This window comes from Lithobates pipiens, unplaced genomic scaffold (assembly GCF_037356315.1).
Source record: "Lithobates pipiens isolate NorthernLeopardFrog02 unplaced genomic scaffold, aLitPip1_a1.2 Scaffold_1, whole genome shotgun sequence".
NCBI classification, from domain to species: Eukaryota; Metazoa; Chordata; class Amphibia; order Anura; family Ranidae; genus Lithobates; species Lithobates pipiens.
In genome coordinates this window covers 61,247,990-61,308,937 of record NW_027507685.1, presented here as the reverse complement: position 1 = coordinate 61,308,937, position 60,948 = coordinate 61,247,990, and the positions used below count along the sequence as shown (strand labels likewise).

At 42.0% G+C, this 60,948-nt stretch overlaps 1 protein-coding gene across 2 annotated transcripts; it reads left to right on the top strand.

Moving 5' to 3' along the window:
- The first annotated feature begins 6,433 nt into the window (after nt 1-6,433).
- On the top strand, nt 6,434-46,870 carry LOC143924726 (transcription initiation factor TFIID subunit 9-like). 2 transcript variants are annotated; one of them, XM_077449274.1, is made up of 8 exons: nt 6,434-6,563; nt 19,926-20,007; nt 21,136-21,272; nt 21,720-21,854; nt 22,266-22,347; nt 27,521-27,624; nt 34,792-34,902; nt 42,242-42,387. In XM_077449274.1, exons 1-7 carry the CDS (start codon nt 6,513-6,515, stop codon nt 34,894-34,896), a joined length of 696 nt encoding a protein of 231 aa, XP_077305400.1. In that variant the 5' UTR covers nt 6,434-6,512; the 3' UTR covers nt 34,897-34,902; nt 42,242-42,387. The 2 variants fall into 2 exon arrangements, with proteins under 2 accessions (XP_077305400.1, XP_077305323.1); XM_077449197.1 differs by lacking the exon at nt 27,521-27,624 and having other exon boundaries at nt 42,242-46,870.
- Nucleotides 46,871-60,948: the final 14,078 nt, after the last annotated feature.

Sequence of the window (60,948 nt, the reverse complement as noted above, 5' to 3'; positions counted from 1 at the left end):
GAAAAAACGTGACATATCTCCAAAACGCTACAGTAAAATGGTTTCAAACAAGTTGTGCTTAGTGTATGGGATGTCCTGTTTCAGAACTGACCATTCTTTTTTTCTACTTATTAGAATTGAGGTCGTTATAGGCCTCCAAAGTCGAATAACGTGACATATCTCCAAAACGCTACAGTAAAATGGTTTCAAATGAGGTGTGCTTAGTGTATGGGATGTCCTGTACTAGAACTGACCATTCTTTTTTTCTACTTATTAGAAATGAGGTTTTTTTAGGCCTCCAAAGTCGAATAACGTGACATATCTCCAAAATGCTACAGTAAAATGGTTTCAAATGAGGTGTGCATAGTGTATGGGATGTCCTGTATCAGAACTGACCATTCTTTTTTTCTACTTATTAGAATTGAGGTCGTTTTAAGCCTCCAAAGTCGAATAAAGTGGCATATCTCCAAAACGCTACTGTAAAATGGTTTCAAATGAGGTGTGCTTAGTGTATGGGATGTCCTGTATCAGAACTGACCATTCTTTTTTTCTACTTATTAGAATTGAGGTCGTTTTAGGCCTCCAAAGTCGAATAAAGTGGCATATCTCCAAAACGCTACTGTAAAATGGTTTCAAATGAGGTGTGCTTAGTGTATGGGATGTCCTGTATCAGAACTGACCATTCTTTTTTCTGCTTATTAAAATTGAGGTTGTTATAGGCCTCCAAAGTCGAAAAACATGACATATCTCCAAAACGCTACAGTAAAATGGTTTCAAATGAGGTGTGCTTAGTGTATGGGACATCCTTTACTATAACTGACCATTCTTTTTTTCTGCTTATTAGAATTGAGGTCGTTATAGGCCTCCAAAGTGAAAAAACTTGACATATCTTCAAAACGCTACAGTAAAATGGTTTCAAACAAGTTGTGCATAGTGTATGGGATGTCCTGTATCAGAACTGACCATTCTTTTTTTCTACTTATTAGAATTGAGGTCGTTATAAGCCTCCAAAGTCAAATAATGTGACATATCTCCAAAACTCTACAGTAAAATGGTTTCAAATGAGCTGTGCTTAGTGTATGGGATGTCCTGTATCACAACTGACCATTCTTTTTTTCTACTTATTAGAATTGAGGTCGTTTTAGGCCTCCAATGTCGAATAAAGTGACATATCTCCAAAACGCTACAGTAAAATGGTTTGAAATGAGGTGTGCTTAGTGTATGGGACATCCTGTACTAGAACTGACCATTCTTTTTTTCTACTTATTAGAAATTTGGTTGTTTTAGGCCTCCAAATTCGAATAACGTGACGTATCTCTAAAATGCTACAGTAAAATGTTTTCAAAAGAGGTGTGCTTAGTGTATGGAACGTCCTGTATCAGAACTGACCATTCTTTTTTTCTACTTATTAGAGGTCGTTATAAGCCTCCAAAGTCAAATAATGTGACATATCTCCAAAATGCTACAGTAAAATGGTTTCAAATGAGGTGTGCTTAGTGTATGGGATGTCCTGTATCAGAACTGACCATTCTTTTTTTCTACTTATTAGAATTGAGGTCGTTTTAGGCCTCCAATGTCGAATAAAGTGACATATCTCCAAAACGCTACAGTAAAATGGTTTGAAATGAGGTGTGCTTAGTGTATGGGACATCCTGTACTAGAACTGACCATTCTTTTTTTCTACTTATTAGAAATTTGGTTGTTTTAGGCCTCCAAAGTCGAATAAGATGACTTATCTCCAAAACGCTACAGTAAAATGGTTTCAAATAAGGTGTGCATAGTGTATGGGACGTCCTGTATCAGAACTGACCATTCCTTTTTTCTACTTATTAGAATTGAGGTTGTTATAGGCCTCCAAAGTCAAATAACGTGACATATCTCCAAAACGCTACAGTAAAATGGTTTCAAATGAGGTGTGCTTAGTGTATGGGACATCCTGTACTAGAACTGACCATTCTTTTTTTCTACTTATTAGAATTGAGGTCGTTATAGGCCTCCAAAGTGAAAAAACTTGACATATCTCCAAAACGCTACAGTAAAATGGTTTCAAACAAGTTGTGCATAGTGTATGGGATGTCCTGTATCAGAACTAACCATTCTTTTTTTCTACTTATTAGAATTGAGGTCGTTTTAAGCCTCCAATGTCGAATAAAGTGACATATCTCCAAAACGCTACTGTAAAATGGTTTCAAATGAGGTGTGCTTAGTGTATGGGATGTCCTGTATCAGAACTGACCATTCTCTTTTTCTACTTATTAGAATTGAGGTCGTTTTAGACCTCCAAAGTCAAATAAAGTGACATATCTCCAAAACTATACAGTAAAATGGTTTCAAATAAGGTGTGCTTAGTGTATGGGTTGTCCTGTATCAAAACTGACCATTCTTTTTTTTCTACTTATTAGAATTGAGGTCGTTTTAGGCCTCCAAAGTCGAATAAAGTGACATATCTCCAAAACGCTACAGTAAAATGGTTTCAAATAAGTTGTGCTTAGTGTATGGGACGTCCTGTACTAGAACTGACCATTCTTTTTTTCTACTTATTAGAAATTTTGTTGTTTTAGGCCTCCAAAGTTGAATAAGGTGACTTATCTCCAAAACGCTACAGTAAAATGGTTTCAAATGAGGTGTGCTTAGTGTATGGGATGTCCTGTACTAGAACTGACCATTCTTTTTTTCTACTTATTAGAATTGAGGTCGTTTTAGGCCTCCAATGTCCAATAAAGTGACATATCTCCAAAACGCTACAATAAAATGGTTTGAAATGAGGTGTGCTTAGTGTATGGGACATCCTGTACTAGAACTGACCATTCCTTTTTTCTACTTATTAGAATTGAGGTCGTTATAGGCCTCCAAAGTCAAATAACGTGACATATCTCCAAAACGCTACAGTAAAATGGTTTCAAATGAGGTGTGCTTAGTGTATGGGACATCCCGTACTAGAACTGACCATTCTTTTTTTCTACTTATTGGAATTGAGGTAGTTTTAGGCCTCCAATGTCAAATAATGTGACATATCTCCAAAACTATACAGTAAAATTGTTTCAAATGAGCTGTGCTTAGTGTATGGGTTGTCCTGTATCACAACTGACCATTCTTTTTTTCTACTTATTAGAAATTTGGTTGTTTTAGGCCTCCAAATTCGAATAACGTGACGTATCTCTAAAATGCTACAGTAAAATGTTTTCAAAAGAGGTGTGCTTAGTGTATGGAACGTCCTGTATCAGAACTGACCATTCTTTTTTTCTACTTATTAGAATTGAGGTCGTTTTAGGCCTCCAACGTCGAATAAAGTGACATATCTCCAAAACGCTACAGCAAAATGGTCTCAAATGAGGTGTGCTTAGTGTATGGGACGTCCTGTACTAGAACTGACCACTCTTTTTTTCTACTTATTAGAAATGAGGTTTTTTTAGGCCTCCAAATTCGAATGTGACATATCTCCAAAACGCTACAGTGAAATGGTTTGAAATGAAGTGTGCTTAGTGTATGGGACATCCTGTACTAGAACTGACCATTCTTTTTTTCTACTTATTAGAAATTTGGTTGTTTTAGGCCTCCAAAGTCGAATAAGGTGACTTATCTCCAAAACGCTACAGTAAAATGGTTTCAAATAAGGTGTACATAGTGTATGGGACGTCCTGTATCAGAACTGACCATTCCTTTTTTCTACTTATTAGAATTGAGGTTGTTATAGGCCTCCAAAGTCAAATAACGTGACATATCTCCAAAACGCTACAGTAAAATGGTTTCAAACAAGTTGTGCATAAAGTATGGGATGTCCTGTATCAAAACTGACCATTCTTTTTTTTCTACTTATTAGAATTGAGGTCGTTTTAGGCCTCCAAAGTCGAATAAAGTGACATATCTCCAAAACGATACAGTAAAATGGTTTCAAATGAGGTGTGCTTAGTGTATGGGATGTCCTGTATCAAAACTGACCATTCTTTTTTTCTACTTATTAGAAATTTGGTTGTTTTAGGCCTCCAAATTTGAATAACGTGACGTATCTCTAAAATGCTACAGTAAGATGTTTTCAAAAGAGGTGTGCTTAGTGTATGGAACGTCCTGTATCAGAACTGACCATTCTTTTTTTTCTTACTTATTAGAAATTTGGTTGTTTTAGGCCTCCAAATTTGAATAATGTGACTTATCTCCAAAACGCTACAGTAAAATGGTTTCAAATGAGGTGTGCATACTATATGGGACATCCTCTAATAGAACTGACCATTTTTTTTTTCTACTTATTAGAAATGAGTTATTTATACACCTCAAAATTTTAATAATGTGACATATCTCAAAAACGCTACAGTGAAATGTTTTCTAATGAGTTGTGCATAGTGTATGGGATGTCCTACTATAACTGACCATTATTATTTTTTTCTTTTTATTTCAAATGAGATCAGGGCCTCTGGGGTCGAAAATGTAATACAAGAGAACAAAAAAAAACACATGCAGTAAATGTATTTAGAAAGATACTTTATTTTTTCTGCTTGTGCTGTAAACATTTACCTAAAACAATGTATTGAAATTTGAAAAGTGTATAAAGAAAAAGAAAACATTAGTCAAAGACAATGTGAGTTTTAAAAAAGTATAAAGATAGAAAAGAGAAAGAAATAAAGAATGAGAGTGATAGAAATAGATAAATAAATGAATGCTTGTGCTGTAAAGCTTTTCATAAAACAATGAAAGAAATAGCTTGTGCTGTAAACCTTTTAATAAAATTATGAATGATAAAAAAATGAAGATTGAAGAGTGATTGAGAGGGAGAGAGAGAGAGAGAAAGAGAGAGAGAAAGAAAGAGATAAATAAATAAATGTTTGTGCTGTAAACCTTTTCATAAAACGATGTATTGATATGTGACCTATAAATAAAAAACAAAAAAAGTTAGTCGCAGACTATGTGAGTTTAAAAAAGAATGAAGATAAAAAGAGAGATAATTAATTAAGAATGAAAGAGATAGAGAGAGAAAAAGAAAGAAAGAAAGAGTGAGAGAAAGAAAGAAAGAGATAAATAAAAAATAAAGAATGAGAGAGAGAGAGAAAAAGAAAAAGAAATGAAGAAATAATATGAGAGAGAAATAAAAAAAGAGAGAGAGAGTGGGAGATAGACAGAGAAAAAAAAATTAAGAATGAAAGAGAAAGACAGAGCGAGAGAGAAATAAACAAAGACACAGATATGGGCAACTTCAGTGCTCTGCCTGGATACCTGTTTCCTATTGCCTTTTGATCACAGACATGCATTGTAGGCATGCACTGCTGTGATTAATACTAAAATAATATGTTTTAATGGAATATTAATGGGATAGATAGATAGGATCTAATTGTACAATATATATGGATGATTATGTTGCCTATTGCCTTTTGTAGGCATGCAAAGTTGTGATTAATAATGAAAGAATATGCTTTAAGGCTCGATTCACACTAGCACGTTTTTTTTATGCATTTTGCAGAAATGCAAGGAAATTTTTTAACATATGGAACATGTTCACATCAATGCATTTTTGTGCCTCTGCATTTTTGGAAAGGGGCGGGGACTTTTTTCCATGCAAATGCAGCGTTTTGCATGTAATAGAAGTCAATGGACCTGCATCAAAAACGCAAGTACCGCATTTCTACAGCAATTTGCGTTTTTTTTCCTTTTTTTTTCACTGTATATATTTGGTTGCTAAGCAACCACAGTGTAAAAAAAAAAAAACAAAAAAAAAAAAAAAACGCAAAGTGCGGCAAAATTTCTTGTCCAAAAATGCGGCAAGCACCGCAAAAAGCATTGCAAAAACATTCAAAAGCAACATGCATAGATGTAAATCGAGCCTAATGGGCTATTAATGAATTAGATAAATAGGATCTATAAATGCTGATGTTGCCTATTGATCACAGGCATGCACAGCTGTAATTATAGGTAAATAGCTATAGATATGATTCAGTTGTAAATCTGCATGGATGCAAGACATGCACAGCTGCAATTAATAGCCCAATATGTATAACAGATATAAATGAAGTTAGGTAGAACTATTAATTAGAACAATCTGCTCATGTTGCATTTTAATTGCACTATAGACACAGCCAGCTGTCCCAATCTCACAGCCGAAACCTCCTGCCACTTGGGTTAGATGAGTGTATTTGCTCCTCAGCTCTCGGTCTTCTTGCCATTTGCAGCTCCTCCAGCTCCTATCTGATTCCCCGGCTATTGCAGCGCTTTATGTTTAGTAGGGAGGGTGAGTCATAGAGCAGTGTGATGTTACTGCAATTACCGTACTGATTGTAATAGGAGCACAGGGTTTTTTTTTTTGTCGGCTGGCTAGACCGTGCATTTGGAAACCACGGCTGGCTTGACCGCAGTTTCTCCTTGGTGATGGTGGAAGTGCTCGCTTCTCGCAGATGTCACGCTCGATCCAGCAGGTAGCGCTATGCGTAGGAATAAAAGGCGGGCACCCTGCCTCAACAAAGATGGCTGCTCTAACCTACCGGAGCTCGGGCGCTTCCGCCTGCTCTCAGTTTCAACCGGAAGTGATTCGGTGTGGGTTGTAAGAGACTATGGAGCAAGCGAAGATGGCTTCTCCTAAAAGTGCGCCGAAGGATGCTCAGGTAATGGTTGTGTGTGGAGCGGGAGGGTGTATACGGGGGAAGCTGGGCTGAGTGAAAGTGAAACTAATCTGGTGTACGCCATCATGACTGTCCGCAGTGGTGCATTGAGTGAGGATGGTCATAGTGGTTTCAGGTTACTGGTACATAATGGGAAGCCTGCAAGGCTCCAGTCACTGGAATGGGCTGTCTTATCAGCTACAAAGTAGCTCCTGGAGCGCTATGTTGTGTTCTGGTTTGCATGTTTTGTTGCACGACAAAATGAATGATTCCTAACCACGTCTATCAACAATATTATGAACACTTGGCGTAAAAAAATGCCGCTTTTACGTTTATTTATTTTTTTCTTGCCTTCTAAATGCCACACTGTGTTAGTTTATGTGTACACAGGCATTTCCGGGCAGGGAAAAAAAAACACACAGTCACGTGCGTTCAGGAGAGGAGCGTTCCGCCAGAAAAAAAGTAATTAGTAAGTGGATTTCAAGGGCCAGAATAAATATTCTGCCTAATGAAATTAATTATTGTCCATATATAAGATGCGCCTAAACGTATTTGAAAATCTTATCTTAGTGTGCATGAGGCCTTACTGGCACAGTGAGTGCGACGTGTGGGTTTTGTTGCGTTTTCAGGAACGCCCAGTTGACCCCTGAGCGATTTGAAGTATGACATTCAATGGGAGCACCTGAAAATACATGTTTTTTTTTTTTCCACGTGATTTCTCACCTCCCCCCCCCCCCCTTCCTAGTAAGGATGAGCTCTGGCCTGTTTGCAGAGCCCACCAGGAAGTAGGCGCAGCGCTGCGCTAATCACAGACAGTGAGACATTGCCCCGATGCGCAGCTGCAGAGATTGGGCAATGCCTCACTGCCTGTGATTAGTGCAGTGCTGTGCCGACTTCCCGGCGAGCTCTGCACATGGGCTGTGCGAACACGCCGGAGCTCATCCCTACTTCCTAGTAACTGGTTTTCTATTAGATTAACCACTTGCTTACTGGGCACTTAAACCCCCCTTCCTGCCTAGACCAGTTTTCAGCTTTCAGCGCTGTTACACTTTGACAATTGCGCGGCCATGTAACACTGTACCCAAATGAAATTTTTATAATTCCCCCCCCTCCCCCCTCACAAATAGAGCTTTCTTTTGGTGGTATTTAATTACTGCTGGGGTTTTTATTTTTTGTAAAAAAATAAGACTGAAAAAAAAAAAAAAACCCCAAACAATTTGAGATTTTGTTATAAAATGTTGCAAAACGGTAATTCTTCTCCATTGATGTATGCTTGCACAGATAGGTGGTGGCACTAATGAGGCACTTATTGGCACCCCTGGTGGGCACTGATATGCACTGGTGGGCACAGGCACAGATGAGGTGGCTGTGGCTCTTCCTCTTTCGGACCTATGTCCCTTTCACAGAAGGTGGTGATCGACTTTATTTTTTTTCTCCTCGTTGTGCTGTTAGTGTGAGAAAGAAAAAAAGGTTACCGATCTTCTGTTTACATCATGTGATCAGCTGTCATTGGCTGACAGCTGATCGCTATAGTCATTTGGCTATAGCGTGGACGCGAGGGGGTTAAACTAAAACACTCCACTCTTGAAAAACGGGAGTACAAACATGCCACAGAAGTGCTGCAAATTCACTTGAGGACAAGTTCACACCATAGAAATACATTCTGGATGTATTTCTGCATGTGTGTTTTTTCTGGTGCATTACTGCCCCCCCCCCCTTTTTTTTTTTTTTTTTTTTTTTTTTTCTTATCGTATGGACGTGTGTTCTGGTGCGCCTTTGTTCTGTTTATGTGCATTCCTGGTGTGTTTTTTGATGCATACGGCATTCCACTACAGTTCAGTGCAGGAAAAATGCAGCATGTGCTACTTCTGGAACTGGAATTCACTTGATCTGACTACACTGGTGTGAACGATGCAGTTGGAAGCCATATAACCTATTTGTGCATTTTTGATACAGAAAAAACCTCCACAGTGGACTGCTTGTGATGTGAACTAGAAAATGCTCACACGCCAGTGTGAACGGAGGCTAAAAGAAGCCGTGAATACATTCTGGTGACTTATGGGTTATAATGTCACTGCTTTGTTTCACCCCAGCCGCAGCAGGTATTTTATTAATAGATAGAAAATATGAGCATCCTCACAGGGTGGTACTGTGGATGTGAGTAAAATAAAATCATCCTAAAATAATTGACAAAATTGATGAAAAGTCCATTAGAGTGAACTCTAATGGACTTTTTAGGCAACAAAATGTCTAGAAATAGCTTTAAATACAGTTGGGTGAAAATCCGAATTGCAATTTATAACTCTAGCGATATATTATTATTCAATATATCCACATAAACATCACTCTGACCACCAGTATAGCTCTATCATAGCAATATAGGTGCACCGATGAATTGATGCCATCAAATGCAGGGTGGGCCTCATTTAGGTACGTCTGGCAAAATGAAGCACTACATCAAACTTTTTTTCAAAGAGGGCCAGATTTGATGAAGTGAACATGCGTGAGGGCCGACCATTTTGCCTGACATTCTTTAAACCGTTAAAATTCAGTCTAAGTGTGTTTTTATCTGAGTACTAATACACTGCCCAACCAGAATGCTCTTTCCTTTGTGACCGAGTGTGGTGAAGAGATGAGCTCAAGCGTGTTATTTGGATATACTGTATTTATCGGCTTATAACAGGCACCTTCGCTTTAAAAAGGAAATTTACGGTAAAAATCTTAAATTTTAAATAAAGAACTGTAAAGCAAAATAAGGGTCTGTGCCCATCAATGAAGCCTAATTGGTGCCCATTTGCATCCCCGCCATTGCCCGGAATCCAGCAACTTCATTACCGTAAGTGCAGCACCCCCGTTACCATCAGTGCAGCCTGATTAATGCCCATCTGCAGCCTCGGAGGAGACAGGGAGGGGGACGGGACGCCAACAGACTTACAGGAGAAACTCGTGTTTTCTCGGCTGCCGCTTTAATAGAAAGTCCTGCCAACTATGATGGACTGAACAGTCGTCCAAAGGTAGCGCAGGAAATGGGACTTCCTTTTACAGAGTCCTCCGTGTAAACAGGAAATTCTCCTGTATGTATGGCACTTGCGTATGTATCTTTTCTCCAGTCATCTTCCAGGACGGCACACCTGAGAGATGACTGGTCCACCTGACAGGAAACACAATCAACAACGAGTTTAAAAGTCCCCACCCCTCCCTCAGACCCTCAGTTCTTGATTGTGTTTCCCACAGGATGACAGCGAAACCAAGTTTCTTTCTAAAAGGTTTTTTCCTTGGGGTCTGGGACCCCGTGTTTTTTTCTCGTGAGGTTCTTTTTTTTTTTTTTTTAAGGGACTTGAACAGACAGGGTCTGTGGTGCTCCCTTGTATACCCCCAGGAGAAATCTTGGGGGGGTATTCCTCACTCAAGGTCTCCTTAGGGAGCCTTGTATGAGCCTCGTGGGACAGGGGAGTTGTCCCAGTAGGCTATTCCCCTGTTGTATTGGCCTACCTGCACATTCGTTGGTGGAGTGGTGAGGTGATGCCTTTCCTTATGCGGACGCGGATGGCGTGCGTTCCAACGCCACAGCGCATGTCCGGAAGTCCAAGGGCGTCACTTCCGGGTATCGAGTTCCGGAAGTTGAGATGGCTGGACGCACCGGCGTGCGTTCCAGCCTCAGTGCGCAGGACCGGAAGAGGCCGTGCGTCATTTCCGGGCGACGGACCTCCTTAAAGATGGCGCCGATCGGCGCGTTTTTTCAAACAGAACGGGTGTGCTGTAATACACCCAGTCTCCTCGTCCTGCAAGGCGCTTTCCTGAACACTTGGAAAAGACAACAAGGGGATGCTCGAGACCTGATCCAGCGATCCTGCAGGGCAGCAAATCGCTATGGAAGAAGAAGGTCAGTCTGAGCAGACAATCGTTGAGGTCGCCACTGGGGGTGAGTGATCCAACTTTATTTAGGGGCAGGGTTCTCGGGGTAGAGCTCCTGTGCCCCTTTTAGGACTTGTGTAGCTAAATTGTCTATTTTTTGACTATTCCCAGGGACCGAAAGCTCTGCCCAGGGGTCAGCTGCTAGGTCTAAGGGGAAGGTTACTTCAAAGTCCAGGCGTTGTGGTTACTGTAACGCTAAGTTAGCACAAGACCACTCCAAACCTTTCTGCGATCGATGTATCATCAAGCTCGCAGGCAGACCGCTCAGGTCGTGAAGGAATGTAGGGCCTTACAAGCAGAAATGTTGGCTACCCTTCAAACTTTTCAGTCCACCCTTGTGAAGGGTTTGCAGGAAGTACCGTCAGAGAGAGAGACTCCTCAGTTACAGGAAAACCTTTCCACATCTTATGCGGAAAGTTCCCAGGGCCAAGTCTCCCTATTATCTGAGGTGGAGGAAGGCCAAGTACCAGATTGTAGTTCTGGAGAGGAAGATTCAGACCAAGATAGCCAGGGGGAGGCTAAGCTTGGGGGATTTTTGTTCCCGAGTGAGGACATGGAGGGTTTATTAAAAGCCATTTACGCCTCAGAAGATATTCAGGTTCCCTCTGCTCAAGTCTCAGCTCAAGATAGAGTATATAGAGGTTTAGGAAGGTTACAGACCAAGACCTTTCCCATCCACCAGTCTCTGAAGGAGATAATCCTTAGAGAATGGAAGGAACCTGAACGCAAGCTTCTCAAACTGAAAGCTTGGAAAAGGAGGTGTCCCTTTAAAGATGAGGAGGAGGAAAAGTTTTTTAAAGCTCCTCGCCTGGATGCAGCCTTAGCGCAAGTATCTAAGAGGTCCGATTTGTCCTTTGAAGATTCCGGAAATATCCAGGATCAGATGGATAGAAAGTCGGAAACTTTACTCAAAAGAGCCTGGGAGGCGAATGCGGCAGCAATGGCGCCTGCCCTAGCTTCCGCCTGTGTAGCCAGAAATGCTGACACCTGGCTGGGCAAGATGGATACATGGAAACATGGATCATGTTTCCTGCAGTAGGGAGGCTAAAGAGATTGTAGACTCGCTGGAAGTAATCAGTCGAGCAGTAGCATATGTGGCAGATGCAGCTGTAGAAACTGTTAGGACCACAGCTAAAGCAGCAGCACTTTTGAACTCTTCCAGGAGAGCTCTATGGGTCAAGACCTGGGATGGGGATTTTACTTCCAAGTCTCGCCTATGCGGCATCCCCTTTGAGGGTTCCTTGCTGTTTGGTTCAGGCCTAGATCAGGTTTTGTCCCGATCTACGGAGAAGGGCAAGAAATTTCCTGTAAGGCCCAAGAAAGAAAGGGGTAAGAAATTTTTTCGAGGCCCCTATTCAAAGACCCATCATAAGGGGAAAACTGAACCAAGGAGGAAATGGAACTTGGGGAAAGGAAAAGAAAAAAGTGCAATCCTTTTCTCCAGCTCCGGAGCCTCTCAGAAAGAAGGTAAATGACGCCACCGTAAAGGTAGGCGCAAGACTCAGCGAATTCCTTCCACAGTGGGAAAGGATTACGCAGAGTCCATACATTCTAAACCTTTTAGAAGTGGGGTACAGACTGGAATTTCAGACCCATCCCCCACAGGAATTTCTGGTTACTTTTCCTCCCAGGGACCCAACCAAGGCAGAAGGGTTACTGAAAAATCTAAAGGAGCTAGCAGAGCAAAGGGTTATTACTCCAGTACCAACCAATCAGCTTACCCAGGGTTTTTACTCACACGTATTTGTGGTTCCAAAACCCTCAGGAAAATTTCGGTTGATAATAAATTTGAGAAGACTCAACCGTTACCTGCTTCACAAGAAGTTCAGGATGGAGAGTATTTACTCAGTAAGAAAGCATCTGCAGAGAGGAGTCTTTATGGTCACCCTGGACCTAAAAGACGCTTATCTACACGTACCCATTGCTCCCGAACACCAGAAGTACCTACGCTTCGCAGTTTGCATACAGCAGAGGATACAACACTGGCAGTTCAGGGCTCTTCCCTTTGGGCTGGCGGCAAGTCCAAGGATATTCACAAAGGTGTTAGCCGAAGTAGTGGCATACCTACACCTGCAGGGGATAGGGTTAATACCCTACCTGGATGACTTGCTGATCTACAGTGTGGATCAGAGGCAAGCAGTAATAGACAGAGACATCGTGTTGGAAACTCTGGAGACCTTGGGCTGGATGGTCAGTCAGGAGAAGTCCTCACTGACTCCATCTCAGTCCAAGCTATACCTAGGCTACCTGTTAGACTCGCAGGCACAGAAGGTATTCTTACCAACAGAAAAGGTAACGAAGGTCCAGAATGCGGTTGTCACCCTTCTCGAAAGAGGAGAAGCCTCTCTGAGATATATAATGAGATTGCTGGGCCTCATGACGGCCTGCATTCGGCAGTAACCTGGGCACAACTCCATTCTCGGGAGCTTCAGTCTTTTCTACTTGCCTCATGGGGAGGAAAAAGAGAAACATTAGAGAACAGAGTACCCATCACAGAGGAGGTATCTCGTTCTCTGCGGTGGTGGCTCGACCCACAGAATTTGTTGAATGGTCGCCCCTGGTCTCAGGTAAACCCTTTGGTCCTAACCACGGACGCCAGCACCTGGGGTTGGGGGGCTCATCTGGGAGACCGATATACCCAGGGGTCCTGGAACCACAGCCAAGCCAGGGAGTCTTCCAATTTCAGGGAGCTTCTGGCAGTAGGCAAAGCCCTAGACTATTTCCGAGAGGAACTGCAGGACAGGGAGGTTCAGGTCCTCTCGGACAACCTGGTCACGGTGGCATACCTAAACCACCAAGGAGGGACAAGGTCGGACAAACTAAGACGGTTAGCGCAACAGATCCTTGTGAAGGCAGAAAAGAGGGTCCTTTCACTGTCAGCGATTCATATAAAGGGCTCACTCAATCTGCAAGCAGATTTTCTAAGCAGACAGCCCATCCTTCAAGGGGAATGGGGATTGAGCAAAGAAATCTTCTTCCTGGTGTGCAAACATTTTGGCAAGCCAGAAATAGATTTGTTCGCTTCCCGGGAGAATGCGAAGGTTCTCAGGTTTTTCTCCCTTTACAAGGATCAAGAAGCAGAAGGGATAGACGCTCTTGTACAAGTGTGGGATTTCAGACTGGCTTATGCCTTTCCCCCATTGGTGCTCCTTCCCAGAGTCCTACAAAAATTAACCTACTCAAGGTCAGTCCTGATACTGATAGCACCCTGGTGGCCCAAGAGAGTTTGGTTTCCCACCATTCAGAGTCTCGCGATAGCTCCCCCGCTGCGTCTGCCGGTGCAACGAGACCTACTCAGTCAGGGTCCAGTCTTTCACCCCGACCCGGGTCGTCTCTCTCTGACAGCATGGCTATTGAAAGGGAAATACTCCGAGACAGGGGCTGTTCGGAAAAAGTGATAGATACTCTTCTCCTCAGTAGGAAAGGCGTCACCAGAAAGATTTATGCAAAGGTCTGGAAAGTCTTCTCCCACTGGCTACAGTCTAAGGAGGGGGCTCTCCAGATGATACCCACCATCCTAGACTTTCTTCAGGAGGGGGTGGACCAGGGTTTGGCAGTTAGCACCCTAAAGGTCCAGGTGGCAGCCCTGTCCGTGTTTTTTGATAGGAAGCTAGGACAGGAGCCGCTAATAAAAAGATTTTTGTCGGCCAGGGAAAGGGTAGTTCCATTCAGGTCGGTCAGTTGCCCTCCATGGGATCTGTCCCTGGTATTAGATGCCCTAACAAGGGGGCCTTTTGAGCCGGTGGCTCAAATTTCGGTTAAGCTTTTATCATTTAAGTTGGCCTTCCTCCTGGCTATCACTACGGCCAGGAGGGTGAGTGATATACAGGCTCTGTCGATTAAAGAGCCGTTTTTGCGCATCCTAGAGGATAGGGTAATCCTCACTCAGGATCCTCTTTATTTGCCAAAGGTAGCTTCATTATTTCACAGAACACAGGAGATTATTCTCCCGTCCTTTTGCCAGAATCCTAAGAATAAGGAAGAGGAAAGATTTCATTTCTTAGATGTCAGGCGTTGTCTCCTAGTCTATTTAGAAAGGGTGAAGGACTTTAGGAGATCCAGTCATTTATTGGTCACTTTTTCAGGGAAGAAAAAGGGTCTTCAAGCATCTAAGTCTACGATAGCTAGATGGGTTAGACAGACCATATCCATCGCTTATAGACAGGCAGGTAAACCAGTACCAACCCGCCTTAAGGCGCATTCAGCTAGATCCCTAGCGACCTCCTGGGCAGAGAGGGCAGGCGCCTCAATTGACCAGATCTGCAAGGCAGCAACATGGACGAGCCATAGAACATTTCTGAGGCACTACAGAGTGGAGCTGTTGTCCCCTCAGGATTTGGCATTTGGCAGGAAGGTCCTACAAGCGGTTGTCCCGCCCTAAAGGTAGGCCTGAACTTCTTGCTTATCCTCTCAGGTGTGCCGTCCTGGAAGATGACTGGAGAAAATGACCAGTTACACTTACCGGTAACGTCTTTTCTAGGAAATCTTCCAGGACGGCAGGCCTACTCCCTACCCTTGTTTTATTGGTGATATATTAATTCTTCACAGAATGTTCCCTCTGACACTGGTGTGGGATTTTCTTTACCATAACTGAGGGTCTGAGGGAGGGGTGGGGACTTTTAAACTCGTTGTTGATTGTGTTTCCTGTCAGGTGGACCAGTCATCTCTCAGGTGTGCCGTCCTGGAAGATTTCCTAGAAAAGACGTTACCGGTAAGTGTAACTGGTCATTTTCTGGCCCCCAGTACTTGGGTATTCGTTGGGGGGGCCACAAAAGATACACATGTCAAAATTACCAGCCATGCTGTCTGAAACCAGAACTTGGCCGGACTTTGGACATGCCTGCTCTACATCCATTGCACTGATGCACTTCGTCAGGGGCTTGAGGTAGGTATTGCAGTAGGTTATCGCATTAGAAAGCTCTCATGGTAACGACAGCAAAATAAGCGGGTAGTGAGTGGGCCAATTGTCGTCCCATTTATTCAGTGTCTGTATCCATAGTTTCAGGTGCAAAGTTTAGTTTCCTTGGACAACTTCACAAATGTAGGGTAATTTAGGGGTTAATGCATATGTCATAGGGTATTGTATGCCCAGGATATTATAGTATAAACCCTGGCAAAAGGATGTAGGACACAGGCCCCTTACAAGAACCCTCAGAAACCAAACCGATCCCTAGATATAGCCGTGTCCCAAATAGTAGGCATTGTCTCCGTTTCGTGTGAAGGTATTTTGGCCTTCCTGCCATCCATCCACCCGAGTGGCGTGCATACTCGTCGGGTGTGCCATGCAGAATATTTGCACCCCCCCCCCCCCCCCCAGCACGCACTGTGGTTCCTCTCACAGGCCAGTGTGTTGGAATTGCACCGCACACAGAGCTAGAGCCAGCTGTTAGTCAAGCAGCTGAGTGGACCCCCGACAATATGGTCAGGATTCCTTCCAGAGGCCGGAGTTGCTCTGTGACATTAGCTGATAGTTTGCTTTAGCCACAGTCACAGAAAAGCAAAAGTAAGTGCATTTCTGTGACCCAGAAGATAAGTGGCCATACTTCTTTTAAAATTTATATCGGGACAAAAAAAAAAAAATCTCTGTAATCTCTAAATTTCTGGCATGATCAATGGGTGTTTAATTTATTTATTTTTAACCACTCCCTGACCACGCTATAGCTTGAATGATGGCTACAGTGCAGTCGTCCAGTTCTGGGAGGACATCATATGACGTGATCGCGCCCATCGTGGCATGCTCAAGGATCGCTTTGTCCTTAGGACACAGCTGATCACAGATCGGGGTAGAGGGCCAATCACAAAGGCCCTTTTACACTTGATAAGTTGTGTCCAATCACAGCTGATCACAATGTAAACACAAGCCTGTTATCGGCATTCCTTTCCTCGCTCTGACAGTGCGAGGAGAGAAGAGCAGATAACCGCTTGTATGAAAGGGACGTCTACGCTGATAATCAGGGCACAACAGTGCCCACTAGTGCCACCTCCTCTGTGCCCATCAGTGAAGGAGAAAAATTACAGGTTTGCAAAATTTTTATAACAAACTCCATAATTTACCCCCTGGATGATGTAATTCTCTTATGAAACGCGTACGGCAGAGCAGGACGATGCGCTGACATCACCTCGAGTTACTGCTGCGTATACAGAAGGACGAATTTGTCCGAGTGTGTTTGGCCAACACATCGGACTTCAGGCTTTCTGTTTTAATTCTTTAATAAACCAAAAGGTTTTACACTATCGGAGAATCTATGGTTTTTACATGTTTTGTGTACCAACCATTGAGACCATTTGGGCAGCAGCTGGTGAGTGAGCAGGCACGTTTGGTGCGTTCTGAAGTTACAGCTGCACTTAGACTATATGCTTTTCCTGATCCTCTGTAGTGGGGGATCGCAACCATTTGGTAAGAAGTAACTTTCTCTACACGGTGGTGGACACTCCAAAGACATGCAGGTAGGGTAATTGGCTTCTGTCCAAAATTGGCCCTAGTATATGAATGGAGACCTTGGATTGTGGGCTCCTTGAGGGTAGGGAGCGATATGAGTGTGCAATGTACAGGGATAGGGACAATTGTAGACACTCACTCAGGTTGAACTGGATTGACTGGTGTCTTTATTCAACCTTACTAACTATGAAACTATGATTGCACTTTTGGGTGAAGATTAATCTCATCAGTGGATGGACTTTTATCTTGATTTCGCATGGGTGGATGTGATAGCTTATGCTTATCTTTACACGGATTGTTTGTCCAAATTTAGTCCATAAAGGAATAAGGCAATCTTGTTTATTTACACATATTTGTTATCCACAGTGAATTGTGATGGATTCACACTATTTAGGGCTCATCAGCCATTTACATTGCATTTTGAATGGTTTGTTCACTCATATGTTTAATTTATGGTTTACCTCTATTCACATTTATAGGTTTAACGCGATTCCGATTTTCTTTCTATAATACTGTGTAGAGAGCTGCATTATATGTGTTTCACTTCCGGTCTCTATGGACCTCAGTTTACTGTGAAGCTAAAAGCCCAACCATGCCGACTCAGCTGTCTGGCTGACCTTTATACACTGATGGGGACCTTTTTGCTATGCCTTAGCCAGAGGTCCACTAAAACACATACATTTTCAGGCATTTCCTGTAGATTTGATGTCCTGGGTCCCCCACTGTTCTTATTAGTTCTTCCAGTCACCTCCGTGTCACTTCATGGCGCAGTATTGATGTCAACGTTGGCAGGAGTCCTGTGGGGGACAAAGAAGACAACAGTCCCGGAAATGTCTCGGCAGTCATTGTTGGCAGATTTTTCTTGAATTGTGCAGTGTTCTGGCAGCATGGACAACCAGACAGTAAGGTACTCGCTAAGGGGGTTCACATTTTGTTATGGCAGTTTTTATTTATTTTATTCATTTTATGATTGCCACTTGTGTGATTAGACTTTTTTTGTCATGTTGGTTGGATAAGGAGAAACATTTCTCATTGTGTGATCAAACTGTGATGCGTGTGTTCTTTTACTGTATAATCAATTTTTCTTTCCCATCAAATTGTTTATGTAATGCGTGATATTTCTTTTTGCAATAAAAAGTATGTTGATTATTTAACCACTTCAGCCCCGGACCAATTGTCAGCCTATGGACCAGAGGTCTTTTTACAATTTCGCACTGCACCACTTTATTAGCAATTTGCGTCCTTTTCTTCCCACAAATAGAGCTTTCTTTTGATGGTATTTGATTGCCTCTGCGATTTTTATTTTTATTGAATTTTTTTTTTTAACGATATAAAAGGAAAAAGACTGAAAATTTAGAAAAAAAGATATATTCTACTTTTTGTTATAAGAAAAATCGAATAAACTCAATTTTAGTCATACATTTAGGCCAAAATGTATTCAGCCACATGTCTTTAGTAAAAAAAAATGTCAAGCGTATATTTATTGGTTTGCGCAAAAGTTATAGCGTCTACAAACTAGAGTACATTTTCTGGAATTTACACAGCTTTTAATTTATGACTGCCTATCTCACTTCTTGAGGTGCTAAAATGGCAGGGCAGTACAAACCCCCCCCCCCCCCCCCAAATTACCCCATTTTGGAAAGTAGACACCCCAAGGAAGTTTCTGAGAGGCATGTTGAGCCCATTGAATATTTTTAATTTTTTTTTGTCCCAAGTGATTGAATGACACACAAAAAAAAAAGTTTACAGAAAGTTGTCACTAAATGATATATTGCTCACACATGCCATAGTTATATGTGGAATTGCACCCCAAAATATATTCTGCTGCTTTTCCTGAGTAGGGGGATACCACATGTGTGGGACTTTTTGGGAGTCTAGCCGCATACGGCACCCCGAAAACCAATCACTGCCTTCAGGATTTCTAAGGGTGCAAATTTTTGATTTCACGCCTACCTATCACAGTTTCAAAGGCCATAAAATGCCAAAATAGCACAAACCCCCCCCCCCCCAAATGACCCCATTTTGGAAAGTAGACACCCCAAGCTATTTGCTGAGATGCATGTTGAGTCCATGGAATATTTTGCCACATGTTGCGGGAATATTACAAACTTTTTTTTTTTTTTTTTGCACAAAGTTGTCTCTAAATGATATATTGCTCACACATGCTATGGGCATAAGTGAAATTACACCCCAAAATAAATTCTGCTGCTTCTCCTGAGTACGGGGATACCACATGTGGGGGACTTTTTGGGAGCCTAGCCGCGTACGGGACTACCAAAAAAACTGTTAGCGATCACAGGGATCAGGCCTGACTCTGTGAACGCTGCAGTTATGCGTTTAGTGTTTTGTAAGTGACAGTGATCGATCGATACTGCACTTGGGTGGGCTGGGCAGAGGGGCAAAACGCAGGTGCTAGCAGGTATCTGGGCTGATCCTGCTAACAATGCATTTTTTTGGAGCCCTAAACTGCTGGCGACGCTAGTATAGATCTGATCAGATATTGATCTGTTCAGATACTATACCCCTACAGGAGGTGTATGCTTTGCATGTGGGTGTTAGCGGTACTGGCACTAACCTAGCGCTGCCTGTGTTTACACTACACAGACATGGGAAGCTTCTCATTTGCCAGGAGCGATCGAGAGGGGATGGCCAGAAACCAACAACCATCCCCTCATCCCGGATCGCTCCTGAAGCGAAACGGACCGCCGCAGCCAGTGGGAGGGGGTTCGGTCGGACCCCCCCCACCCCCTGGAAGGCAGGCACGTACGGGTATGTGCTTGTGCCTGTCTGTGCCATTGTGCCGACGTATATTTACATGCGGCGGTCCTTAAGGGGTTAAACAAACATTTTTTTTTTTTTTTTTTTTTTTAAGCTTTGCCAAATAGTTTCCTGTCATATACTTGTGTCTCCAGCTAATTTGGATGAATTGATGGAAGTTCCCTTGTGATGTGGTATCATGTATTGATCAGATTGTAGTAGTCCTAATATTTATGAAATCATTCTGTTTACAGGTCATGGCCCAGATATTAAAGGATATGGGGATTACCGAGTATGAACCCAGAGTTATCAACCAGATGTTGGAATTCACATACAGTAAGTAAAAATGGCTGAATGAATATACATTCCAGAACTCTTTGGAAGTTTTCTGGCTTCCTCTAAACTGCTCCTAGTGTGTATTGGTGTATGATGCAGAAATAATTAAGCAAAGCTCCATTTGTACAGATGTTCAGTCTCACTGCAAATCCCATTGGTAAGTTTCCTGCAGTTGTGTTTGACAGCTGTGTGTGGCTAGCAGAAGCCACTGAGTCAGTGGGTATAGGTATTCATGATCGTTCACAGCAATTACCTGCAGTGATCGCAGCAGGACGCGCTTTGTGCTCTCCGCACACGATGGTTTGTTCAGCATTGTGGCTAAATGCACATGGAGCCTAAAGGCCCATACACTCGGATCTGAAAATCGTACGAAAAATACCACTTTCGAAGGGAACGTATGATAATCGGAATGTCAGTACAGAGCTTTCGAGAGCCGATCACGACAGTTCATCCGATATTATCCGATCAGACATGCACAAAAATTATTCTCGTACGATACCAGATCGTGCGATTTCCGTTTTTGATCAGTACAGTTGACGTCTGAAAATACAATACAAAATTCACATGACATCGCTTCCCAATTTTTTTTATTCTGTTGTACGAGATTTTTCATAACTTTAGTAAACTCTTCATGTTCGATATGCGACTAGCATGCAAAAAACAAAAACAAACGATCTGTCCTATTTTCAGATCGTGTGTATGGGGCTTTAGGAGTAGAGTGTGTGGTGTTTGTGTTTTTTTTTTTTTTTTTTTTTATTATGAAGGACAGTGATAGAGAGGTGAAGTGAGCAGAATAGTGAGCAGAATAGCATTGGCATACACAAGGTGTTAAGTTCCATCCCACTTCCTATAATTAAACTGAAAATGTAGAAGACATAAGAAGTTGGTGATTTAAAAAAAAATATAAGTAATGTATAGGACATAGGATTCCCAACTCCGATGGGCTTTTGTTCTAATGTAGTCTATCTCTGTGCCTTGAAAGTTACAGATTAATAATATAGGGATCTGTTCACCCCTCGTGCCCCGTCGCTGCTGAGAGCTCCATATTAACACCTGTGGTTCTTGGCAATCCCTAGAAAATACCTCCTTTGTTTTAATGTAATTAGGAAATCTCACTTTTCTTTCTAGGGTATGTAACCACAATACTGGAAGATGCAAAAATTTACTCAAGTCATGCTAAGAAAAACAATATTGATGCAGATGATGTCAGACTTGCCATACAGTGTCGGACAGACCAATCTTTTACCGCTCCACCTCCAAGAGATGTAAGTAAAACATATAAAAGCTTCTCTCTGTACTCGACGTCACTCCTGTGCATGCACAGGTATCTCAAAGAACGGCACGGGTGGCTGCTCCGTCAGAGCGCATGCGCCGGTGATGTCATCGGCTGCATGTAATGTAAATATTGTGTAAACGATACAAGTTTAGGAGATATTTACAGTACCTATCGGTAAGCCTTATTTATAGGCTTACCTATAGGTACAAATTATGTCTTTTGAGGTTGCTTCCTCTTTAACATGTTAACTTGATATTTTAATGACTGGGTTCACATATACTTTTAGGCTCTTTGATGCAAATATTTGTTCAGTTTAAATATTGCAATCTTTATACTGCCAATTTTTAATTTTTCTATGGCATTTGTTTTATTTAGATATTTGTATGTATGATTTTATTACACTTTTATGTACATTATACCTATTGTTGTTTCATAGTTTTTATTAGATATTGCAAGACAGAAGAACCAGACGCCACTTCCCTTAATAAAACCTTACGCAGGACCCAGACTGCCTCCGGACAGATACTGTCTGACAGCACCAAACTATCGGCTTAAAACAATACAAAAAAAGGTATCGCTTGTGCTGGGTTTTGGTAAGCTGTGTAAAAGCAGCTGGCTGATAGTAGTGGGGGTTGTTGTATTTATTTATTTTTGATTGTTTTGTGAGTGCAATTGTTTTCCAACACCTTGTACATAAGTGTTTCCTGGTGCCTTCTGGCTAAACTTGGCAAAGAAATTGTTATTGCTCAAACATTAGGTATCTGTAATAGAAAATTGAGCAGTCCGTTGACACAATAGCAAGTCTGTGTTTGGTGTACAACATTTTGAACAGTATGGTACAAAAAACATTTTCATGTAGTGGTGTGTGTGTATGTGTGTGTAATATGTATATAATTTATTTGTCGTATTTTGTTTTTTAGGATGTTGTAAGCTTCTTGCTCACCTGTAATTGATGTAACATTATCATGTTTTCCTCTTCTAGTACCCAACTTCGGCAAGTAGAATAACAGTGCCAAGACTTAGTGTAGGAGCTGTGACAAGCAGGCCAAGCACTCCTACGTTAGGTAAGCCTGTCATGGCTAATTAAACTCTCTACTTTACATTTTTTGCATTGAAACTGGTGTGATAACTCAAATGCTTTTTCAGAAAAAATAAACATCTTATGGCAAAAAACACCAACAAGTAATTTAACTCTGCTTTCGCCTGATTGTTTTATTGAACTCACTTGGAAATGCATGTCAATGTCGTTTGTCAAGGCACATCTTGGCACACAAGGTCATTTGTATCAACGTTGATGAACAATGTTTGACACGGGTTGCCATGTTTTAGATTAATTTCCATTGATTTCAATGGGAAACACATTAGCTAAAAACGCAAAATTGAAAATATGTGAAGTGGCCATTACTAATTATAGGATTGCTGCCTTTGAGAGGTAAACTTTAGCAAAAGTTAAAAAGGATTGTTCACCTTTACAAAAAACCTTCCTATGCATGTAAGGGATGTTTGTATATAAAAACAAACTGTGCAGCTCTGACCATGGTGGATTTGATTTAAATCATGTCTAAGTCACTAGTAAAAAAAGGCTTGATTTAAATCAACTCAATTTTTAAATCATAATTTTTAAAGCGCAACTGTCATCTTTCCTGCAGCTGCTCCTCCGACCTGCTTGTGACTTACCAACAGTCCCATTCACTTTAATGGGACAGCTGGAGATGCGGCATTAACACAACAAGGTGAGGAACATGGCGGCAGTAGGTGAGCTGATGCCTGCTAACAGGCGCTACCATCATGTATCTGAAATGACAGGTACTCTTTAATTGCAAGTGCTCATTCTTGCTGGTAGTTAGAATCTTTTAATATTTGCAAACCAAAATTAAGGTTTCCTATTTAGAATAATAAGTTGTCAGGTTAGTAAAACAGCGATATCAGAACTGATTCAATCATACAGTTTTGAAAAACATTGGGATAAAGGAATATTCCTGAACTTTGTTTTATCTCATGGTTACTGTGAAATTGTGTGACTGCATCAATGCAGTGCATGTTATCTCGGCTTGCAGAGCTTGGATTCATTGAATGAGTTTACCAAAGTCTTTAATATTGCAGAATATACAGCCTCATGCTACATAACTAAGCTCCATTTAATGCTGAATAAATGAAATTTTTATTGCATCTTAAATAGAAAACTTTTTATATAGATGTTTTACTCCAAAAGCATTTTATTAAAATAAATTTGATAACAATCAAGAAAAATCAGATTTTAAATTTTAAAAAAAATCCACCCTTGCTCTGACTAAAGATGATACCCTTGCTATAAGTGTATATTTACATTTGCCCCGAAACCTGACTGGAATACTCCCAGAACGTTGCTAAGTGAGTTCTAGTGGTCACTGCTCACCTCCACCATCCCAGGATTGAGTTATTTCTCTCCTCTGATGCAGTAGCTCTGAGTTGAGCATTTGAGAGCTCAATCCTGTGTTGGAGGAGTTGAACAGTGATGACTAGGCCTCACTTGGTAACATCCTGGGAGTATTCCAGTCAGGCTACATAAGGTATGTAAATGGCCTACACCTATAGAAAGGGCTTTATTTAGCTTTAGTCAAACTTGCAGTTTGTTTTTATCAACAGATGCCCCTTATCTGCATAGGCAGTTTGGTAGTAAAGGTGAACTATCACATTAATGTACAGAGTGATATAATTTTTCTGTATTTTAATTTGGCCTTATTTGGTTTGAAATCTGTTTTTTATTTCAGACGTGTTGTGGATACCAAATGTTTGTGTACTGTTGTTGAGCACCAATGAGCTTTACATTCTATACAGAAGAGATATGATTTACAGTAATTGAGGCAATGGGGTTTATTTACTAAAACTGTAGCATGCAAAATCTAGTGCAGCACTGCATAGAAACCAATCAACTTCCAGGTTTTTTTTTTTTTTTTTGTCAAAGCTTAATTGAACAAGCTGAAGTTAGAAGCTGATTGGCTACCATGCACAGCTGCACTAGATTTGGCCCTCTCCAATTTTAGTAAACTTTGAGTAACGGTGCTGGCCACCATTCCTCCAGTCTGAGCAGCTGCAAGCTAAAAACAATCAAATACCACTGTTAAGTGACATTTCCACTACCTGGCTTAGCCACTTGCCCACTGTGCACTTAACCCCCCCCCCTTCCTAACCAGGCCAATTTTCAACTTGCAGTGGTCTCACATTTTGAACTTCAATTAAACATGCAACACTGTACCCATATGACATTTTTGTCTTTTTATTTTATTTTTTTTCTTTTGGTGGTATTTAATCACCTCTGGGTTTTTTTATTTAAAATTTAGAAATAAAATAAAATGCATTTTCTTCGTTTCTGTTATAACATTTTACAAATTGGTAAGTTTTTTTTTTTTTTTTTTTTTTTTTTTTTTTTCTTTTACTTCTTTCTTTTATAAATTTTGGCCAAATTTTATACTGCTACATATCTTTGGTAAAAATAATCCAAATCGGTGTGAATTATTTGGTCTGAAAGTTATAGTCTACAAGCTATGGTGCCAATCCCTGAAAATTGATCACACCTGATGTATGGCCTATCTCACTTCTTGAGCCAGGACAGTACAAATACCCCACAAAATGACCCCTTTTTTGGAAAGTAGACATTCCAAAGTATTAAGTGACATGGCAAGTTTTTTTCAGGTTGTAAATTTTTTTTTCCCACAATTCTTTTCAAAATGAAGTGTCCCCCCCCCCCCCACAAAATTGGCATATTAACAGGTTATTTCTCTTGCGTGGCATATGCGTACCACAAATTAAACTCCAAAATACATCCTGCTTAGAGGTCGACCGATATATCGGCCGATATTTGCCGTTTTTTAAATAATCGGCATCGGCCGATTGTGCTGATAAAAAGCCGATTTAGAACTACAGCGGGACTTTGAAATTACTTCTGTATAGAAGTCAGTGCAAGTTGACTGAGTCGTCATAGCAACCCTTTCCTCCTCTCTGGGCAGGCTGCCAAGAAAAGAACAAAATGATACAATGTTTACACTTGAATGAATGAAGTTATCTCTGTGTGTAGAAGTTCTCAGTTTAACCATTTATAGACTAAATCTTTTCTGACACTTGTTGCTTACAAGTAAAAATCCTGTATTTTCTGCCAGAAAATCACTTGGACCCCCCAAAAATGATATATATTTTTTTAGCAGAGATCCTAGGGAATAAAATAGCGGTTGTTGCAATATTTTATGTCACACGGCATTTGCACAGAGGTCTTTCAAATGCATTTTTTTGGAAAAAAAATACACCATTTAAAAAATAAAAATAAAATAACAGTAAAGTTAGCCTATTTTATTTATTTATTTTTTTTTTCAAAAGTTTTGACTACCTGTTTTTATTTAATATATAGTTTTTTTTTTTTTTTTTTATCTAAATCATACATAGAAGTAAACTGATTGGAGGTTTGTTTTGCTTAATAAATGTTTAAGTGTAAGAAATTTTCTGTATCGCTTATGAAGGCTGCTTTCACACTGGAGCGGGCAGGCGTTGATGGTAAAATGCAAGTTTTAGCGGCTCTTTACCATCATTTTAGCGGTGCTATTTGGCTACTAGTGGGGCACATATAACCCAGCTAGCAGCCAAGGAAGAGGTTAAATGCGCCCATGAAGCACCGCTGCCAAATCGCATTGCATGCGCTTCGGCAGTGGTGCCCATTCATATCAATGGGCAGGAGTGGTGGAGGAGCGGTATACACCACTCCAAATGTGCTGCTTGCAGGACTTTTTTTTTTTTTTAAGATCCTGCCAGCGCATCGCCTCAGTGTGAAAGCACTCTGTCTTTCACACAGACTGCAGGGGAGCCATTTTGCAGGCACTTTACAGGCGCTATTTTTAGCCCAAAAGCGCCTTAAAAAACGCCCCAGTGGAAAAGGTGTGTTAGATCAAGGGGGATTAAAAATAAATAAATAAAATAAAATCGGCCTAACATATCGGCCCAAAAAAATCGGCATCATATATCGGCTATCGGCCGCCATGGTTTCTAAATATCGGCATCCGCCAGAGAAAAACCCATATCGGTCGACCTCTAATCCTGCTACTCCTGAGTATGGCAATACCACATGTATGAGACTTTTACACAGCCTTGCCACCTACAGAGGCCCAATATGCAGGGAGCACTTTCAGGTCTTCTAGAGACATAACTTACACACAATTTCCTGCCAATCTACCACACTTATGAAGGCCCTGGAGTCATTTTGGAAAGAAAATACCCCAACATATATTCTTTGAGGCATAATGAGTCTTTAGTACATGTCTTTTTTTTTTTTTTTTTCTCAAATCTCCTTTCAGGGCAACCTTGGAGAGAACGCAGCTCTGCCCATTTTCCAGGAAACGCATGCAGCCTTTAAATCCCTCCGCTTCCACCATGGCTTCAGTTGTTGTGTTTCCTCCGCCATGGTGGAAGTGCATTCTGGAACCAGGGATCTGCGCTCTCTCCAAGATGGAGGGCGGAGACTTACCTTTTACCTTTTTGTGTTTTGTTGTGAAGTGACCATCCAAGCACCCCCCCCCCCCCCCCCCCCAGTACGGGTGGGGGGGGTGTTACGGGGGCTCAGTCTCTCCAGCTCGGGATGCAAGGGCCTGCAGGAGGAGTCGGCATCTATGTGCCCGGGGGTCCGCTGGCATGGCCCTGGTGGTCGGTCGGGTGCCGATGCTGGTCAGCAGCGCATTCCGCATGTCAGTTCTGGGTCCCGGCAGGTGGCATCATGTCTGGTGACGTGACTTCCGGCGGGGGTGTGGCACAAGTGGTTCCAAGTGCCTGGAACGCAAAGACTAGGGGGCGGGTCTGTCGACCATCACTTCCGGCCCTTGATGACACCGGGACCGGGTAATTCAAAACCCAGATGGTTTTTTTCTCAGTACTCTGCTGCGCTCTCTGCTAAGATGGAGGAGAGACCCAACAGCTACAGTGGAAGCAGTCGCCCCAGGCACTGGTCAGGCCCAGGTAAGAGGGGTACAGTGGTACCTTTATTCTTGTCCATATGAGCTTATGTTGTGTTTGTTTTTTGGATTCTCCCTGCAGGTAGCCTGTGGCTACACGGTCAGAGGTTACTCCGCTCGGACCCTGCAGTCTGGACATGGTGGTTGCTGGGGAGATTGCACTGCTCGGGCACTGTTTCCTTCTGTCTGGTGGTGGTCAAGTTGTGCACTAAGGATGGGAAAGTTGTCGTGGGGGCCCTTAGGTGATTTTCATTTTTTCTCATTGCAGGAAAAAGCTTTAGGAAAATCCAAGCATTCGAACCCACCAAGCCAGAGGAAATATCCTTCCTGCAAGAACCCCCTCAGAGATTCATGGCAGAAGGCAATGTGCAGGTCCTGTATTAAGGAATTGGTAGAAGAGGAAACCTCCCAGAAATACAAGGATTTGTTCACTTCAGTACGGGAACTTAAGAACCCGTTGAGTTTGGGAAAGTCCATGCTGGTTCAGAGCCCAGCAGGCCAGGTTTAGCCCCAGCATCCAGCATCGAACCCTATATCAGTAGAGGTCATGGACTCTGGATGAGGGGGCAAGTACTCTTCCCTCCCTCAGGGATTCAGATGAGGAAAAAGATGATAGCCGAGCCTCTAGGTACAAACTATCTTTGGAGGAAGTGGATGACCACCTGAGAGCGATTTACGCCACCCTCAAGATCCAGGCGGAAAAGGTGCAAATATCGGTTCATGTTAAAATGTACCAAGGACTAGACGACACTAAACATAGTGTTCCCAGTCCATAGAATCCTCTAGGACACAGTAAGGAAAGAATGGAAGGACCTTGAAAGGGGCCCCTTCTTTTCCAAGATCCTTAAGAGAAGGTTTTCCTTCAAAGATGAGTCTGAGCTATGGAATAAGAAACCCCAGGTAGATACCGCATTCTCACAGGTTTCCTGTCGCACAGACCTAGCATTCGAGGATATGGGGGTGCTGAAGGATGCGATGAATAAGAGAGCGGACTCCCTCTTGGAAAAAAGCGTGGGATTCCACATCAGCCAGCCTCAAACCCACTACGGCTTCCACAGTTGTTGCAAGAAACCTAGAATGCTGGGTAGAGAAGCTGAAGAGCCACGTAGAGGCAGGCATCGTGGAAAGATCTTCTGGAGTCCTTCCTATTGATACTGAAGGCAGTGAAGTACATGGCTGATGCATCAGCCAAATCAGTTAAGCTGTCAACAAGGTCATCTGCGCTGGTGAATTCAGCCAGACGTGCTGTCTGGTTAGAAACTTGGTCTGGTGACATAGCCTCCAAGATTAAGCTATGTGGCCTACCTTGATCTTTTTGGTCCAGACCTGGAAATGGTCCTGGATAGGACAGCCGACAAGAAAAAGGCTTTCCCTTCCAAAAAGAAAAACCGCATCAAAGAATTTTCGTACTGTTCAACAGCCCCACAAAAGTAAGGATCAAGACCACAATAACCGCTGGGTCTCCGAAAGGGCTAAGGGAAGAGGAGGAGTTCTCTTTAGATCTCCCCCAGACCAGCCCCCTAAAAACAAATGACACTCTTACTCCAGTAGGGAGAAGATTGCCTGCATTTCACCTACAGTGGAACAAAACAACTTCAAGCCTGTTCGCAAGAACGTCATCTCCCAGGGATACAGTCTGGAGTTTTCAGAGCCCCCCCCCCCCGCCGAGCAGGTTTTATGACCCTTCCAAAGGATCAACAAAAAGCTTCCACAATGATGAGCCCTGCTACAGGATCTAAATCAACAGGAGGTGATTATCCAGGTCCCAAAACATCAGGAAGGGCGAGGCTTCTATTCTCACATTTTCTTGGTAAAAAAGCCTTTGGGAAAGTATCTGTTGATTCTGAACTTAAAGATCCTAAACATATTGATCTGTTGCAATCATTTCTGGATGGACATGATCCATTCAATAACTAAGTTGCTGACTCCAGACTGTTTCATGGCATCCCCAGATTTAAGAGATGCCTATTTACGTGTCCCGATAGCTCAAGCTTCCCAGCGCTTTCTCTGGCTAGCCCTCAACCTGGGGACTTCAGTTTGGCATCACCAATTCAGAGCTCTGCTGCTCAGACTTTCATCCTCCCCCCCCCCCAAGATCGTTACAAAAATAATGGCGGAAGCTCTGGAGCCTCTGATGCTAAGAGGGATTTTGATCATCCCATACCAGGACGACCTGTTTTTTGCGTACTCCAAAGAACAAGTCTTGACAAATCTTCAGGTGTCTCAGACTCGCCTCAAGAACCTAGGGTAGCTCCTGAATCTAGAAAAATCAAATCTAGAACCAATACAGGAGTTGAGGCTTCTGGGCTATATGATAAACTCAGTGCTTCAAAGAGTTTTTCTGCCACAAGAGAAGATGGAGAAGATCCAATTTGCAGCAAGACAGATTCAAACCAATCTTCCAATTTCAGTTCGATCAGCCATGGCAGTTTTAGGACATCTCACTGTGTCAATCACAGCTGTACAGTGAGCCAGCTTTCATTCCAGACCTCTTCAGATGAATATCTTACAAAGATGGTCACACCAAGAGTTGTTAGAGAAACAAAGTTACCTCAAACGTAAAATGGGTGCTCTGGTGGTGGAGGAATTCAACCAACCTGGCAAGAGGTCTCTCCTGGGTCTTACCACTAGACAAGCGTCTAACAGATGCGAGTTCCTGGGGTTGGGGAGCTCACCTGGATGGCCAAACCTTTCAGGGGGCTTGGTCCAAAGCGGAAGCCCAAAAGTCCTCAAATTGGCTGGAACTAAAAGCCATCTTTCTCGGTCTAGCCTTTCAACAAGCGGTAAAGGGACAACACATTCAGGTTTCGGACAATACGACTGCAGTAGCCTTTGTACTGAAGCAAGGAGCAGAGGGCTCCTGGAACTAGTCAGTCAGCTACTTGCGTGGGCGGAGAAGAACGTGGCCTCTGTCAGCGGGTAACCTAAGGATCCCATAATCTGCTAGCAGACCTACTAAGCAGAAGGAAAGTGGTGGAACCAGAGTGGAGTCTGAACCAAGAAGTTTTCTTGATGATCTCCGAAGCGTGGGGACGGCCTCAAATGGATCTGTTTGCCAGCCAACCGAACGTGAAAGTACATAATTTCTTCTCGCTCCACCGAGAAGACCGGGCTGTGGGCATAGATGCTCTTGCACATCCGTGGCATTACCAGCTGTGCTATGCTCTGCCCCCTTTCCCCTGATAACACTGGTCCTAAGGAAATTCAGGGAGGAAAATGCCAATCGGATCCGGAACACTCCTTTTAGGTCAAACAGACCCTGGCTCGCGACACTACTAAACCTGGCCGCAAAACCTCCATGGAAGGGGCTGTTAGCGCAGCGGTCTATGAATCATTCGGAAGCAGACCAGTTGCATCTAACCGCTTGGTTTCTGAAGAAGACCTCCTAAGAGCCAAGGAACTTGTGAGATAAATTAGTGAAGACCCTACTCTCTAGTAGTAAGGAGGTAACACAGGGCCATATACCTGAAGGTTTGCAAAAAGTTAAATTCCTGGTGTATGTTTAAAGGCCTCCAGGTTCAAAAGTTTAGTGTCAGTCTTAGAATTTCTCCATGACGGAATGGAGAAGGGACTGGCAGCCAGCACCCTGAAAACCCAGGTGGTGGCTCGATCGGGCTTTTTTTTTTTTCTTTTGAGAAGACTCTATCCAGAGAGGTCTTCATTTCAAGATTTTTTTTTTTTTTTTTTTTTTTTAGGACAGTTGCACAAAATAGGCCGATGTCCCTTTAAAGTTTTTCCTAGTTAGGATTTGTCTGTTTTACATGGTCTCACGGGAGTTCCGTTTTGAACCCTTACAGGAAGCATCCTTTAACTTAGTCCTTTAAAAAAAAAATTTGGTAGCCATCATGTCGGCACGAAAAGTCAGCGAGCTTCGTGCCCTGGCAGTCACAGAATCCTTTCTAAAGGTTCTTTCAGACCGCGTGTTCCTTCAAACAGGTCCAGCTTTCCTGCCTAAGGTTACTTCCAAAATCACACTGGGCAGATGGCTTAGATGGGCAATCACGGAGGCCTACAAAGTGAAGGGAGAAATACCCCCCTCAGGTATTGCTGCTCATTCCACGAGATCAATAGCAGTTTCCTGGGCTGACAGGGGTGGTGCTATGCCTGAACAAATTTGCAAGGCTGCCACTTGGTCCAACTACGCAACATTTTTCCGACATTATAGGTTGCACTTGCTGTCTTCCGCAGATCAAGCCTTCGGCAGGAAGGTACTACAGGCAGTAGTCCCACCCTAGGGTAAGTTTCTCGGTTATCCTCTCCAAGGTTGTCCTTAAGGGGATTTGAGAAAGACTTACTTACCGTTGACGGTATTTCTAAGAGCCTTTCAGGACAACTGCTACTTCCATGTTTGAGATGGTGCTACTTTAACCCCTCTTTAATCAAATATAATGTAATCGAACAATATAGTTCTCAAATCAATAGTAGTGGTGTGAAAAACATATAAAAAAAATATCTATCTCTCCACTGTGCTCAAAGTGAAAAAAATGTTTTTAAACAAAACATATGAGTTTAAAAAACACAAAATCCACTCCTGTGTCTTCTTTAAACATTTATCGTCAATGACTATCACCAGTCATCCCAATCCAGTGTAACTTACCAGAACATATTGCTGCTCATATTTCAGATAGGCAAAAGTGCTTTAGAACAGCAGTCAGGCCGGTTTTGCTTCTCGTCCACAAACGCCCACTCTCGGTGTGATAATAGGCTCATGACATGTAAGGAAAAAGAACGCTTCCAATAGTGTAATAAAATCCAAAACGCTATATTGTATTTCATATAAAATGAAGCTCACCAGACAAATTCTTGAAACTTTGTGTATCACATATGACATTCACCTGACCCCGCTGTATGTAAATTGAATCTGTACTCTAGTCTCTAGACTAGTCTGACATCACTTCCGGTCACATCAATTCCGCTGCATTGCTTCCTGTTTACGCCCATCCACATCCCAACAGGTTTCGTCTGTACCAACTACTTCCAAGAGAGCTCAACTGAAATATGAGAGGCAATATGATCTGATGAGTTGCACTGGATTGGGGTGATTGGTGGTAGCCACTGAAGACCTCATTGGTGGTGATATAATTATTCCACTTCTGTGGATTGAGGACAGAGGAGTGAACTTTGTGTTTTATAAAATTACTTCAAAGTTTCTTGGGACTGAATGCACTGGACACTTTTTTTATGTTTTGTTTAAAAACATTTTTTTCACTTTGAGCACAGTAGACCTATGTTTTTTTTTCACATATATTTTTTGTTTATCTGTTTTGCACAGCGCTACTAGTGATTTCGGCACTATATTGTTTTGATTACTTTATAAAATCCTGGAGGTGGTAAACTCTACATCTCAAGGTCGGGATTTCTTTTCCCTTTTTTTTTTTTTTTTTTTTGTTTTTATTTCTTTCTTGCCCTGTTTTAGGGACACAGGAAGTCTTAACTTTTGGGGTATACTGCCATTAGACAATGATAACAAAAAAAATCACCATATCTGTGTCGAGAGGCATCTTCCATCCTATTCAGCCATACAGTCTGTCATTGCCTTCCTTCACCAGGGAGACTTTCTGTCTTTAAAAGAGACATGGGGAACTTTGATCTTTGCCTACTGCCAGCCTGCTACCAGCTGTGTTTTACATACCTTGGGTCTTATCCCTTATCCTGTTGTCTGTTCTCACATGTTCGCTACATGACTGATTACAGACATCAGAGGGCCACAGTTCACACTCTACTAATGGCTTCTGAGCTGCTTGCAGCATGCACACTGATAGTGCAGACATATGCAGCATGGAATCCTATTGCCCTCGGCTCCTACAGTCTATTCTGTCACTGGAGTTCTCTTTTAGCTCCTTTGCGGTGGTTACTTCCTTGGCCCTTTTTTGTCTGAAATTTTTACTATAATCATGCAAGACTCTGAGCATTCCCCTGAGCAGTTGGTCCACCGCTATCATTCACAATTTAAGAATGCTTTAGTTCTTATTGATGCAGACACACCACTCTGAAACTGGAGAATCAGTCTGTTTGAGGGTGAGCATTAACTTCTGAGAATGTCTTAACAAGGCGGCAAGAGGAGATGAAGCCATCTCTGGGAGTTTACAGTCAGGCTTTGGGAGATATGTAGATAGCCCACACCTATATCAAGGGCATTATTTGACAGTATAAAATTAACCCCTTTATAGTAGCGATTTATCTGCTCTCTTTGTACTATAAAAAGGGCAATTTTTTTTTTTAACCCCAATATTACAGGTGATATAAAAAAATAGCTTGCTGCTAAGAAACTTCTTAGGCTTGGTTCACATCAATGCTTTTTTTTTTTTTTTTTTTTGTACTTTTACTGGTGTCCCGCGATCGGGTCACAGAGCTGAAGAACGAGGAGAGGTATGTGTAAACAAACCTCCCCGTGCTTCCTAGTGTGGCTGTCATTGATCGTCTGTTCCCTTTTATAGGGAAGGACAATGGGTGACGTCACATGCCAGGCCACGCCCCTTTTAATAAAAAAAAAAAACATCATGCATAACACCTACACTGCCCCCTAGTGGTTAACTCCTTCCTTCACTGCCAGTGTCATTTACACAGGAATCGGTGCATTTAAATAGCACTGATTGCTATCCCAAAAATGTGTCAAAAATGTCCGATGTGTCCGCCATAATGTTGCAGTCACAATAAAAATCGCTGATTGCCGCCATTACTAGTAAAAAAATAAATAAAAAACAATTAAATTAAAAGAAATTAATAAAAATTATCTAAAACTATCCCCTATTTTTTTTTTTTTTTTTTTTTTTACCAAAAATATGTAGAAGAATACGTATCGGCCTAAACTGAGTAAAAAAAATATTTTTTGGGGGTATTTATTATAGCAAAAAGTTAAAAATATTGCATTTTTTTCAAAATTGTTGCTCTATTTTTGTTTATAGCACAAAAAAATTTAAACCGCAGAGGTGATCAAATACCACCAAATTTGTGGGAAAAAAAGGACACTAATTTTGTTTGGGAGCCACGTTGCACGACTGCGCAATTGTCAGTTAAAACGACGCAGTGCCGAATCGCAAAAAGGGGCTCCTTTGGCTGCAAATTGGTGCAGGGCTTAAGTGGTTAATCTAGGCTTACCTGTAGGTCAAAGTGGTTTGTAAGGGTTTACTTCCAATTTAAACAAAAATATGGAAGGGCCGGTTCACACCGCTGGGATTCACAGGGTTCCTGCATCAACTGCGGACTCCCACATCGCATGTTGACAATGATGATAATGACACCCCCAAATGAGTTCGCATAATATATTGCGATCTGCAAACTCGGACAGGAATTGGATCGCATGGGTGTGAACACACATGCGATCTGATTCTGCTGCGGAAAAAAAAGGGTCCTGTGCGAGATCTTTATGGCTGAAATTGCATCCAGTCTCTGACATCTCACCAATGTGAACCGGCCCTATAAATATATAAAAATATTATACATTCCGTTTTGTAAAGTCTAGCATTGCTAGTTTAACTCAAACTATGATTTCGAACTGATCATTTTCTGTTTTAGAATTTTATATTGATCCTTTTTCAGGGACCCCTGCAGCCCAAACAATGTCTGTTTCCAAGGTTGGGACACCAGTGTCTTTGGCAGGTCAGCGGTTTACAGTTCAGATCCCCACCTCACAGACAACAGTGAAAACAGGTTAGTAAATCTCTCCCACTTCTTTTCATAGAGAACGTTAATATGTGCAAGTCCTGCTTTGGTAATAAAAAGGCTTTTTTTTTTTTTTTTTTTTTACACCTTGAAGCAATTTTCATTTGCTTTAAGAAATAAAAAATGCATGAGGACTTTTGTAGCCACTGTTAAACAGTGGCTTATTAATTAACGTACATAGAAAACAGATCAAAAGTAAATGAAATCCAGACAGAGCTTGCTGTGAAGATAAGGGTAGAAAAGAACTACATTACAAGATTATCCTGAGGATTTAATAGACTCTCAAGCCGGAGACTGAAGGCTTAGACTTCCAAGCTTTCAGATTTAATAATGACTCCGTGAGAAATTACTGAATGCTGAATTAACTTGACGTAGACACCAAATAGGATTGGGTATGTTCAATAAGGGGTCTACAGTTGTGCTCATAAATTTACATACCCTAGCAGAATTTGATTTCTTGGCCATTTTTCAGAGAATATGAATAACACAAACTCTTCTTTCACTCATGTTTAGTGTTTGGCTAAAGCCATTTATTATCAATTTAACTGTGTTTTACTCTCTTTAAATCATAATGACAACAGAAACTACCCAAATGACCCTGATCAAAAGTTTACATACCCTGGTGATTTTTGGCCTGATAACATGCACACAAGTTGAGACAGAGGGGTTTGATTGGCTATTAAAGGTAACCATCCTCACCTGTGATCTGTTTGCTTGTAATTCGTGTGTGTGTGTGTGTGTGTGTGTGTGTGTGTGTGTGTGTATATAAAAAGTCAGTGAGTTTTTGGACTCCTGACAGACCCTTACATCTTTCATCCAGTGCTGCACTGACTTTTCTGGATTGAGTCATGGAGGAAAGCAAAAGAAGTGTCAAAGGACCTGCAGGAAAATGTAGCTGAACTGTATACTGTATAAAACGGATACAGTTTGTAAGGGCGCTCTGAACTTCAGGACCAAGCAAAAACAGATGTCTTTATGAACCAGAAAGTCTATAATAGGGTATCTTCCACACTTAGGGCTGCACTTATGGAGAGAAGCAATCTCTGAATAGGAAACAGAAAAACAAAGAAAACAGGAAGCAAAACGGGAAGCAAAACAGGAAGCAGTCATCAGAGGTTGATAAAGGAACCAATGAGATGTTCCAAAACGCGTCCCTCTTTGATGACTGCTTCCTGTTTGTGGTCCATGCTGGTTGCTGGTTATTGTCTCCTGCCGCTGACGTCACTTCCAGGATCCTCGTGTTTTGAGACTGTGATTGCTGGCTGGCCTGTCGGTTCTCTTGGAGCTCCCTGCTGTTTTTCCTGTTGGCATCCCCTGGACCTCCCTGCTACTGGACACACACAGCCTAAAGAACTGGTATATGCCAGTGACCACTGCATTCATGCCGGACCACCTACATGGATATTAATGATATGCTCTGCCAGTCTACATATCTTGTAAGTGTTTTTAACCCTTTTTGGGGAAATTAAACAGCTTTTAATTATACGCTTAGAGGCGCCTTTTCTTTGTTTTTCTGTTGAACTGTATAAAACAGAAAATGGATATAAAAAGATATCCAAGGAATTGAGAATGCCAATCAGCAGCGTTCAAACTCTAATCAAGAAGTGGAAAATGAGGGGTTCTGTTGAAACCAAACCATGGTCAGGTAGACCAACTAAAATTTTGCCACAACTGCTAGAAAAATTGTTTGGGATGCAAAGAAAAACCAACAAATAACTTTAGGTGAAATACAGGACTCTCTGAAAACATGTAGTGTGGCTGTTTCAAGAGGAACTTGAAAAAAAGATGGGCTGCATGGGCTAGTCGCCAGAAGAAAGCCATTACTACGCAAATGCCACAAAGTATCCCACTTACAATATGCCAGACAGCACAGAAACAAGCGTCAAACCTTCTGGCGCAAAGTAATTTGGAGTGATGAGACCAAAATTGAGCTTTTTGGCCACAACCATAAACACTACATTTGGAGAGGAATCAACAAGGCAGATGATGAAAGGTGCACCATTCCTACTGTGAAACATGAAGGTGGATCGCTGATGTTTTGGGGATGTGTGAGCTACAAAGTCACAGGAAATTTAGTCAAAATTGGCAAGATGAATGCAGTATGTTTAAAAAAAAAAAAAAAAAAAAAAAAAAAACTGGAGGAACGTTTGCATTCATCAGCCAGGAAGCTGCGGATGGGACGTACTTTGACATTCTAACATGACAATGATCCAAAACACAAGGCCAGGTCGACCTGTCATTGGCTACAGAAGAATAAAGTGAAGGTTCTGGAGTGGCCATCTCAGTCTCCTGATCTCAATATCATTGAACCACTCTGGGGAGATCTCAGACATGCAAGACAGCCCAAGAATTTAAAGGAACTGGAGGCTTTTTGCCAAGAGGAATGGGCAGCTTTACTATCTGAGAAGATAAAGAGCCTCATCCACAAATACCACAAAAGACTTCAAGCTGACATTGATGTTAAAGGGGGCAATACATGGTATCGGCTTCAGCCAAACACTAACCATGAGTTAATTTTTTTTTCTCTTGCGTTCAGACTGACACAGCTCCTTTATTTAGACCATCGGGTTGTTACGCCACCTTCAGGAGAGGACTAGGCGGAACATGTTAACATGTACAACAAAACCAGAACTTTCTAGTTCAGCCCAAGGGACGGTCCCTTCAGTAACAACCCCCCCAGCCTGCATTCTGCAGCCTCCGTACGTCAACAAGCAGTATATCCTAAGAAATAGGAGGGGGGGAGGGGTGCTGTGTCAGTCAGTGAACTACAGAGAAAAGGATTTTACGGTAAGTACAAAAAATCCTATTTTCTCTTGCGTTCACTGACTGACACCGTTCCTTTACATAGACCATTGGGACGTCCCCAAGCAGTGCCCAAACGAGGGGTGGCAAACAGCATAAAAACTTCACCCACAAGGCATGTGGGAAACTGCATAAAGCTTCACCCACAAAAACAGACATCCAGGGCACAGACCACCGCTCAGCAGCCCATGCAGCATCCCCCACGGGGGGTGGGGGGGGGATGCTGTCAGTGAACTACAGAGAAAAGGATTTTACGGTGAGTACAAAAAATCCTATTTTGTTTATCATTCATATTCTCTCAAAAATGGCCAAGAAAACAAATTCTGCCAGGGTATGTAAACTTATGAGCACAACTGTATTTATAAATGTTTTCACACAACTTTCATCCAAGATTTGCACATTTTTCTAACTAGATTTAATTAGAAAAATTTGTGAATCCTTAGTAAAAGTTGTATTAATCTTGTGTGAAAACATACACCCCATCAGCCATAACATTATGACCGGTAAAGTGAAAAACATTTGATTATCACATGACAGTGGCATTTGACAGTGGGATGGGATATATAAGGGAGCAAGTGAACATGTTGTCCCTGAAGTTGATGTTTTGAAAGCAGAAAAAAATGGGCAAGAGTTTTAGCGACTTTAAAGACTCCAACTGCAACTTTTTTGGGATGTCTCCAGTGGTCAGGACCTGGAAAACCGGTGACCCGGCAACAGGATCATGAACAGCCAAAGCTTATTGATTCATGTGGGGAGTGAAGGCTGGCCTGTGTAGTCTGATCCAATAGGAGGGCTACTGTAGCTGAAATTGCTGAAAAAAATTTAAGCTGGTCCCAAGAGAAAGGTATCAGAACACACAGTGCATTGCAGTTTGTTGAATATTGGACTATGTAGCTGCAGACTGGTCAGGTGACCAATGTCTACAGCCAAAGGTACCTGCAATGGGCACATGAGCTTTAGAACTTGACCACAGAGCAGTGGAAGGAGGTGGCCTGGTCTGATGACTTTAAGAATTGGTTTAAGCAACACCACAATGCATTCAGGGTGTTGCACATCTGTGGGATGTGCGGAAAAAACAAGTCTGATCCATGGAGGCCCCAACTCGTAATTTATAGGACTTAAAGGATCTGCTACTGATAGATTCCACAGCATACCTTCAGAGGTCTGGTGGAGTCCATGCCTCCATGAGTTATGTTGGGTGGTCATATTGGTATGACACACACCCACACGGTATAGAAATGAATCGCTCCCTTTTAATATTTTACATTTTGTTGCTTTGCAGCCTGAAATGAAGACAGTTTTTTTTTTTATTCAGCTGTAACTTGTAACATCCAAGTGAAATGTATAACGGCAACATGTCAGACAGAATCACTGAGTTGCAAAAAGGTTTACCCCTTCCTTAAAATGACTTGTAAACTCAGTCAGGTGTAGCTAAACCCCTTCTCAATGGGATACAAAGCCATTTGACTTTCAACTGTGATCATTTTGATTAGCTCAGCATAAAAATAACTTTCCTGGAGCTTTTCAGTCCCTGATGGTGCATCTGAAACAGTCAACTATGGGTGGCAAGGCACTGTCAAAAGGTCTCCAGGATAAAGTTGTGGACAGGCACAAGTCTTGCAATTTATACAAAAAATTCAAGGACTTTAGCAATGAATAGAAGCACAATGAAGTCTATTATTATTATTAAGTGGAAGGTATTTGGTACAACACAAACCCTCCCTGGATCAGGATTTCGCTCCAAACTGGATGAAGATGCCAGGATGAAACTGGTCAGAGGCACTCTCGAGGCCTACAGCAACTCTGAAGCAGTTGCAGGAATTTGACAGTGGTCATTGTGTGCATTTGATAATGATATCACAAATTGTCAAAAATGTGGCTTGTATGGAAGGGTTGTAAGAAAGCCATTCAAGAAAGACCACATGTAGTCAAGACTGAGCTTTGCAAAAATGCACCTTGAAGATTCTGAGGCCACATGGAAAAAGGTGTTCTGGTAAGATCAGGCTAAAATTGAGATATTTGGCTTCAACGTTGCCAGACATATCGTTTGGTGTAGAGGCCCTATAATTCAATTTTTGTCTCATCCGACCATGACACATTTTTTCATGTGGCCTCAGAATCTTCCAGCTACATTTAGGGTGATTAGGTGAAACTAATTTATTTGGCTTCAAAACCAAACAGTATGTCTGGCAGAAATCCAATACATGATATAAAATACGAAATGTCGCTAGCAGCATATATTATTCAATAAATATCATGGTGATTAGTGCCATATACATCAATATGTTTGTGCCATACAAAATCAGAATGCAACAAAATGATACAATATGCACAATTCTATAAAGTGCTTATATGGAAAAAAGTGCACTGGTGCTCCAAACTTGCAAAGTAAGAGGTGGCTCCCTTTTCGGTGACCCTACTCACCAGAAACAATGGACCCTCAGCTTCATAGTCTGGGGTCAAAAAGGCAGTAATCTTTTGATCTGGGGATGTGTGGAAGGGTTTCTCAGAAACTCTTCCAAGAGGGTACTTTATAACAAAGTATACGCCAACCTCCATGGATGGGGAAATAAAGAAAAAGCTCATAGTGAAATAATGCTAAAATAAGTTATCAAGCGCATTAAAGGCGCCACTTGCAGGATATCTGGCAAAAACAGGCATCAGTGAAAACATCCGTGTTTGCCGCTGTATGGTCGACGTTTTTCACCCCTCCCAGGGCGTCATCAAAGGACATGTCGTGTATATGACACTAATCACCATGATGATTATTGAATAATATATGCTGCTATAGCTGTTTCATATTTTCTATCGCTTTTAAGGTTATAGCACCTTTGCACAGTGGCTGCAGTTTTGTGTGTTTATTTTTATATATTTATTTTGATTTATCACCTTTATCGCAACTTATTGCATAGTTTTAGAAATCCAATACAGCTCACCATTCAAATAACACCATTCCTACAGTAAAGCATGGAGGTGGTAATATCCTGCTTTTAAAGGGGTGTTTCTCTGCAGCAGGCACTGAAGCCCTTGTCAGGATAGAAGAAAAATAAATGTGGCAAAATATTGTCTAATTCTTGAGGAAAATCTGCTGCCCATTGCAAGAAAGTTGTCAATGGGAAGAATGTTTGTTTACCTTCCAGTATGACATTGACTCAAACCACACAGCAAAAATGACCACACGGTGGTTGAAGGAGAAAAAGGTGACTGTCCTTGCATTAGCTCAGACTTCAACCCCAGTGAAAATCTGTGGAATGACTTGAAGGCTACAGTCCACAAAAGGTCACCATCAAATTTATCTGAACTCAAGCAGTTCTGCAAAGATTAGGCAAATCTTGTGAAGTCTGGATGTGCAAAGTTAGTAGAGACATATCCCAACAGTCTAAAGGCTGTAATTAAAGCAAAATGTGGTTTAACAAAATACTGACACAAGGGGGTGATCCTTTTCCCAACTCCCAGTGATTTTGTTTTGAATTTTTTAGATTTTTTTTTTTTTCTATTCCACTTTCTTTTTTTTTTTTGCAGATAGAAATGTGCATTTTATTTTTTGTTGCAGAAGCTTGTAAATCATTGCACCAGCGATCAGCAAATTGCTGGTGCCATGCAGGTCTCCTGCAGATTTGTCACTGTATCGCCTTCCTCGTATAAGGAAGACTAAACATGCTGACAGTGCCATGATAGTTCATGGCAAACTACAAGCTGAAAACCCGCAAAGGCTGCCGGGCCTTGTAGATTTTCCATTCACAGAGCTGTGAATGAGTGGCGCAGCCAGGTGGGTAGAGTCCCACAGGGCCATTTTTTAATTTTGATTTATGTATTTATTTTGACAGCTAGCGCAGAGGAGAAGATTCCCTGCTAGTTGTCACAGCGGGAGTTGGGGGGGGGGGCGGCACATTCCTAACATGTTATAGCCCAACAATGGGTGTAACATGTTATGAAAGGTGAACTTCTCCTTTAAGTTGCACTGACTGTTGGTCTTTATTTTAGACTGCAAAGCACCAAAATGTGTTTATTTTAAAAGTGGGTGATTATTTTCTATACCCACTGTGTGCATGTGTATATCACTCTCTCTCCTCATCTTGCTTTGCCCATTCTTTCCCCCCATACTCGGCTGCCTGTGTCCAGAATTTTTGGGCTGGCACTGGGGAGCAATTAAGTAAGAAATCTGCATTGACGATTTTTGCACACACGTAAATGTATGTTTCTTAATGTTTTGATTTACTTAAAAAAAAATATAGTTTTCACCAGTGCACTGCAGTAATGGTTGCATGGCATTGGCATCTATTCCATTTTAAGTGTGCTTTAGTTCCTAATAAAGTTAAAGTAGACACCCAGAAATTTCAATATGATGGGGTACTTATTAGTACAAACTGTAAATTTCTGATGTCGTTTATGGGTGGCACTATATAGAAAATCCTATGTAGTAATGCATATAAATGTTACTACTGAATGCATTGCAGCTTGTAAAGCAGTATTCATTGTTTGTTTGTTTTTTTGTTTTTTTTGCTTTTTTTTCTTTATTTTGTAGCCACTCCTACGACAACAGTTCAGAATGTCTTGATCAACCCTTCCTTGATTGGATCAAAAAACATTCTCATAACTACAAATATGGTGCCATCACAGAACGCAACAAGTGAATCTAATTCGTTAAAGCGGAAACATGAAGATGACGAGGACTATGATGTAATATAAACTCTATTTGCAACAATGAGAATGTACATAACAAGAAGGATTAGTAATTTTTGACATTTTGTGGACTGAGATTAAAAAGTATAAGCAGTGCGATAAAAAGGACTTGATATACTTTAAGTGTGTTTTTTGTGTTTTTTTTTTTTTTTTTGAAAAAAAATAAACAGAATATGATTCTCATTCAAGACTTCATTCTTTTGCTTAATGTATTTAAAGAGGGATTCCACCTGCAAAAAAATATTAAAAGCCAGCAGCTATAAATACTACAGCTGCTGACTTTTAATAAATGGACACTCCCCTGTCCCAGGGTCCAGCGATGTCGGCAGCCGAGACCGATCGTTCGGCTCTCGGCTGCTGCCGCCGCCATTTCTGTTGAGGGAATCAGGAAGTGAAGCGTTGCGGCTTCACTTCCCGGTTCCCTACTGCACATGCGCGAGTGGTGCAGCGCAATAGGAATGGTCCTCGCTGTCTCTGGGACCCGTGTGTGTCCCAGCAGATAGCACGGCAGGACAGGAAACGGCATAGACTCCCGTGGGAGTCTATGCCCGGAAGTGGGTGCAAATACTTGTCTTAGACAGGTATCTGCACCCCCCTCCCCCCCTGAAAGGTGCCAACTGTGACATTGGAGGGGGGGAGGGTTCTGATGAGCGGAAGTTTCACTTTAGGGTGGAACTCCGCTTTAAGTTTGCTTTTGGATGAGGTACTGTTTCAGCTGTGTTTGTATCCTAGATCTGTCCTCTATATCTGGGGTTTCTAAAATGCAGTCCATGGGTCAAATCTAGCATGCTGTAATATTTTATCCAGTTCTCTGATGCAAGAGGGGACTTTGGGGGGCTCTGATGGGCTTACATCAAAGTCAAGTTTATGTTTAATTTCTTTGCTTTGTTTTACTGCATTTTTTTTTCTGTTCTAAATTTTCTCAAGATCCAAAAAAACTCCAGGTAAAATGGTATCAGTGGTTGTAAAGCCTTAATGCATTAAGGTTAAAAACCCGCTGTGCTGCAGCGTCCCCCTCCTTTTTCTTACCTGAGCCCAAACTGATCCAGGGATGTGCACAAGCACAGCGGCTTGTGGAAAGCGGCTTTCTGTGGGGGCACCCAATGCCGAAGAGGGGCCTTGAGAATCAGTGTGGGGGATCCTAGAAGAAGAGGATCAGGGCTGCTGCGTGCAAAAACATTGCATATAGAGCAGCTAAGAATAAGCATGATTGCTATTTTTAATACACCAAAAAAAAAAGCTTTGCAACCACTTTAATTTAAATTAGATTTGTTTATAAACTGCTGTATTTTTTTTTGTTGTTGTTTTTTTCCCTCCAGCCCTCAAAAATTTGTAAAACTTACATTGTGGCCCTCATACTGAGAGGTTTGGAGACCCCTGCTCTCTATATCATTGTATTTCATACATATTTGCAACCACTAGATGGCACACTTGCCTCTGTGCTAGGCACTACAATTTTCTTTGACATGCTAAGCATTTTTGTGCATGAAATCAGACCCCAGTAATAAAGTGAAGTAAAAGGGAGAGGCACAGAAAGTTTGGTAAGGTTTAATAGCAGACATATTTTGGATTTGGATGCTTACTTGTATATTGGCACTGAAGATGTGGAATGTACCAGTATCATAGTTGTGGGGCACTTAAAGGATTTCATGTGAAAAAGGTAGCAGTAGCTAGTTTATAGGCTTTGGTGGTGCACATTCCAGAGAGTGGTTGGTTGCGTCCCACTGAAACATTAATCTAGCAATAAATTAGAGACCTCTAAATACATTTATCATATTTTGACTTTGTTTTGTTGGTTTCTAATTTGGGACGGTCCAGTCAAACTATTGCATGAATGACTCGTTGTCTTTATTGTAAACGCCTTCCATTTTAATTTCACAATGGCCTATGACAGGAATATGCAATTAGCGGACCTCCCAGCTGTTGCAGAACTACAAGTCCCATGAGGCATAGCAAGACTGACAACCACATCAATGACACCCAGAGGTAGAAGCATGATGGGACTTGTAGTTTTGCAACAGGTGGAGGTCCACTAATTACATATCCCTGGCCTATGATATGTTCAAGATTACTCTCGGAATGTACCCCCAATGATATGTTGGTAAGCAATTTGTTTGGAAAACTTACAGCAGGTAACACAATTCTCAGGGCAGACAGTTTACACCCAAGAGAATTAATCAAGTTCTTCACTTTTATAGTCAGTATCTGCACTGAAGGACTCAATTGTCACACCGAGGACACATTTTGAGAGGCGACATCTGCTCTGAAACATTTCATGCACACTGGCTTAAACATCGCTGCTTCTACAGGAGCTTTGTATTCTCCCTGTAGAAGCAGCTCAGTGTAGCCTATATGTCCATGCACATTAGGATGATTACTCTAAACTCTGTACAAAAAATTCTTTTTTTTTTTTCTGCCAAGAGAACTTCCTTTTTTTTATTTTTTTTGGAGGCCAGTGTGCATGGTGCCTAAGAGTGAATAATACATGGGGGATATAGTAAATCCTGCCTGCATAGTAGGAGATTGTGACCAGCTCTTTATTGACCCAGTTCACACATCTCTGCAGTGGCTCCAGTGCGAATTGCACAGGAGCCCTGTGCGTCATTTGGTCTGTTTTCATGTGCAAATTCAGGCTTAAATCTGACCTGAAAAAGTGAATGGAGATGCACCAGACTTTTGCTGTAAGCCACTACGTGCTCTAGTGTGAACCCAGCTTTAGAGGAGCTCCATCTCTTCGTGATGAGCAGTACTTTTAAACCAGAAGTGGGTAGGGACCTGTGTACCATCCTGGGCACCTTTTTTAGGTGTGGTGGCTGATGTTACTGACCATTTATGTGGGTTGAGAAAAGCCCTACGTTGCCCAATGGTAGGAATCCTAGGTATAAACAATTTGTTAAATGTAAAGGGGTTATTTACCTCATGGTTTGCCTCTGTGGTTTATTTACCTCATAGTGTCCCCCCTAATAAAACCAAATGCAAATTAAAGCTGCGGATATTCTTGGTCTCAATGTCAGCTATAGGCCCTTCCTTGAGGGGTTTATAGCTGGCCATCTGGAGATATTTCTTTAAATTTCTGATCAATAAGCCATTAACTGGTTTCAGATTGTATTTTTTTTGTTTGTTTTATTTGTGGCAGTTCTCTTTTTAGTTCCAAGTATATTTTCTTATTTTAATGTATATTTTTTGTCTTGCATAGGTTGTGTATTTGTTTTGTTGATGCTGTGTTTGTTGTAATTATGTTTGCTTCCTCTTTGGAACTTGGCAGTTTTACTGGGTGCTTTGCAGAGTTGGCATCCAGCATGTGTGGGTTCTTGCCTTGGGGTATCCGCTTCTATAGCTTCCTAGAGGCGGGGATCATTCTGTTTTCCTGCCTCAGTTCGTCCTCTCCCACTTTTGGGTGAGGTCAATCCTGGTGGGTTTTGCCGAAGGGAGCGGGACAAACTGCAGGTGCTGGCATCATTCCTTGCACAATGTCGTCAGTGTCATTGTGATGCCAGAAACGACATTGCACCTGTAGATGAGCGCCTCTTATACAATGGGAAGTGCACTCACTTCCTCCTCTTGTCATTTTACGTATGGCATCAGGTTATCCAAGATTGGACACATGAACCGTGTGGTATTCTACTGAGCCCACCCCTATACCCTTTATATGGTGGAAAGCAAATTTTAGCCAGTTGTTTTGCTTAGTTGATCTAGGGAGATCTATATGGGATGCCTTCTTCATTAGAGAGGATGACATATTTACATGTTTTACTAAATACTGTACAGGTGAGAACTTGGATTCGTATAGCCTATACCAGAGATGGCGAACCTCGGCACCCCAGATGTTTTGGAACTACATTTCCCATGATGCTCAAATACACTGTAGAGTGCATGAGCATCATGGGAAATGTAGTTCCAAAACATCTGGGGTGCCAAGGTTCGCCATCACTGGCCTATACTAACTTTGGCGTTATGAGCTTGGTTGGTTCTTTTGCTCGTATTTTTCATTAGCTGTTCTTCTGTTGCATTTTTATGTTTTTCTAACTAAGTTGGCATAGTTATAGCCTTGTTGCTTTCTTCTGGGGGTATTATGCTTGCTTGTTTCTGATGCCTTATGCTTCATAACACCCTTACTGGCCTATATAGTTGTAACAACATGAACCTTCTAGCTAAGACCCCCACATATTTGCTGTTCAGCATTGATGATAGTGTGGGGAATTTATATTTATGCTATACATATTTTTTTCAAATTTAAGACCTCTGTTGGGTTAATATTGCAAAAATTCCACTAATGGACCTCCATGGAAGATCTACAAATGAAACTAGTTGAATTCCATATGTAATTTATCAAAATGTGATTGTAATGGTAACAACCATATGGAATATATGGGGTTGGGTGGGCTTAACAAGAGATATGAATGTATCAGCTAACAATTTTTTTAATGTTGATGTTTTATTGAAGTTGGTAATAAAGGTCACATTTTATATATTTTTGTATGAATGTTTTTGATGCCTTAAGAATCATGCATGGGGTGCATAAAAAAAAAAAAATGCTAACCAATGTACAGAAAAGCAGCGCGTGCTCACAAAATTCCTGATCAAAGTCTTCCTACAGAAAATCTGTACATTGGATTCTCCCCCCCAGTCCTGCTACACCAGAGTCCTGCGATCCCCTACTGTCAGACCGGGACACCACTTCGGTGGTCTGGGGTTTGGAAATCCCTGCGTCTTAATCTCTTGCCCATACCTCTCAGCGTGTATGGATGAGGCATTGTAATTGGATAGCGCTGACCAATCGGAATCTGTCTAGTCCAACCTGTCAGTGCTGCTGGGATTTCAAATTCCCAGACTGGTGAAGCAGTTTTCCGGTGTCTGACAGCGGGGGATTGCGGGACTGGGGGAAGATGGGGAGAGGGTCCAGTATAAGGTCACATTACAGATTTTTTCCTTAACGATGAACTTACACTTTAAGGTACATTAAGGTTCTTGGCCTGATAGGAAAACTGTTTATGCCTTTGGGTAGGAGTAGGAATTTTTAGAGACCCCTAGCTGACGGATTTGTTTTTCTCTTTATGAATGTTCCTCCGCTTTTGAACATTTATGCTCTGCTGATCTGAGTGTACCCAAAAGACAGCCAGATGGTAGACAAGCCTCAGAAATGTTAACGTGGATTTCCAGGATATACCTAACTAATATTAAAAATGCTTCCTCCCACTCCTAACAACTATGCTGACTAACCTGGGTATGAATGATGCACAGTAAATATTTACCTAATTTCAGGCCACTGCAGTCTGGCCCTGTGATCCAGCTCCTCTGTGTCAGAAGTGGTGGTTGCAGGTTAGAGGGGGTGTCAACAGCTGATGGGCTACAGGAACCTATTGGGTGAAGTCAACGCTGCCAGGCATTACCAGCCATTGAGTGCTTTCTCCTCTTCCCCGCAGCTGTTGTTGGCTGACACAGTGGAGATCCCGTGACTTCTTTCTTACACAGGTTAAAGGCGGGGGGGGGGGGGGGGGGATTTTATGATTATTTAGGTATAACATGGAATTCCACTTTAAATCTTGCCACCTTATCCGGCTGCCCCAAAGTCTATGGTCTGTCTCAGTGTTTATGATATACACATTAGGAAATGGTGCATGTTGCTGAAATATGCCATAAAAAAAATCAGCTATATAGAATGACAACGTTCTAGTTTTGTACACAGCATGTTCTCACTAGAAATGAGGGCAAACTGCCCTGTTCACCTTGTACCAGTACTTTTTTTTTTTTTTTTTATATTCTTTTTTTTCCTCTTTTCTTTCCATAGGTTTCACATTACATTTCGTTATATATCTACAACTTCTTTAACAGCTATATCTTATAATATTTCAATCCATACCTCAATTCCACGTCATCCTCCCCCCATCCCTCACCATTCCCTCCCAAGAAAAAAAACAACAAAAAACAAACAGAATTTTCATAATAATCCCCCCCCACAACCCGCCAGCTCTACCTTATTTCAAATGTTTTACATCATACCTTCTCTATAATTTAGATATGGAGCCCAAATCTTCTGATATTTCTCATCTTGATCTCTCATTGTCATTGATAAATTTTCCATTTGTTGGATTTCTGCAATTCTCTGAAACCACTGTGCTCTAGCTGGAGGGTTGCTTTTTTTCCACAGAGCTGGAATACATGCCTTTGCTGCTATCAATAAGTGTTTCAGCAAAGAATTTTTGAATCTTTCTATTGCCATTAGAATACTTGTACCAGTACCTGGCAAGAGTCCATTCAATTATATTGTTGGCGGAAAAGCACAATGCAGTTTTTATTGTAAAGCTATAATGATAACGTTGGCTACTTGATAAATCGAATTACCCGACAATTTTTTGTGTCCTAGAAGACTTTTCTTACATGATAAAATGGATGTAGCATAACAAGACCGCAACCTAAAGCTAACCTTAGCAATAAAACCAATTTATTACACGGAGAAATGATGCTGTTTTTACTGCCAAGCAACTTGGTATGCAAAGAACAAAAGCTTTCTGTGACTGGCCCCAAAAAATTTGTATTATGTAATGATACCTTGTATCCAATGCTGCCCATACAGTCAGATAATGGTTTATGTGATTTTGTTAGATGAACCTTTATCTGTTTTAGTGTTAGTGATTGACCTGTTTTTATTTAATATACATCTAGAGTCCAAGCTTTAATTTTATTTTTGGGTAGGAAATGGTTGAACACTTGTCAAGTTTTGATTGCTGTATATGTCCCATTGGAGAGATTTTCCTCTTTGTTTTTTCTGTTCCAGTGACAACTCAGATTTCCCCTCCGTTTCAGGCCAGGGGACAGTGATCAAAAGGACAAATAGGAAGGTTGAATCTCCCCAATGTGGATATAGACATAAAGTTTTTTTTTTTTACCTATCCGCTGATTCAAGTAGCATCCTTAGCTCATTAATGTTTCATTAACCGTTTCAGCCCCAGAAGATTTTACTCCCTTGCGTTCTAAACAAAAAAGAGCGTTAATTTTGAAAAAAACGCAATATTTTTACTTTTTTCTATAATATCGCCCAAAAATATATATAAAAAAACGGTGAAGTCCTCCGGTAAACCTGAAGGGGAGGGGGTCCTCTCTCCACCAGACGCCTCGTGCTTTCTCCCTTCTTCTCAGGGGAAAAAGCGCTATTAAAAAAAAAAGTCACTAAGGAACGCCACTCAGCGGCTTCCAGCTCCCCCTCGCTATGCCTGCCTCTGCCTAGGGATCCTCCATAGGGTCTGCAGCGTGGGAAAAGCATTATTTTTATTTGTTTTTTAAATCAGGAGGGGCCATAGATGGCGGGGGTGGGGTTTAGTGCTGCGTGAGCATCCACAACATCCAGCATGGGAAGGGAGGCTTTTAAAAAGGCACTATTGTGTCTGTTCATGCTGCTGGAGGAACACAGGAGCAGGAGGTGATTTTTAAAAGGTTTGGTGACACAGGCATTCCCCTTGACACATTTACAGCATCAGGCTGAGCATTAATAGCAGCAATTAAGCTGGACTATTGTTCATGCAGTTGATGCATTCCTTCTGGTAGTACTTCTGCTTTGTGCATCGAGCTATGCGAGGAAGGGGGTAAGAAACACCTCAAAAGAAGGCTCTAGTACAGTGATGGCGAACCTTGGCACTCCAGATGTTTTGGAACTACATTTCCCATGATGCTTAGGCACTCTGCAGTGTAGTTGAGCATCATGGGAAATGTAGTTCCAAAACATCTGGAGTGCCAAGGTTCGCCATCACTGCTCTAGTAAGACTCTTACAGTCACACAGCAGCCTAGAAACATCTAAAAAAAAAAATCATCATCCCCTGAGTGATATGGCTGATCAGAGTGAGCCATCAGGAGGGGCAAGTGTTGCAGTTGCTCTTGACACTGCAGCCCCTATGTATATTACCCAGGATGTTTTTCTTCAACCATTTTAAGCTTGGAGCAAAAAAATTATGCTTTATTTGCATTCCAGACTGGGGCTAAGCATAGCAGGCCCCCGTCCATTGAAAAGATGATTTGCTTTCTAAAGACTAGGAAGAGGCTAACGTCTCTGCGTCTATGGAATCTGATACAGAAATATCAGGTCCGCAGGAAAGATTTTTGGTACAATCTCACTGGGTTGGTCCGCTCTACTTTTTTACGGCCAGCAGCGCAGTCAGTTGATGAGCCCACGTCTGGTTTGGGTTCACTAAAGCCTCCCCAATCTGATCATTCTTTTCCTATCCATGCGTGGTTAAGGAAGCTTATCTATTCTGAATGGGAGCACCCAGATAAACAATTTTTCCCTCCAAAAAAGTTTTCTATAGTTTATCCTATGGAGGAAGACTTTTATAAAAAAAAATGGGGGATTCCAGCATTTAATGCTGCTATATCCTCTGTAAATAAAAACCTGACTTGTCCAGCTAAAAATGCTCAGATGTTAAAGGATCCAACAGATACGTTGGAATTCCTTTTTAAGAACTATATTTCTCTCGCAGGATCAGTCGTTCAACCTGCTCTGGCAGCGATCAGATTATCTCACTCCTTAATGGACCAATTTACAGTAATGTACTCAGTTATTCCTGATCAGCAGGCCCAGGATTTGGCCGATATATCAGAAGCATTGTGTTTCACAGTAGATTCTATTCTTCAGGCCTCACGGCTTAGGCTAGGGTTGGTACACATGCGTAGAATCCTATGGTTGAAAAATTGGTTAGCCGAAGCGCCTTGCAAAAAGCTCTTTGGCCAGTTTCCCTTTTCATGGTGGATGATTGTTCGGACATGATCTGGATAAGTATATCCAAAGAATTTCGAATGGGAAAAGTTCCCTTTTACTGGTCAAGAAGAAGTTTAAACATTTTACTTTTAAACGTACTTCAGTGACAGGGCCAGCTACCTCCAGGCAGTTTCTGACGGCTGCCTCGATCAGATTCTAGAGGTAAACCTCTGTCAGTCCCAGGGCCAAAAGAGGACCTGGGGAAGGAAGCCCACAAAACAAAATACTACAGCCTCCTTACGAAGGAACACGCCTGCTCTGTTACGGGGAAGGCTTCTGCAGTTTTCAAGAGTCTGGCAGGAACATTGTCAAGACAGATTGGTTGCCTCCTCAATTTCTCTAGGTTACAAATGAAAGTTCCTGTATCCTCGTTTTCTCAGATCAAACGTTCCCAAAGATCCAATGAAAAAGAAGTGTCTCTTTCTAGCTCTGGATCATCTCTCATCTCAAGGGGTGATATCAGAGGTTCCTTTGGAAGAGCGAGGTTTGGGTTTTTATTCAAACCTGTTCATAGTTCCAAAACCATGTTGGATCTCAAACATCTAAACCGGTTTTTAAACATCCGTTCCTTTCGCACGGAGTCAATCCAATCAGTAGTCTCCTTCCTACAGGGGGGAGAACTTCTGGCGTCAATTGACATCAAAGATGCTTATCTCCATGTGCCGATTTTCGCCGCTCATCAGAAATGTCTGCACTTCGACGTAGAAAATCATCACTTTCAGTTTGTAGCTCTACCTTTCAGACTGGCTACTGCACCTTGAGTGTTTACAAAGTTCCTGGCTCCTCTTTTAGCCAGGTTAAGGGCCAAAGGTATAACAATACTAGCCTACTTAGACGATTTACCCTTTGTATATCAATTGGTAGCCCGCTTAAACCAAACTTTGGTCACCACAGTCCACTACCTGGAAGACCTAAATTGGATTCTCAACCTAGAAAAGTCCTCCTTAAAACCATCAAGGAGATTGCAGTACTTGGGGGTGATCATAGATGCAGCTTAAGGCTGGATTCACACCTATGCATTTTTAGTGCTTTTTGCATTTTGCAGATTTGCACTACAGAATGTGTTCCATAGGAAACCATGATAAATGACTGCAGTGCAAATCTGCAAAATGCAAAAAGCACTAAAATTGCATAGGTGTGAATCCAGCCTAAGAGGGTGTTTCTGCCCCAGGAATGTATCCGTTCCATAAAAGAACTGATCCAGGTGGTCAAAGCAAAGAAAAATCCTTCTATTCGTCTTTGCATGAAATTGTTGAGAAAGATGGTTGCTTCTTACGAGGCCATTCCTTATGCACAGTTTCATTTGAGACTGCTACAAAGCAGTATCTTATCTACTTGGAACAGTCAATGCTCTGGACTTTCCAATGCATTTATCCCCCAGTGTGCGTCAGAGCCTCAGTTTGATGGTTGATATCCAAGAATCTTCAAAAAGGGAAATCCTTTCTGCCAGTCACCTGGAAGGTGGTAACAACAGATGCCAGCCTTTTAGGCTGGGGAGCAGTCCTGGAAGAAGCTGTCCAGGGCAAATGGTCCATCTCAGAGAAGATCTTGCTCATTAATATTCTAGAAATTTGGGCAGTACGCCTGGACGCTCAGACTATGGAATTATCCTGTCAGAATTCAATCCGGCAATGCCACAGCAGTGGCCTACATCAATCACCAAGGGGGCACGAGAAGTCATGTGGCCCAGAGAGAGGTGAATCATATTCAAGGGTTCAGATGGTATGCGGAACAGATGTCTTAGTCTTTCCTTGGGATCAGTCCTCTCTGATCTATGCGTTCCCTCCTGTTCTGCTGTTTCCCCGGTTTCTTTGCAGGATCAGGCAAGAAGGGAAGGAGATGATTCTTGTGGCCCAGGAGATCTTATTTGTTGAGATCATAAAAATGGCGGTAGGGGACCCTTGGACCCTACCACTGTGGTATGACCTTCTGTCGTAAGGTCCAGTATTCCATCCTACCTTACAAATGCTAAAATTATTGATTTTGCTACTGAGACCCACATTCTAAAGGACCGTGGGCTGTCAACTTCAATAGTTTCTACTATGGCTAGGAAGCCGGCCTCCAGAATCATATATTATTGAGTCTGGAAGGCATATGTCTCCTGGTGTGAGTCCAGGCACCCCAGAAAATGTCATAGGTAGGATCCTTGAATTCTTACAAATGTGATTAGAGATAAAGCTGGCCTTGAATACTATCAAAGGCCAGGTGTCGGCCTTATCTGTGTTTTTGCGATTACCACTTGCTTCACATTCTCTGGTTCGTAACTTTATTCAGGGGGTAACACGGATTAATCCCCCAGTTAGATCCCCCTTGAACCCTTGGGACTTAAATCTAGTCCTATCGGCTTTACAAATGCAGCCTTTTGAGCCTATTCAAGATATTCCCTTTGTCCTCTTGACAAGGAAATTTGTTTTTTTGGTTGCCATATCTTCTGCTAGAAGAGTATCTGAGTTGGCTGCTCTTTCTTAAAAAGAGCCATATTTTATTCTGCATAAAGATAAAGTTGTATTATGACCTCATCCTAAATTCCTACCGAAAGTAGTATCATGTTTTCATTTAAACCAAGATACTGTTCTGCCTTCTTTTTTTCCAGAGCCTCATTCTGTGAAGGAAAAATCACTACATTCTCTTGATGTGGTGAGAGCGGTCAAGGTCTATTTGAAAGTGACGCTGAGATTCGTAAAACAGATGTTTTGTTTGTGTTGCCAGGCGGTCCTAAAAGAGGACAGGCAGTGTCAAAATCTATTATTAAATGGATTTGTCAAGTGATTGTTCAAACTTATGGTTTAAAGAGGAAAGTTCCTCCTTTTCATATTAAAGCGCACTCCACCAGGGCTGTTAGTGCTTCTTGGGCAGTACATCACCAAGCCTCTTGGGTTAAATCTGCAAGGCCGCAACTTGGTCTTCAGTCTACACATTTACCAAATTCTATCAAGTAGATGTGAGAGGTCATGAGGATAGTCCCTTTGGGCGCAGTGTACTGCAGGCTGCAGTATGAGTTCTCTGGTCTCTTGGTGCCCTACTTTTGTTGTGTCTCCCTCCCTTCAGTTGGAATTGCTATGGGACATCCCACATAGTAAGTACTATGGCTGTGTGTTTTCCGTGATGTACAATAAGAAAATAGGATTTTTAAAACCGCTTACCTGTAAAATCCTTTTCTTTGAAGTACATCACAGGTCACTGTTCCTTCTTGGTATACATGTGTATTGCTTTGCTACAAAACTGAGGTACTCCCACCAGTGGGAGGGCTTACATAGTGAAGGGCACTTTTTAATTTAGGCCATATTTTTGGTAAAAAGAATCGCAATAAACGTATATTGATTCGTTTGCGCAAAAGTTATAGCGTCTACAAAATAGAGGATAGTTTTGTGGTATTTTTTTATTTTTATTAGTAATGGCAGCGATCTGCGATTTTTATCGGGACTGCGACATTATGGTGGACACATATACACTATAAAAATGCACTGTTTGCTGTGTAAATTACACTGGCAGTGAAGGGGTTAACCACAAGGGGTCGATGAAGGGGTTTAGTGTGTCCTAGGGAGTGATTCTAACTGTGGGGGATGGGCTTAAAGTCACATGACAGCGATCACAACTCCCAATGACAGGGAGCAGTGATCTCTGTCATGACGCAAGGCAGAACGGGGAAATGCCTTGTTTACTTCCCTGTTCTGTGGCTCCGTGACACGATCACCGGGAGACCGGCAGACGTCAAGTCCCGCGGACACGGTCACACTGTACACAGCGTGTGCATACCTGCTATCCCCGCCTCTTAAAGGGGACTTACAGGTATGTCCATTTGCCCACCTCCTGCCATTGTGCCGACGTATATCGAAAAGTGGTTAACATACCCCCAAATAACTAGTACCTTTTAGGCCTGATTCACACACATGCGTTTTTTTGCAGAAACGCACTACAGTCCTTTTAACATGGTCTTATGGGACATTTTCACATCTATGCTTTTTTTTCAAACACTGCATTTTTGCAAAGGGTCAGTGACTTTTTTTTTTTTTATGCAAAACAGTGCTTTTTTGGTTCTGTAGACTTCAATGGCAAAGCTGCAGAAAAGGATGTAGTGCGTTTCTTGTATTTTATTCAAATTGGCCAAAAAAAGCATAAAAACCACATATCACCGTAAAAACGCACTACATAATTTTCTGCAACTTCTTAATTGAAGTCTTTGGAACCAAAAAAAGCACGGTTTTGCATTTAAAGTCCCTGACACTTTCCAAAAATGCAGTGGTTGAAAAAAGTATAGATGTGAACATGTCCCTTAGGAAACTGTTAAAATGACTAGTGCGTTCCTGCAAAAAAACAGGTGTAAATCGGGCCTAAGAAGGGGGTCAGCAGTGGCAACCTACAAACTTATCTTATGTCTGGTGTGCTTGCAGGGAAACTTTTACCCTCTTTGCCCTATGCCCACCCAGCATCCCCAGCTTATTTGTCTAGATCAGGGGTCTCAAACTGGCGGCCCTCCAGCTGTTACGAAACTACAAGTCTCATCATCCCTCTGCCTGTGCGAGTCATGCTTGTAACTCTCAGCCTTGCAATGCCTCATGGGACTTTTCCTCATGGGGTAGTTTCTCAACAGCTGGAGAGCTGCCATTTTGAAACCCCTGGTCTAGATCCTACTGATAGCTATGTTATCATTAGTATAGCTTTCATTTGACCACAGAGCAAGAAAACTATCCCTTCTCTTTGTCTGGGTCATCACTATAGACCTCCTTGTTTGGGTTGGCCCTACTGATAGCAATGCTATGGCCGATATAGCTTTCCAAGTGAACTGATCAGACCATAGGGATGCCCCTTTCTGTCAAAATCATTGCCAGAAACTTCTCTGACTTGGGTGGCTTTACCTTATTGGATTATCATAGACTGAGTTGGCCCTGTGATAGCTATGCTATGTCCGATACAGCTATCTGAGTCAACTGAACAACACTGTTCTCTTTTATAGAGTGGACAGGAATTAAACCCTCTGTCATTGAGATTAGAGGTCGACCGATTTGGGTTTTTCTCTGGCCGATGCCTATATTTAGAAATCACGGCGGCCGATATATGATGCCGTTTTTTTTTTTTTTTTGGCACGATATGTTAGGCCTATTTTATTTTATTCCCCGCCCCCCCCCCTCTTCATCTCATAAAATGTAACAGACACCTTTCCTACTGGGGCATTTTTCAGGTGCTTTTGGGCATAAAATAGTGCCTGTAAAGTGCCTGCAAAATGGCTCCCCTGCAGTCTGTGTGAATGACTGAGGCGATGTGCTGGCAGGATGTTAAAAAAAAAAAGTCCAGCAAGCAGCACCTTTGGAGTGGTGTATGCCGCTCCTCCACCACTCCTGCCCATTGATATGAATAGGCACCACTGCCGAAGCGCATGCAATGCGATTTGTCAGCGGCGCTTCACGGGCACATTTAACCTCTTTCTGGGCCACTAGCTGCCGAATAGCACCGCTAAAATGACGGTAAGGCGCCGCTAAAACTAGCAGCATTTTACCGTCAACGCCTGCCCGCTCCAGTGTGAAAGCAGCCTCAATAAGTGATACAGAAAATTTCTTACATTTATTATACAAAACAAACCTCCAATCAGTTTACTTGTATGTATAATTAAAAAAAAAACAAAAAACTATATATTAAATATTAGATAAAAACAGGTAATCAAAACTTTTGGACAAAAAAATGGGCTAACTTTACTGTTTTAGCTTTTTAAATCATTTGTGTATTTTTTTCCAAAAAAATTGCGTTTGAAAGACCTCTGTGCAAATGCCGGGTGACATAAAATATTGCAACAACCGCTATTTTATTCCCTAGGATCTCTGCTAAAAATATATATATAATTTTTGGGGGTTCCAAGGGATTTTCTGGCAGAAAATACAGGATTTTTACTTGTAAGCAACAAGTGTCAGAAAAGATTTAGTCTTTTAAATGGTTGAACTGAGAACTCTACACACAGAGCTCAGTTCATTCAGAAGTGTAAACATTGTATCTCTTTGCTCTTTTCTTGGCAGACTGCCCAGAAAGGAGGAAAGCCATTGACTTCTATTTCAGAAGTCATTTGTAAGTCGCTCTGTAGTTATAATCGGCCTTTTTATCAGCACAATCGGCCGATGACGATTAATTAAAAAGCGGCAAATATCGGCCGATATATCGGTCAACCTCTAATTGAGATGGCTGACTATTGGGACAATTTCCCCTCACGTCTTGTGTGGTTTGTGTTTGCAGGAGATATCTCCTCGGTGGAGACACAGTAATACAAATCTAACTGTAATTATATTTAATTATTATAATTATATTTATTCTATCCACCCATTCAAATATTTGTGGTGGAGTGTGTTGTGATTTTCCATACAGTATTGTTCATTGCATTAACCACTTGCCGACCGCCGCACGACGATATACGTCGACAGAATGGCACGGGCAGGCATATGGGCGTATATATACGTCCCTGCCTTCCCGCGGGTGGGGGGCCCGATCGGGCCCCCCCCGGTGCCAGCGGCGGTCGGTATCCGTACAGGAGCGATCCGGGATGAGGGGGCGGCCATTCGTTCATGGCCACCCCCTCGCGATCGCTCCTGACGAATGGAAGTGAGGCGTGACATCACTTCCTCTCCTGTAATGTAAACACAGGCAGAGGAAGTGATGTAATCTCTCCTCCGTGTCGGTATTGTTCGTTCCGGCACCGAGGAGAGAGGATCGGTGAGTTGCACCAACACGACACTACACAGTAGAACATGCCAGGCACACTCACACCCCCCCTTCACCCCCCGATCACCCCCCCAATTACCCCTGCCCCCCCAGTCACAGTGACACCAATTGCATTATTTTTTTTTTTTTTGCATTGGTGTCATTTGTGACTGTAATAACTGTTAGGGCAGTTAGGGTTAGCCCCCTTTAGTTCTAAGGTACCCCCCTAACCCCCCAATAAAGGTTTAACCCCGTGATCACCCCCCGTCGCCAGTGTCACTAAGGCTGGGTTCACATTGCAGCGGTTTATGAGAACGGATGTGATTCGCACCGCACTGCAGTGCAAATCACATCCGATCTCTGTGCGATTCGAGTTCAGCCATACAGATAGTATGGCTGAATTTGCGTCGCACCCGCCGCAAACTCGCACGGGACCCTTTTTTTGGTCCGCAGCAGAATCGGATCGCATGGGTGTTCACACCATGCGATCCAAGTTTGCAGATCGCACTGCAATATGCGAACTGATCTGGGGGTGTCATTAACATTTCACCGACACTCCCAGCAGTTCGCATAGGGCAGTGTGAACTGCCGCCGGGAGGCATGCGATGCGGGAACCCGCCGCGGATTCGTGGCGTTCCCGCATCGCTCCAGTGTGAACCCAGCCTAATAAGCAATCGTTTTTCTGATCGCTGTATTAGTGTCACAGGTGACGCTAGTTAGGCAGGTAGGTATTTAGGTTCGCCGCAGCTTTTTATAGCGCCAGGGACCCCCATATACTACCGCATAAAGCCCCCTGATTGCCCCCTAGTTAACCCTTTCACCAGTGATCACCATATAACTGTTACAGGTGACGCTGGTTGGTTAGTTATTTTTTTATAGTTTCAGGGCACCCGCCATTTATTACCTAATAAAGGTTTAACCCCCTGATCACCCGGCGGGTGATATAAGTTTGAGGGTCAGATAAGGTCTGCGTCGCCCCAGGCAGCGTCAGGTTAGTGCCAGTACCGCTAACACCCACGCACAAAGCATACACCTCCCTTAGTAATATAGTATCTGATCAGATCTATATTAGCGTCGCCAGCAGTTTAGGTTTCCCAAAACGCATCGTTAGCGGGATCAGCCCAGATACCTGCTAGCACCTGCGTTTAGCCCCTCCGCCAAGCCCAGACCAGCCCACCCAAGTGCAGTATCGATCGATCACTGTCACTTACAAAACACAACACGCATAACTGCAGCGTTCGCAGAGTCAGGCCTGATCCCTGCGATCGCTAACAGTTTTTCTTGTAGCGTTTTGATACAGTCGCTGACAGCCTAGGTGCTTTTTTACCTGTGAGTCTCACTAGTGTACCCCTAAATTTAGGTCTACTTTCCAAAATGGGGTCATTTGGGGGGGGGTTTGTGCCATCTTGGCATTTTATGGCCTTCAAAACTGTAATAGGTAGTGAGGAGTGAAGTCAAAAATTTACGCCCTTGGAAAGCCTGAAGGCGGTGCTTGGTTTTCAGGGCCCCGTACACGGCTAGGCTCCCAAAAAGTCCCACATATGTGGTTTCCCCGTACTCAGGAGAAGCAGCAGAACTTATTTTGGGGTGTCATTTCACATATGCCCATAGCATGTGTGAGCAATATATAATTTAGTGACAACTTTGTGAAAAAAAAATAAAAAAAAATAAAAGTTTGTAATTTTCCCGCAACTTGTGCCAAATATAAAATATTCCATGGACTCAACATGCCTCTCAGCAAATAGCTTGGGGTGTCTACTTTCTAAAATGGGGTCATTTGTGGGGGTTTTGTGCCATCTTGGCATTTTATGGCCTTCAGAACTGTAATAGGTAGTGAGAAGTGAAATCAAAAATTAGAAAGCCTGAAGGCGGTGCTTGGTTTTCGGGGCCCCGTACGCGGCTAGGCTCCCAAAAAGTCCCACATATGTGGTATCCCCGTACTCAGGAGAAGCAGCAGAATTTATTTTGGGGTGTCATTTCACATATGCCCATAGCATGTGTGAGCAATATATCATTTAGTGACAACTTTGTGTAAAAAAAATACTTTCCAAAATGGGGTCATTTGGGGGGGTTTTGTACTGCCCTGCCATTTTAGCGCCTCAAGAAATGAGATAGGCAGTCGTAAACTAAAAGCTGCGTAAATTCCAGAAAACGTACCTTAGTTTGTAGATGTGACAACTTTTGCGCAAACCAATAAATATACAGTTATTGACTTTTTTTTTACCAAAGACATGTGGCTGAATACATTTTGGCCTAAATGTATGACTAAAATTGAGTTTATTGGATTTTTCTAATAACAAAAAGTAGAAAATATCATTTTTTTTCAAAATTTGCGGTCTTTTTACGTTTATATCGCAAAAAATAAAAATCGCAGAGGCAATCAAATACCATCAAAAGAAAGCTCTATTTGTGGGAAAAAAAGGACGCAAATTTTGTTTGGGTACAACATTGCATGACCGCGCAATTACCAGTTAAAGCAGCGCAGTGCCAAATTGTAAAAAGACCTCTGGTCATTGACCAGCAAAATGGTCCGGTCTGAAAGTGGTTAAAGAAGTTTTAAAGCCCCGTGGTTTCTCATCTTAATGTCGTCATCTTCACCGCTCCAAAGAAGCTGCTGGCAGGACTTTTTTTCTGACGTCCTGCCAGCGTACCGCTGTAGTGTGAAAGCCCTCGGGGCTTTCACACTACACACAATAGTGCAGCTTCTTTAGGGCGGATTGCAGGCGCTATTTCTAACGCTATGGCGCCTGCAAAACGCCCTGGTGTGAAAGGGGTGTTATGTTTGTGGGTTCTAAGTCATTTTCTAGCAAAAAATACTGATTTAAACTTGTAAACAAAAAGTGCAAGAAAAAGCCTGGTCTTCAAGAGGTTAAAGCTGTAGCTTCATGAAGTTGGTTGAATATTTTTTTCCAATTTGCAGAATGGGATTTAAATGTCTTTTAGTATTTTCTTATACATAAATACCAGCACTAAAGTGTATATTAAATACATGATGGATTGGTGGAATATAAAGAAAAGTATAACTGCATCAATATTGTAAGGTCCGTCAGACAATATTGTAAAACTTTAAAATAAATATGTTTAAGATATTTAGGTGAATTGCAATGTGCGTAGCCAGTAT

Excerpts from the sequence above, each read along its gene's own strand:
- LOC143924726 (XM_077449197.1), top strand. The coding sequence starts at position 6,513 with ATGGAGCAAGCGAAGATGGCTTCTCCTAAAAGTGCGCCGAAGGATGCT. Across the intron at positions 6,564-19,925 it reads GTGCGCCGAAGGATGCTCAG|GTCATGGCCCAGATATTAAA; the intron begins GTAATGGTTGTG and ends TTCTGTTTACAG. Across the intron at positions 22,348-34,791 it reads GCCAAGCACTCCTACGTTAG|GGACCCCTGCAGCCCAAACA; the intron begins GTAAGCCTGTCA and ends ATCCTTTTTCAG.